Source organism: Leptosomus discolor, chromosome 14, assembly GCF_034619465.1.
Source record: "Leptosomus discolor isolate bLepDis1 chromosome 14, bLepDis1.hap2, whole genome shotgun sequence".
In the NCBI taxonomy this organism is placed as follows: Eukaryota; Metazoa; Chordata; class Aves; order Leptosomiformes; family Leptosomidae; genus Leptosomus; species Leptosomus discolor.
Window position 1 is genome coordinate 2,048,071 of NC_141404.1, and position 62,416 is coordinate 2,110,486.

At 52.2% G+C, this 62,416-nt stretch overlaps 5 protein-coding genes across 10 annotated transcripts; 3 read left to right on the forward strand and 2 right to left on the reverse strand.

Annotated features, from left to right (window-relative positions):
• Positions 1-352: 352 nt before the first annotated feature.
• On the forward strand, positions 353-13,346 carry MEIOB (meiosis specific with OB-fold). The gene is made up of 13 exons (XM_009959323.2): positions 353-421; positions 3,756-3,813; positions 5,168-5,299; positions 6,037-6,109; positions 7,503-7,698; positions 8,191-8,291; positions 9,934-9,986; positions 10,074-10,169; positions 10,555-10,656; positions 11,075-11,228; positions 11,576-11,759; positions 12,251-12,337; positions 13,218-13,346. Exons 1-13 carry the CDS (start codon positions 353-355, stop codon positions 13,344-13,346), a joined length of 1,434 nt encoding a protein of 477 aa, XP_009957625.1.
• A 1,586-nt stretch (positions 13,347-14,932) lies between these two features.
• Positions 14,933-16,182, reverse strand: FAHD1 (FAH domain containing oxaloacetate decarboxylase 1). Its single transcript, XM_009959322.2, has one exon. It carries the CDS (start codon positions 16,150-16,152, stop codon positions 15,481-15,483), a length of 672 nt encoding a protein of 223 aa, XP_009957624.2. The 5' UTR covers positions 16,153-16,182; the 3' UTR covers positions 14,933-15,480.
• A 277-nt stretch (positions 16,183-16,459) lies between these two features.
• Positions 16,460-25,977, forward strand: HAGH (hydroxyacylglutathione hydrolase). Of its 4 annotated transcripts, XM_086473354.1 has the most exons (10): positions 16,578-16,602; positions 18,745-18,775; positions 20,247-20,428; positions 20,890-20,954; positions 21,823-21,940; positions 23,040-23,148; positions 24,080-24,183; positions 24,663-24,764; positions 25,186-25,265; positions 25,726-25,977. In XM_086473354.1, exons 3-10 carry the CDS (start codon positions 20,324-20,326, stop codon positions 25,823-25,825), a joined length of 783 nt encoding a protein of 260 aa, XP_086329480.1. In that variant the 5' UTR covers positions 16,578-16,602; positions 18,745-18,775; positions 20,247-20,323; the 3' UTR covers positions 25,826-25,977. The 4 variants fall into 4 exon arrangements, with proteins under 4 accessions (XP_086329483.1, XP_086329479.1, XP_086329480.1 ...); XM_086473357.1 differs by lacking the exons at positions 16,578-16,602; positions 18,745-18,775 and adding an exon at positions 16,460-16,483; XM_086473353.1 differs by lacking the exon at positions 18,745-18,775 and having other exon boundaries at positions 16,530-16,602.
• A 2,842-nt stretch (positions 25,978-28,819) lies between these two features.
• Positions 28,820-32,262, forward strand: HAGHL (hydroxyacylglutathione hydrolase like). Of its 3 annotated transcripts, none has more exons than XM_086473332.1 (8): positions 28,820-28,979; positions 29,925-30,118; positions 30,198-30,315; positions 30,812-30,920; positions 31,076-31,179; positions 31,364-31,465; positions 31,555-31,634; positions 31,940-32,262. In XM_086473332.1, exons 1-8 carry the CDS (start codon positions 28,875-28,877, stop codon positions 32,103-32,105), a joined length of 978 nt encoding a protein of 325 aa, XP_086329458.1. In that variant the 5' UTR covers positions 28,820-28,874; the 3' UTR covers positions 32,106-32,262. The 3 variants fall into 3 exon arrangements, with proteins under 3 accessions (XP_086329458.1, XP_086329460.1, XP_086329459.1); XM_086473334.1 differs by having other exon boundaries at positions 28,835-28,979; positions 30,054-30,118; XM_086473333.1 differs by having other exon boundaries at positions 28,835-28,979; positions 30,054-30,117; positions 30,170-30,315.
• Positions 32,263-35,455: 3,193 nt separating this feature from the next.
• Positions 35,456-48,050, reverse strand: CIAO3 (cytosolic iron-sulfur assembly component 3). Its single transcript, XM_086473139.1, has 11 exons — positions 47,975-48,050; positions 46,370-46,465; positions 44,760-44,903; positions 44,293-44,425; positions 43,777-43,911; positions 43,502-43,620; positions 42,259-42,388; positions 41,974-42,046; positions 38,657-38,794; positions 37,486-37,643; positions 35,456-36,459 (listed from the first exon to the last, which is right to left on the reverse strand). Exons 1-11 carry the CDS (start codon positions 48,038-48,040, stop codon positions 36,221-36,223), a joined length of 1,431 nt encoding a protein of 476 aa, XP_086329265.1. The 5' UTR covers positions 48,041-48,050; the 3' UTR covers positions 35,456-36,220.
• Between the last annotated feature and the right edge of the window lie 14,366 nt (positions 48,051-62,416).

Here is a 62,416-nt window from a genome sequence, read left to right on the forward strand (position 1 = left end):
TGTGAATGGCCCCATTACATTCAGTTGGACTTCCCAGACAGAAGGAGGGTAAATATTTTTCAGAGGCTGGTGCTAATGGAGTCATTTAATGCTGAATAAATAAATAAATAAAAATTACAGATCTTTATTTGCGAAGCATAGGTAGTTACAGTAAAATTCATAATTTACATCGCCAAACAATTAAGAATTGTCTACTTTAGATAGAATCTGTTCTCCATAAAAAGCATTTCAACGTATCTAGGTCAAAATGTTTGTGTTAAAATACAACTTTTTATTCTCACTATAAATAGTTTTATTTGTTTAGACGTAAAAAAAAAAATCTAAATTAGTTTTCTCAGGTTACAGATAAAGAATGGCTTATCCTCGTTCAACGCGGGACTTTGTTGCGCTTTCAGATCTGCATCCAAATCTTGCTCGTCCTGTAAGTCTCATCGTCGTGGTACTTTTGTTCTCAAATGAAATTGTATATGACTGTATTATATTACTGCAAAATTATGTAATTGATGTGTATTTAGAGACTAATAGCATTAGTATAATTGTTAGATACAAAGTACCTTACCTTCTTTGTGCATAAACCAGCAAAATGAAAATTGATGCTGTTGCTGTCCATAGTATGTGGATACCACAACTATAGATATTGACTGGACAATTCAATGTCTGAAAGTATCAGAGGCTTCTTTGTAAGGTTTTAAATGGATGCTGAGTTAGTAAAGACACGTACAGAGTCAGCATTATGTAGCCACAATACATCCATAACCTACAAAAGTCTTTCACTACAAGCTATGATTGTAAGGGCCAGTCCTGAGTCCTGCATGTTCAGTCCCTCTGGGCTGAATAACGTGGTCCTGAATTATTCAAACAAAACGCTCGTGGAATGGTACGGTGTTTTAACTGGACAAAAATCTCGCAATTACATGTCAGACGGGATTGTTTCTGTTTCTTTAGAGTGAAATGCAGGTTTTTCTGTTGTTGGTTTATAAGGAGGTGAGAATTTTGCTTGTGGGAGTGCAGGAGGGTAGGACGAACCAAAAAGTAAACTTAACCAGCAAAGCTTTGTAGCGAGCAGATTCATACAGATGTTTGAATGTGATTTTGCTGCTGTTGTTGTCCTGAGATGAGTGAGGATGATCATCACTGGCGTAAGATCTGAACAGGGGAGTGTGCTGTAAAGCTCAGGGGTTTTCTTTTCTTTGGGTTTTAGATGGTTGAATTAAAAATAGGAAGTCTGGGGAGCACGGTTTTTCATTCTTTGCTCTCCAAGATGATGTTTTAATACGGGAGGCAGAAGGCTCCGTTATTCCGTTGCGGTATTTCCCACCCTGCGCTGTGGAGCCCACCAGCCGTAGGGGGTCTTTGGGATGCTGAGTGCTGCTGGGGGCTGGGGCCTGGAGAGCAGAGCGGCGAGGCAGCGTTGCCCTGCGGACACACCGCGAGCTGCCATGCGGCGTTACAACCCCACCTCCCCGTGCAGCTTAAAACAGATGCGCTGCCTACGGAGCTGCATGCCCCGTGGAAGTCCTGGTGCTTGTGAAGAGAGAGAAAAGAAGGTGTTTTCCTGTTCCCACAGCTTTTTATTTGGGAAGGGCACCGTTTAGCCCTTTTTTCTGATTTATTTTAAACAAATGGAAGAGAATCACAGAAAAGGGGTGAACTAGGAGGAGTTTTATATGCCCTCACAGCAGTATTGTATAGACTTTCCAACTTTTTATAAGATCCTGGGTTCCAGCAAAGCTAGTTCAATCTGTCATTCACAGTTACTCTCAAATAAAGTGATCCACTAACTCAGTCAGAAGCTTTTATTTTACAAATAAAACTAATCTTGAGTATTGCAATTAGCAACACACAGTAAAGAAAGCATTTTTATAAAGTAATTCACTGGTATCTCATGATAGTACGACCAGTGTGTGCTTAGGGTGTTAAAACAGCTGAGCACCCATCATTCAAAGTATCAAAACGCCACTTTTCTTTTTACTTTATGGTTTATTTTTTAAAAGTGAAACAGACCAAAAGTTTAAGGAACTTGCAGTGTGTTGATGCTGTGGTTGAGCGGCCTAAAGCAATGCTCTGCCCCAAAAGGGCACGTGGCCCCTTTCCTCACTGCAGGCCTGTTCTGCTCTTCCTCTTCTGACGAAGCCAGCGCTTGTGTCATTGCACAATAAGCTGATCAAGGAAACGGGAGCTTTTCTACCCTCTTTCTTTGTCCCCTCCCTGCTAAAATAGTTTCCAGCCAGATCACTTCCTTCTGCCAGCTTGCTGTGCAGGCTTAGTGCTGACACGAGAGAGGTGAGGGGATTTGCAGCAGGGACAGGGGAGGTCTCGTTTGGGAACTGCAGACTGACACCAGCTTAATTCACGTGAAGAGTCACCCTAAGTGTCAGCTCTTCTGCCTGGCGGTGAGATGCAGGGTACGTTGCACTCTGATGCAATCGAAATGTTTGGGCTTTAAGAAACAAGTCCAAAAGTAGAAAAATAAAACCCTAACCTAAATTACTACATGTTGTGCCCAGATAGAAAATATTCTGTTAAGAAGACTGGAAGAGCTTGGATATTATGCTGTTGTACAAATACGACCTCTTAAGGACCGCTGAAGGATAAGACAGTTACCTTGCTCCACCTAGTGATTCAAAGCGAACGGGGAACAGGGGATCTCATTTTTGAGGGCACGTCACGTTGCAGGGTTACAGCGGGGCCAGTCAGGGTGCGCTGCTGGGCGAATCGCTGCGACACTCACCCTGTGTGGATCGTGAAGCCGTGAGGCTGCCCCTGGCTAGCTGGGTGCTGGCCCTCCTTCCCCTGCCGGGTGGGCGAGGCAGGCGGCGCTGCGAGGAAGCGCAGGGGTGAGGTGGAGGAGACGTGGGGCGCTTCGTGTTTTGAGGGACCCCGGCAGCATTGCGACGTCAGCCTCTCCTTCGGTCCTTCTTGCCGTCCCAGCTTTCGCTGCTTACCTCTTCAATCCCAAACTAGCGCTGCAATGCTCTTCTCTCACACTGAGCAGGACCTTTTTTTCTAAAAAAACCCAACAAAACCACGTAGCTATATGTTATGCATATTTATCTTTTTATATATAAATCTTTCTTGCTGTGTTTGCTCCAAGTAGTTTTGTTTAACGATTGAGACTGGGTGCTTCTGCATAATAAATACAGGTTTAGCAAAGCAGAATCAGATTGATTTTGTTTTGAATCGTCGAAAAAGTTCATTGCCTGAGCTCCCTTTGTAGTTGGTTGAGAGACAGACAGCAAGAAAGAGGCACCTGTAGAAGTTCATGATGAGGACAGGATAACTGGCCCTCTCCGTGGATGTACACGTATGTACCTCGGTGCTGACAGCAGGGGAAACCTTGGACACTTAACTGTAAAATAAATCCTGCCCAGACTTTTCATGGTGCATTTGAGGAGATCTGAGACCTCTGCAGAGAGCGTGAAACAGCAATATTGCTGCCTACCTGAGGAGAGATTGCTGTAGAACAGCCAAAATGGTGAATGTTTTGAGTGAACTTTTGTCCTCCCGCTGTCTCTGCAAACAGAAACAGATGCATTTATTTTAATATTTTTTAGTCACTCTTTTTTTTCTTAAAGTCAAATTGCATGTTTATGTTTTAGTTCTTAGTTCATATGGCACTGTGGAATAAATAGATTTAAGTGATTACCGGTCAGAAATATGTTTATTATCATCAGTAGAGTACAAGTCCATGAAATCTAATTCATCATATACATCTGTGTTTAATACTTGTATTCTATAATCTCTTTATTTTCTAGAATGTAATCGGTGTGGTTATTGGGAAAACAGATGTCAGAGGCTTTCCAGACAGAAAAAGTACAGTCCCTTTTAACTGTTTTTACTTCGTTTTCTTATACGGTATAATTTGGCATATATGACCGAAATCAGCGTTTAAATGATAAACAGACTCCTTAGTGTAAAATGTACAGAATACAAACGTGCAAAAAATACTGTGTGTGTTTAAGAACCAAGATGAAAGAGCAGCATTAGTTTGGCTAAACCTTGTCAATTAGAGTTTGTTTGGAAAATCTTCGTCATGGCAGCGTTTCAGGGTCTGAAGAAGATGGTACCGATATGAACCCACTGTTATATAAATACTGCTGGAATTGACCCGGTGCCTTCATAGTCATTCTCTCTTAAAACAGAAAAGTTAAGGCGATGTCTTGAGGAGTGAAACAAGTAATTTCTGCTCTGAGCAGCACCAGCTTCAACTGATTGTATACTCCTAAAGAAAAAATGGGAATAAATCATCGTTAATGTGGCATTAGTTGGAGATTGAAATAACATCTCTGCAGCTTAGGGATGATACAGACGCTGTTGGGAAGCGTCTCCCGTCCTGGAGAGCTGGTCCAGCTCTGTGTGAAGCGCGCAGGTCTCCTGCGGGCGTTGTCACCGTGCTGAGCTGCGGTTTTGGAAGGAAGTCACCATCGTCACCAGAAACAAACCTGCACGGTCTGAAAGCGTGGTGTTCGTATTTATGCCTCCATGGAACTACAGTCAGGCTACGCTCACTCTGTGGGGATCACTGTGCAGTTTTCATCGATAATTTGAAAACAACGTACTGCATTACGCTGCCTGAGCCCTGGAAAGCTTTGTTAATTAGCTGCAAGAGAAAAGGGAGCGCGGGGTTTCCGAGGCTGGTACCCTCTTGACCATGAACTTTCCACAGAGCTGGAAACTCTTTGCTTTATTCGGTTAAACCCCTCGGTTTTCTCTGGCCAGTGGTACTGCCCGTGGTGTGCAGCCTTGTGCGTCATCGCGGGGGTCTCGTACACAGGCACAGCCCCCCCAAGCCAGACTGCCTGCTACAGGAGCTGGGCCAGTACGCGCCCTGCGTCAGGCGTTAGCCCAGTTTCTGTGTTCTCCCCTGCCTTGTAGCGTCCTACATTCACTTCTCTTGCATTCGACCTGTGAGTTTACACGGTGCCGCCGAAAGGGAAGCGGTGTCTGTACGTGGATGGGACGGTGCAGGTACAACCGCGGCGTGAGTTGTAGCCATCCCCGTGCAGGAACACCGTTTCCTGAACGGTCTGCCGACCTCTAGTGGTATCGCGGGTGGGAAGCTGAGGACAGAACGTAGGAAAGCCTCGAAATAATCGGTTTATACATATATTCTAGATTGAAATCAAGCTCTGCTAACGAATTGTAACAGTGCTGTTTATTTTTGCAGACATTGGGTCTGAAAGATACACCTTCAGTTTCACTATTCGTGATTCACCGACTTATTTTATAAATGTCAGTTCCTGGGGCAGAGAAGAGTATATCAGATCGCTTTCAGAAAGCTTTAGAGTTGGTGACTGTGGTAAGCGGGAGTTTGTTCTTAACGTGTTTCTGTTTGAATGTGTTTGGTTTTTTCCCAGTAAATCAGTGTTGTGTGTTTGCGGTTTTGTTATATTTTTCTCTGAGGACTTGGAAAACAGTCTAATTGGAAACAAATTGCTCAGTTATGTTAAGTATAAAAAGGAAAGGAATAAGATTTCAGGGATTTCAATTCAAAACTAGTAAATATGTCAACAAAAAGACCAAGCGCAAACCCACTGAATGCAGCCACCCGGAGCGTACCTATAGTTAAACAATCTAATTCTTACATTCATGAAAAATTAACTCTGTGGAGTAGTTTGGTGGTTTTCTTCACCTTCACGTAGTTATAGATAGGGCTATGATTGTTCATAAAAACACAACAAAAATCTTGTATTTATTTACAGTCCGTGCTTTTATCTTGTTAAGTTAATAGAAAGACTTTGCCGCCCATAGTTGCTAGATCAGGGTGTTTGGAAAAAACTTGTGACCATGAAGAGCCCCCACACAAGAATCCAGTGGCATTTGATTCCATTAAATGCCTCGAGGACTCCTGTGGGGCTTCGGCTATGATGGGAGCTGTCTGGGGGGACATGGCGTTCAGCAGGAAAACATTTGGTAGTCGTTACTGCGCGTACCTTTTCCATATCAACCTTGCAAACGACCATTTTCAAAAGCCATCTCTCTTTGTATGTATCTGTGTTCACTTTTCTAACAGTACTTACCAATGTTTTATTTTAGTTACAATTGAAAACCCTTTAGTTCAGTCGAAGGAAGCGGAAAGGGAAGAAAAATTCAACCCTGTAACTCCCAGGTAAATTTAAAGCATAGACTGGTAGTTCTTTCCAGAAAGATCAAAAGTTCCTGCTCGCTTTAGTTGCCAGCCGGTTGCAGAAGTATTTGGGGTGAGTTGTCTCATGTAGCTACAGCTTCCTCCCTGCCTTCAAGCGTGTATGGTCACGTAATCTCAAAAGAGAATATATTTCTCTGTATGCAGCCTTAGAAGTGCTGTCGTAAAGTAATAATGCTCTTTGTAACTAAACGGAGTAAATTTCACTCTTTGAGTACACTCTGCTGAAATTATTTGGCGTTGATTTGATTTTGCCCGAGTGTTTTATCAGACACAACTGTTTTAGGGACAGTGTGTCCTTATCAAAATCCATTCACACGACAGGTTTATCTAGAAGGTATTTTAACATGCTGTGGTGCTGCTTGTTATGTATTTGGTAAGGCAGTGTCATTTCCTTCCTGTCACACGGTGTATATATGATGTCTTTCAGTGTATTCTCTAAAACCTGAACAATTTGAGCTGGTGTATGACACTGACATTGCAAGTCTTAATCCAGATATGTTTTAACTTATCTTAGGTATCCAAGATGCAGATGTGAGGTAAAGACAGACTAATACTCCTGTTCTTTAACTGGAGTTTCTTTCCCAATCGGTCATATTCCAACACTTTTAATGATACAGCAGTCCTGAGGATATTTCATATACGCACATTACCCTGCTGAGGCAGAAGCTTTCTGTTCTTGCTTGCTGATCACCCCAAGCTTTGTAGTAGATGTGTCACTGTGGTAGCTGGACTCGCTACTTACTTCCTGGCTAAACGGAAAGAAGTAAGAGAACAAGCGTCAGGTAGAAACTTCCCTGATGAAGAGAGCTCCTCTCTAAACCTATAGATCACATAAGCACTTGTAAAACATATTTATCCAGAATATACTGTCTATATCTTATTTCCACTGGCTAATGGTGCATTATAAATATCACTTAGGCCATGGGGCTGTTACTTTTGATAGCACCTTCCCAGATCTAGACAGGCTGCAGTAGTGTCTTAATACGCCGTGATGTCCAAACCTCTCAATTACCTGCATTACAGATATTTCAGATTTTATTTTATTTTTAGTGATTGATGAGGGCTGAAAGACTTACAAATAGGTGTTGTACATCAGTAGCAATTCATGTGGCTTTTCAATTCTAAATAAGTACAAAGTACACAATAATAAGTCTTCTGTAAGAGAAAAGTACATAATGTTTTAAAAATAATTTTAGAACAAATTAATTCCAACTTTTCCATATCTTTAGGAAAAACAATAAAGGAATAAATCAGCAGTTCTTTTCTCATGTGCACTGAATTAACACTTTATACTGTTAACAGACTGGTGAATGAAATGTTGATCGATGTGGCTTGTTTTGTGCGTACTCTCTAGTTGCTACAAGTTACTGCTCAGTGAAAATCATTCAGTGGTCAAAACGCTTTCATGTTACGAAATGGACACCAAGCTACTTTCTCTGCTGCATCTGCCTGTCAAGGACCCTCAGGATTATTATTCACTGGGTGACATCATCGCAAATGGACAAAGCCTCGATGGCAGAATCCTTAACGTGCTTGCAGCTGTGATGTCAGTAAGTTAAGGAACCACCACGGAGTAGTGTTTCTCTACTGTACACTGGGTAACTTCATTGACTTGAGTGTGAATATGGATTTTGGGACTCACAGTGGACAGAAATCACTGGTTTTGTTTGTTGGTTTAGGCTGGCAGTCACTTCAGCTGAGTTACAATAACCATACGAGCTACTTGAGATTGTCATCAACAACCTGAGGGGGGAAATCAAGGGAATGGAAATGTCTGACGTCAGTTGTCTTTTCGAAATCATGCACGTGCAAGCAGTCGATAACTTGAAAATAGGTGAACTGCACGTTTATAAAATAAAATGTGTCCCTTTATCTTGAAGTAAAATTACTGTCATTAAACTTTTAGTGGTGTATAGGTTTTCTTTTAATGGTCTACATGGGTTTTTTCCCCCCTTTTTAAACTCTTCTGTTTTCTAGGTTATCACTTTTATTCTCCTAAAGATTTAGCAGAGGAAAGTGACTGCTTCTCTTTCTTCTTAAAGGTTGGGGAGCCAAAGTATTTTATGACTTCAGACAAAAGAAAAGGTCAGAGGTGTGAAGTAAAGCTGTATGATGAAACAGAGACATCTTTTCCAATAGTATGGTAAAATGTTTTTTAATTCACTAAAATGCACAGATCAATGCAAGAGTAGGTAAAGAAATCAACCCTTCTACACCCTCTTCTGATGCTATCCTTTAATTTAAATGTATTGTTATTTGGGTGGCAACTGGGACAAGGCAGCAATGTATGTTAAACAGAGGCTTAAAGAGATTCATTAGCGTGACCCTAGAGATATTGTCTAGTTTATGATTTGCTGACAGACTGCTCATGGATGGCAAAATGAAGCTGAGTTCCAAACTGTTATATCTTTTAGTGTGGAAATTTGAACTAATTCAGGAAACGGCATTGAAAACCAGTTGCAAAGGCAGTACATTTCTTCCACAAACTCGAGGGGAAATAAAACAGAGGAGTAGGCTGCATTTTTAAAGCCAAGCAGAATTAGCAAGTGGAATGGAAATAGGTTGAAATAGTTTTTAAATGTTCAAAACAGTGCAGAAACATTTTGATGCTACTTTGGCCGTATTTTCAAACCGTATCCCATTTACAGACATGACTACATCCGTACCGCCTCTGCATGGAAACAGTCGTTTGTTTACCCATGAACTTTTGCATTTTGCCCCTAGTTGGTTCAATAAACTCGTGGCTTATCTACGTGCAAGGGTCCGTGGGTATTTGCTTGCGCTGGGTTTGCTGCTGGTTGATGATGACCTTTGTTCCCCAGACAGCAGCAGCAAGACAGCGCTGCGCTGCGGCCGGGCTGTCGCTCAGCGTGAGGTTTGACGCGGTTAATGGATACACACGAGCACTAACGAGCACCGATGGTGGGAAGTTTGCCAGCCCTTGAGCTGCCGCCCATGTCAGTTTGCAGCAGCAGCTCCGATACTCTTGCTGCGGTGCTGGTAGGGGGCTGTGTACCTCGGGGGTCCTCACAGGCGGAGACGAGGCGGTGTTGCTGCCGTCACCCTAACCGCTGCCTTCCGTGCTTTCATGGGGCTGTAGGTAGAGGGAAAGTTTCGAGAAATCCTTGAGCAGCAGCGTGGCAGTGAAGGTATTTCAGAGGCCATCAGTGAAGAGATGGCTGAGCAATGCGAGATAAAAAGTAAAGATCTTAAATCTTTTTCCACGGATTAAGAAAAAATCCCACCGGAACAGAAGCGTGCTTTGGCAGTACTGTTGCCATCCCAACTTAGGAGGAACTGAAGGAAACTTTTTCAGGGGACCTAACCACCAGGTTATCATTTTTGAGGGATACCACTGGCCTCACTCTAGTCTCATCATCCTCAGCTACAAGGATTCCAGTGTTGTTCCCACAGAAAAGGCTGCGCCGATACGCAGTTATTTTAACTGTCATTTCCTTTTGTTAGAAACGACATTTGTCAAAGCTCTGAAATACACGTGGTATTTTTCCAGGTATAGTCTGCATTTAATAATTTTGAACAATCTTTATTTCATCCTGTTTGGTGTGGGATGAAACAGGGACTGTATTAGCCAGCACAAAGTCCTGGCCGGCTGCGAACTAGGTGCCTGTGGATCCCCCTGGCATGTCACTGGCTTGTGTGTGTAACAAAGGAGTTGTGTCCCCTACGACCAACTTAATTATAACTGTACTATTCAGTAGTTTAGTACTAAGCAGTTTGAGAGCTGTTTCAAAAATGTTTTGATACTTTAATTTTCTTTAATTTAGTTGGGATAATGAATCCATCCAGCTTGCGCAGAGTTGGATCCCACGAGAAACAGGTATAACAGTCTGGGATTGATGTTTTTTAACTGTAGTTCTTAACATAGTTCTTATTCTACAGTAACAAGGGCTTTTTTTGTGCGCAGTGATATTTGCAGCAGATGTGAGAATAAATTTTGACAAATTTAGAAACTGTATGACTGCAACTGTGATATCAAAAACCATCATTACAACGAATCCAGGTAAGAGCTGCTGAAGCATTGCTTTGGTGTTAGTAACCGTTACAGACTGGGATGCGTGGGTGAATCTATCGGAGCTCTGATTTCTGCTGCCTGCTTGCCTCAGAGAGCTCCCTGCTTCTTGTCTGTTGTTTAGTGACCAATGCTTTTGGCTTCCATTCTTTTCTCTTTTTTTAAAAAATATTATTTTTAAATTTAATTTTACCTAAGCAGCCTTCATCTATTCCACGTAGGACTAACAGTTAAAGTAAAAAAGAGAAGGGCATCTCTTGGCTAATTCCAAGAGACAATGTGTTGGTGCTACCAGAATAAAAAGTTGTAAACCACAATCATGCTGTTATTTTTACATGCTACATAGGTGAGTAACTTTTAAAAATCCATTTTCCAGAAACAGCAGAAGCAAGTGTTCTCTTCAGCTTCATAAAAGAGAGCGCGCAGTCAGGAGCTCTGCCTGGTAAAATGGAGGAGCAGTCAAAGGAATCCACTAACTGTGAGCACGGATCCCAACCCTCTGGTTTGATTTCACTATATGGTGTAGATGTTTCACACTGCAGCTGAAACGTCAAGCTTTTGCTCAGGGCTGGTGACTGCCAACTTGCCGCCTGTCTGGCGTGTTTTTTCTGTCTTGAATAGGTGCAAAAAATGGAGAGGGGGAAAGTTTCTGTCAAAAACTTATTTTGGGGGACACAAAGATATTAAATATTAGCTATTTTCCTGATTTGAGTCCCCTTTTGTTATGCTTTTTTGTCCCCAAACGATAAGCCTGCTTCAAAAGGAAGGTGTGGGGGGCTTCTCTGATGCTTTAGATCAAATCCTCTCCTTTTTATTACCTTGAGATCCTTTTTTGTTGTTGCTCTTCTGCGTTGTTTCTTTCTCAGATGCACTTAACATGTCTTTTAAACTTTTAGTGGAGGCTATAGTTGATGTTTATACTGTGGAGCAGCTGAAAGAAAAAGCTTTACAGAGTGATGCGAAACCTGAACCGGTCTATGGCATTATTTATGGCTACATTTCTACACTGGACATTGATGATAATGCATCTAAAGTTATTCGTAACAGATGGTAAGCCACTGCCTGTTTTACATCTGTATTAAAAAGTGCTTGTCCTTCTTCACCTGACCCAAATTAGAGAGAACAATATTTCAGTCCAGTTCTGGACAAGAAATAAAACTCCTCTGGAGGATGCCACGTGGATTTCTGCGGTGTAGACTTCCAGAAGCAGCAAGAGGAGTCGGCTCTGTGAAGGACTTGCTCTTTCTGGTCCTAGAGGAGAGAAAAAGAAAGGGGCCATTTTGTCTCAGACTTAAGAATTTGGCAGACAAAAAGTCTCTTGGGAGATTTCAATCTAGTAAACAGTTTCAAACAGGGAGGAACTGCACATACGCATTAATTTTCTTCTTGCCTTTCAGTTCGATATGCCGGTTCGTAGTGAATGAGACGTCGAACACGTGCACCTTCTGCAGCGACGTCTCTCCAGACTCAAAGTCGACTTTTGCAAGCTTTGACATACTCGTTGATCTGACAGATCACACGGGCACCCTTTATTCTTGCTACCTGTCTGACTGTGTAGCTGAGGAAACGCTAGGCTGCACAGTAAGTAGCAATGACTTGGGTTGTTCTTATTTGGTCTGCGCTGTGAAGCCTGATGAAAATTACAAATAAATGTAAACGTTCTTCGTGTGTGTGTGTGTGTACGCCAGTTAAAATTGCGTGTACATATGGATGTGCGCACAGGTTTTTAACAAGCCAAAAGTTAGAAGTCAGTAGCTGCTAATAAGAAGAAACATGTTAAAGGTAAGAGTGAACACCCTATCCGGAATGCGGCTTTATTTTAATTAATTCACACTTTTCTGAGAACATGCTTGGAATTCCCTAACTTTGATTCTCAAACACTCTGCAATTTATTCCAATTACTCTGACTGGCTCGGTACACACATCACAGCAAACACTATGTTAAAATAGAAAAGTATAGTTTAGAAAGGTATAAAAGTGTTTAAGATGCTCTTTTCACTATCATTATGTTGTGGAGATGTTGTTCTAACTATATGCTGAAGGAGTGTTCTGTGATGTCCTGTCATTACCAGGTCCATGAATTCCTCGCTCTAGCAGAAGACAAGAAGACTGCGTTGAAATGGCAACTTCTTTTGGAACGAAGCAAGATTTATTTTAAAGTCAGTATTCAATGTTAATTTAAAACAGTGGCTGTTACCCGTTCGGTAGTATATTTAGCACTGAAAAATTCCATGTCAGTTCTGCTGAACTTTTAAAAATAAGGATTAGTTTTCGTACATATGCTGCATATTCCAAATAAATAGTCTTTGTCACAATGTCAACATCAAGGAATCTCCCTGCAGGATCGGGTGTGCTCAGGGCTCTTTCAGGCAAACTACGAGAGACACAAACTGCCCTCAGCCAATACTGACTGAGGAGCTGACACTTCAAATTTGCTCAGTCGCTGACTTCTGTGGCTGTAGGTTTATGATGAATAAAGTGAGAGTATCGGCAAGAATAAGGCCCGGTCAGCACCTGTAAGGGATTCCGTGCTGTATGGCGTTACCTCCGCATATTTCTGTTACCTGTGGTTTTGGAAATAATGCGATCAGGTACGTCTAAAGTCCGCAATTCTCCTTAAAGCAACAACAATAGTAGATTCACACATCTGGAGCAATTCTTAAAAGATCTGCTATGATTTGCAACATCCTTTACTTTTTTAATTGCATGCTATGTGCTGGACTGGATTCCTTTGTCATAGACCTGCCTGTTCTAGGACAGCTCTAAACCGATGCCCATTTTTAAATTCGCCCTTCTTGGCAAACCTGTCCGTACTTTCCCATCTCCCCCAGCCTCTGCCCCTACATCCAAGAAAAAAGGAAAGTGTTTTACTTCAGCAGTGACAGGTATATAGCATAAAATGTGTGTACTCGTATGTAAAATAATGTAAAATACATATAACCAAATCTGTCAATTGAACATGCTGTGTAATATTTGAAAATAATGTATTTCAAAGTGCTACACGGCAGCAAAACCAAAGACCCTTAATTATTTGTACAGGTTACTTTGTCACCCAGTTGGAGAACCGGACTGAAAGTGAATCTTCTTTCGTGCAAGCTGGCAGACCCCAGAGAGGCGAGTCAGAGCTTGTTGGGAAAAGAGATCGGAAACAAGAGATCACACTATTAGTAACGGCTGAGAAAAGACTTTCCTCACCGTGGCTTTAGCAGCAGAATGCTGCTGTCGTCGTATGTTGCTGAGTACGTTCTGGTGGTAAAGAAGGAACAGGCCTTACTAACCCCTGTAAGTGGGCTGCTGTGTTGACCTTTTTCAGGTGATTGTACTTTAAAAAGTGTACTAGGGCCTCAGCTTAAGAAAAGTTAGTTCTGCTGAATTCAAGCCCTTACAAGGGGGCTGGAAGCTTTCCTCACTCAGTTTAGAATATGTTTGAAAAAATCAGAAGTAACAGACAGATCTGAGTTTCTGTGTTTTTAACTGCCTTGTTACTTTCGTGCTACTTTTGTCTAAGTTCAAGAAATAAAGACACACTGTGAAATAGTGCCTGGGGTTGTGGTGCACGTTGGTGAGTCCGAACACAGATCTTGTGGTAACCGCAGAGGCTTGGAAGTAGCCGTGATGTTGGCAAGGCTGCTTTTCTTCGGGGCAGCCTAAGTCTTACCAGAAGGAAGTAATCCATTACCAGGGACCTCTGACAACCAAGCAGTCAAGCTAAGGCTACAGGTGGCAGAACTTCTTCACCAAGACAGTTGTTCTTCCCTGAGAATAAAGAACACGGTACGTACATTTTGCCCTTCGCCAGGTATTTTTCCCTATTTTCTAATCTCTTTCTGTCCTTAGCTTCCCCTGCACCTGGTGTATTGCCACATTCCCCAGTCCTCACCTGAGCGTACCGGGAGTTTCGAACGGTGGGAAGACACCGTGGCCCTTCTCCTGCAAAGCATTTGTTAGGCTGGAACACCCTGAGGATCTCCGATCACCCCTGGAGCACTGCCTACACATTAAAGGATGGCAGAGAGAAAACAACCACAGAAACAGCAAATTTTGACAAGCAATCCACCAAGATTGCATCCCCCTGCTTTCTTTGGGCTACAGCAATTTTCTCTGCAAGGCTCCCCGAATGCAGTTGTTAAACCAAGACTTTCCCCAGCGGTTATTAAGGTCTGGCTCCAATAAATGGAAACATTTACCTTTGGTGCCTGCACCTATGTGAAAAATAATCCACCTGTTCTTGTTAGAAATGACTCAGTTCTGTGCAACCTTTGAAAATGGGAAGTTTTGATGTTTGCGGGGGGAGGGTTTTTAAAATTGTATTTTACAACTTACTCTCTCGTATTTTTGAATTGGAAGAGAACTCACTGCCGCGCAAACTGGTGGGGAGCGTGAGATCAGCTGGAGTTTGGAAACGGGGAACGTTACCCAGCGTGGCTTCACAGCTGGAGACAGCTGAAAACTTCAACTGTTGCACTGCATTGGGTAAGTAACGGCAATTGCCGCAGTTGGAGTTTTATTAAAAATATATTTAAATCGGTAAAAGTAAAGACAAGTTTACTGGTATCTCTACCAATGACCTTCTCCATTCTTGATCTTTTGTATTCCTTTACTTTTAGAAGCTACACAAAGCTCAGTTTAGGAAAAAGGTCTGCCAAGCATCTGGCACGTTTCCTGCCGCGCTACGCCCCTCGGAGTGGGAGGGAAAGCAATCCTCATTTAACTTGTACATTCGAAAAATGCACAGAGGACTCGGGAAACTAATCTAAAAAGCAAACATCTTTTTATTGTAGAATACCCCAAGGAAAGAAATTATTTCTGAAGGTGTAATTTTTGATTTACTGTTACACACACATCTTTGATATTATACAGCATGGGTGAGCTCTAGCTCCTACATCAGCATTTTAATAGTTTAATTTTTTTGATTTTTATTTTAAGGCAATACATTGGCAAAGCTCGAAGCACCAGTAGAACAGAAGAGCACGCAGCGACAGCCAGCCCAGCTCCCCTCCCTGGCTGTCCGGCACGCCACCGACAGTCCCAAGGTGCGGTTTAGGTATTACCCATCTGTCCCCAGCCGGGCTGGACTCCAGGCTCACAGCCGCAGAGGCGGCTGAAGCCTCCGGGGAGCGGGGCTGTTTCACTCGGATGCCTTTGGAGCTCATGGGTTATGTGTCTTTGATGGGTGACAGCCCATTAGGTGCTTGGGCCATGTGAGTGTTCAAGGTACAGCACAGCTTGTGTGTCTCTTCGTTCCCCCGAAGTCCCCAAAAGAGCCTCTTCCTACGCAGGCAGGTCCCAGCCAGGCTCCTGGTTAGGATCCACGCGTTTGCTGCGCCACCTTAAACCGCATGGAGAGGACGTCGCTTATCCCAGCCTCTATCTCATCGTTGGCCTGCACGGACCCAACTCCTTCGGGAGACCCTGTCAGAATCAAGTCCCCTTCTTCCAGGGTGAGTATTTCGCTGATGTAGCTGATCAGATAAGGGATGGAGAAGATCATGGAGGAGGTCTCCCCCTCCTGCCTCAACTTTCCGTTCACCTTGAGCCAGATCTTCAGCTTGTGAGGGTCTGGGATCTTCTCCTTGGGCACAAAGTCACTGACCGGGCACGACGAACTGAAGCCCTTGGCCAAGGTCCAGGGCAGACCCTTCTTTTTGCACTCCTCCTGCGTGTCCCTGGCCGTCATGTCCAAGCAGAGGGCATAGCCCGCCACGTGCTCCATGGCGGCCTCCGGGGTCACGGCCCGGGCTCTCTTCCCGATCACCACCCCCAGCTCCACTTCGTGGTGCAGGTTGTTGCAGTAGTAGGGCCGCAGGATGGGCGAGCCTTCGCGCACGTAGGCCGAGGAAGGCTTGAGGAAGAAGAGGGGCTCCCGGGGCAGCGCGCTCCCCATCTCCTTGGCGTGCTCGGCGTAGTTGCGCCCCACGCAGACGATGTTCCTGCCCCACTCCCAAAAGCGGGACAGGGGTTTCGAGGAGGCCATGGCCGCCGCGGGTCTCTCCTTCACCGGCGACCGCGGGTGCCCTTGGGGCGTCCTTACCGGGCCCGGCGCCGCCGCCGCCGCTGCCTCCTCTCCGCCCCGCTCTCCTCCCTGCCTGCTCCGGGGCAGCCGCCTGCCGCCCCCCGCCTCCTCACCCGGGTTAGCAAATCGCCCGGCCCGGGCGGGCCGAGAGGCAGCGGGGAGGGAAGGAAGGGGCCGGGCGGGCGCAGCGCCGCCCCCGCCGCACGCCGGGCCGGGGGCCGGGGCCGGGCCGTGAGGGCCGCGAGGGCCGCCGCCCGCCTCCCCGGGGCCGGCCGCAGGGCGGGGAGCGAAGGTAACAACCGGGCCGGGCCTGGGCACCGGGCGGGGCGCGGCGCACCATGCTCGGCGGGGGCTGGCGGGGCCTCGGCACCGCCCTGGCGGCCCTGGGAGCTGGGGCCCTGCTCCGAGCCGGTACGTGGGGCGGCGCGGCTGGCCCGGCGCCGGGGAGACACCCCGGTAGGAGCCGCGGGGCCGGGCAGCGCCTCCTCTGCGGTGGGGCGCGGGGGGGGGGGGGGACCGGGGCGTGGGGGCGAGGTGGGCTGTCCCCTTGCAGCGGGGCTGGGGGCTGTGCGGTCACCTCCCTGCAGCCGGTACCGGGGCGGAGGGGGCGTGCGATGTCTCCCCATGGAGCGGGGAGGGGGCGTGCTGCGACCCCCGCAGCGCCGGGACCCACAGGGGAGCTGGGCGGCTGCAGGCCCCGGGCTGGCGGTGGGGCTCAGCCCGGCTGGCAGGGGGTCCCCCGACAAGCTGGGAAGTTTTAGGGGGGGGTTTCTCTTCTCCTTTCCCGGCTCAAGGGTGCGCCGAGGTTTTTAAGCTGACTCACAGCCCCAAGTAGGTCAGTATCTGCTCAGCTGGAGCCTGTCTCTCTCTGTGGCTTTTCACATCGATAACCCATCCGAGAGGCTCCTGTGGAGTTTTTGGGCTGCCGAAGCGCTGGTTATTGCTCGGGGAGGAGGGCTTGGGGGACCGGGGTGGCATTTACACTGCGTTTGGTGGATGCCAGGCTGTAGTGGCAACGTAAACAAAACCAAAACTGGCTAAGCTTGGCGTTTAGATTTAGGGCCTAAATTCTGAAAGCATCTCCTTGAACTCTAGTTTCGCTTCACGGCATCTCTGGGAAGCCTTGCCAGAGGCCTTTTGCATCGCTCCAGTTTTAGGACCTGGCCTTAATGAGTGAGAATCTATCGGAGTTAACTGCCAGACGTAGGAACAAGCATGTCAAAGGGAGTAACTAGCAGCTCCCGAGTTCCCCAGGTGGCAGGGTGGGTGCTGTGCCTTCCAGGCGGGCTTTGCCCCACCAGTGGGTGGGCGCGTGCCTTGCCCACGCTGGCTGGAGCCGGCTGTGCCACCGGCAGCGTGTGCCAGGCGGGCAAGTCGAGTGGGAGTGGGAGTTGCCCTGGATTTGTGGACCAACTCGCTTGGTGTTGCGGGGAGCCATGAACTCGCTGGGTATCCGAAACGCATCTGCGTGCAGAGCGCGTCAGAAGTGAATGGGGTGTTTCTTCTGAAGAGGCAGCGCAGGGATGTTCAGCTGGGGGTGTGGGGGCAGACATTTTTGAGTGACAGCCATGTTTGCAACAGGAATTTTCCATTCTCGTTTGTAATAAAAGGAGAAAAGCAAAATGCCGCGGAGAAAATGCATGAAGCAACCCTTTTCTGAGGGAACCTCCTTCTTTATGCTGTGCCGCTGCCCGCATGCCTGCAGTCCCCAGCGCGCGTGCAGCGATGTGATAACGTTCATGCTTCCCATCTGCAAACCCTTTTCTCTCGGCGGCTCAAGCTGCGCTAACAAACCGTTCCAGAAAGCCGGAGCGTGTGATGCAAAGGCTGCTGGTGCTCTGCTCTCCCCACTCCTCTCCGCTCCAGGCGTGAAGCGGGGAGGGACGCGTTACAAAACTGAGCGAAAATGAAGTCATCGGGTGTTGATTTTGGTGCGGACCTGCAGGCGCTGCAGCGATGCTGAAACGATCTGCGTCAGTGCTGGGCCGGGGCCGGGGTTACGTATCTCTTGGGGAGCTCCCCTGAGCAGAAGGGGCTCCGAGAACGCCCTTCTCGGGAGAGGGCTTCTGGTCTGCTCGCCGAGGGGGCAGGCTGGAAAGGTGCAGCTTAGCTGCAGATGGGAATTCCGAATGGGTTTCATCCTTGGTGGATGTTTTCTCATTCCTTTGTTTAAATTCCATTTTGGAAAACATTTCCTTATGTGGTGTAGCTCGTTTGTTTGTTTTGCAAGGCTTGCGAATTAAACATGCAAAGAGACTTTGGGATCAGGGCCAAGGTTAGAAATGGTTCGTAAGAAGAAAGCATTTTAACTATGTGAATCATTCCTTTGACTTCAAGTGAAGGTTGTGTTTTATTTGATGGTTTTGGGGGTTTTTCCCCAGTTCCTGCCTAGCACGCTAACAAACATGCAGTACATATAGCTCGTGTGACTGATAGCATCTAAAAGTCCTTGTATTAGAGAGCAGTTAAAGAGCAATTGTGGGGTTTTTTTTTATTTTTACATCAAGGAATAGTAAGGGTTTTTTTTTGTTGTTTTGTTCTTTTTTTTGAAAGGACTCTTCTGCTCCAGAGGAACGCTTGGCAGGTATGGATGCTTTTCTCAGTACTACGTGCCTTCACTGCCAGATACCCAGCGCGTGCCCACGCCGTCATGCCTTGGGCTTTTCTTTGCGGCACTGTGTTTAATTTTCTACCAGCTCCCCTCCTGACCTGCCTTCCCTCATGGGCAAGTCAGAGGGTGGAGGTAGAAGGGGAAGAAGTTGTGGGCAGGACAGTTGCACAGAGGGGCCCTGCAGCCCCCGCTGCCCCGGGGCTGGGCTTGCAGCGGTGGCAGGAGCTGCGTGCCCCGTCAGAACTTGTCACAGCCTTGTTGGCCCCGTCAGTCCGTGGAGCTGCAGGGGGGGGTGTCCGTGCTGGCTGCAGCCCGTCTGGGGGGCCTCTCCTCTCTGAAGCAGGCTCTTATCAGGGGCAGGCAGGACTGACCTGTTTTGGGAGAGTGGGGCTGGTTGATTACGAGCGGGGCAACTCCCTTTGGCACTGGCGGAGGTGACCAAGCACTGGGTGTCGGGAGCCTCAGGGAGAGAGTCAGTGGTGCAAGATGAAACGGGGGCTGAGCCAGCACAGCTCAGACCCACGCAGTCACCTTCAGTGGTGCACGAGGCCCTCAAGCATGAAGGCAGCTGGTTTCTGACTTGCAGAGACTGCCGCCTCTTTCCCTGCATGTGTGTGGGCCCAGGCCTGTGTTGCAGAGCTCCAGCAACAGATGACCTTGTCCTCTTTGTTTCCCTTCTTTTATTTTTTTTTTTTTAATTTTTATGGCAGAGCCTCTTAGGGCTTGGTTGTTTCTTTAAGAACCGCATATCTGAGTTGAACAGTGGAGCCCAGGTTATTTGTGGCTGGAATTCGATTTGCTTCTTGGATCTGATTAAACATTTAACTAAAAGCAAACAGGGAAGCTCTGCTTTTGTGTCAAGGTAGCCTATGAACCAGAAACCTGCCAACAGTGCTTGCCTGGTACCTGGCCAGGCCGGGAACCTCGCCTTCCACGCAGAGAGCCTGTCTTCTCTCCGTGCTCTGTGCAGGATGCAACTTCGCCAAGTAACGAACCAGATATTTCTGTTGTAGCAGTGTGTGTATTTCTGTATTTCTTCCTTTTTTTTTTTTTTCTTTTCCATCCTCCTTTTGGCCTTTTGTGCTTTTTTTTGCAAAGTCACTGTCCCAGGCTGACCTTTGTCCAGCTGTTCCCTCTCCGGTTTGCTCTCCTGCCCCTTGAAATCTTCTCTCCAGTCAAAGTACAGCGCTTTCCCCGCATGAGCGTATCTCTGGGAGCAAAGTGTACCATCCCCCTTCAGCGGAGCTGTAGGGCACATGGTGACACAGCCGGGCACTAAGGCTTTGTCCCATGGTGGCCTCTCCCCTCTTCTCCCAGAGGAGGTGGGTTGGGCTGTCCATACCCTTCTTTCTGTGGGGTCTTGGGCTGGGGGAGCTGCTGTGCTCTGTCCCGCTTGTTCCCCTCCCTGGGCTAACCTGAGGTTTGACTGTTTTGGGGTCCCCAGGTCCAGCGCAGCTGCGAGGTGTCTTCCTGCACACGGAGCACGAGCAGAGGAAGTCGAAGACGGTCACACAAGCCGACATGAAGGTGGAATTACTCCCGGCCCTCACAGACAACTACATGTACCTCCTCATTGATGAGGAAACAAAGGAGGCTGCGATAGTTGATCCTGTGCAGCCCCAGAAGGTAATGCTGTCGGCTGCCCTTGTGAGCAGGCTGCTCACCGCTGCGGGGCTGGGAGATCCTTCCAGGTTGCCTCATCCACGAGGCAATTAGTTACACGCTGGCTCAGGCGTAGGGGGAAGTCAGGAAATCCTGGCCGTGCATCAGGAGCTTCGCAGGCAGTCTGCTTCTGGGCTCAGGCAGCTTCTCCCTGACTTCAGGCGTTACTGACCTGATTTGGGGTTTTGCCCTTAGTTGGGTGTAGTGCAGAAAAGAGGAAACGGGGCTGAGGGCTTAGTGCTGGCTGGCTGGATCAGAGACCTCGTGTTGCGATCTGCTGCTGCGATCTGGAGAGGGCTGAGCTCTCCGCAGAGTTGCTGGCGCGGCTCTCAAACCTTGGAGCAGTTGGGTCCGGGTTGCACCAGGCGTGCTGTGAAGTCGTTGCACGCGAGTCGTAACGCTCTTGCCGTGCCCTGTGCCTGCAGGTTTTGGATGCAGTCAAAAAGCACGGCGTGAAGCTGACCACCGTCCTGACCACACATCATCACTGGTAACTACCTGCTGTCGTGGGATCCCTCTGCCCCCTGCATAAACACAAGCAGTCAAGGATTGTTGCTTTCTGGATCAAGTTGGTTTTCTCTCGGCTGGAGCTTGGGTGTGAGGAGAAGGATCAGCGCTCAGGAGGTGTCCCTTGGGCTTGCTATGACCAGATGTGTTGTCTGGACTGCAAGCTCTGTGTGTCAGTGCCTTTAGCCTTTAAAATGCTGACTTCTTGCGGTGAAATAAATGTGTGTGAAGGTGGCTGTGGAGCGCGGGACAGGGCGCTCTCACTGAGTGCTAGGACATGCCTGGAAGGCGTGCTGCTCCCAGTCAGCGCTTGTGGGAGGATTACCAGTGTTGCAGATTAACTCTGCCAGGGAGGTAAAGATGAATGTTTTGCTTTGGCAGTTTTGTAATGCTGAACCTGAGCAACCTCTCCCGTGGGTCATGGTGGAGCCACCTCTGTGGCTGGAGAGCCAGCCCTGACCTGGCAGGACCAGCACGGCAAGTGATGGCTGAGCTGTTGGACATCTGTGTGCCTGCTCCACAGTGTCTTGTGGGACACTGAATTACACATAGACTGGTTATCCTGGTCTCTTGCTGCCCTCGTAACTGAAGAGTTGACTGCCAGCCCGTAAGGCTGGTGTTTCCCAACTAGGTGTGAAGTTGTGGGGGGTGGTTCCCCCCCTCTCACTGCCCTAGTTACTGGAGAAATTATCTCCACTTGTGTTGATGTGGCATTTCCTTTGAGATGAGGACAGCGTTAGGTACTGGGAGAACAGTTGATCAGAAGCGATCGCCTGGAGGTGACCGTCGCGATATGGGTTGCGATAAATTTGTCTTCATCCCCGCCCAAGTCCGTTTTTCTGGCCTTCCAGGGACCACGCTGGAGGAAACGAGAAGCTGGTGAAGATGGAGGCGGGGTTGCGCGTGTACGGGGGAGACAGCAGAGTCGGAGCGCTGACGCAGAAAGTGTCTCACCTCACGTCGCTCAAGGTAAAGGGAGTGAGCTGCAGGACGCGGCTGGGGGCGTCTGCTGCTTGTGTCACAGCTTTAGAGCTGGACTGGTGTGGTCCAACTTGAGTTGGTGTTGCGGTCACAGCTCTTTTACCGACATCTCTTGGATGTGGTTGGTAGTTTAAGTACAACTTTCACCCTTTCCCAGCCCCGTGAACCGTAACCCCTCTGTCTTGTTTTGGCCGGTGATGCTTCGTTGATGAGGACATTGGCATGGATCTGACACCTGCATTGCCTGGGGCGTGCTGGGTGTCCCTGTGCTCCTTGACAGCTACCTGAACTGGGGTGGTCAGAACCCCCGTGTGAAAGGACAGGCCTTGTGCTCTGCTTAGAGCCTAGTGAGCCCCGAAGCCATGCAAGTGGTCCCCTCTGCATGCAGGCTGCAGTAGGGGGTGAGGAGAAAGCTGGCCAGCAGGGCCAGCTGCCTGCGTGGCTTTTCCAGAGCTAAAGCAGCAACCCTGGTTGGAACCGAGCTGTGTGTTTACAGACAAGCTGGCAGGTGACGTGGACGGCTGTGAAACGTGCAGGCTGGCATGAATGTCGCTGTGAGGCTCGTGGTGCACCTTTGGGGGGGTGTGGGGGGGGTGTCAGCAGCAAAGAAGGGAGCCCAGAAATACATGGGAAGGTGTGCAGATTAGGGCCGTGGAGGAAACGTCCCCTTGGCCTCATGAATGCGTTTAATCCTTCCCTTTTCGTGAGTGTCGTCCGCTTCTTCCCTTCAGCTTGGTTTTTGTTTGGAGCTTTTCACACTCGATTAACTCTGTTGAGGATTTTGTGTTGCTCTGGATCTGTTTGCTCTTGCTGCCAACGAGACGCTGAGTCACTCTGCATGTAAATGAAAGAATCCTGCAGTTCTCTTTGTCCTCACACCTGCTAGGAGGAAACAGCTCCCTTCCAAGTCCCTGCCGTAAAACCCTCTTGCTGGACTCTCCCAGGAGCAGAGCTGGTCTTTACTGGCCGGCTCTGAGAGTTTGCCTGTGGGACTGCTGGACCGTTGTAATGGTTGCAATTCTTTTCTAACCGTACGCCTGCTAGCACAAACGGTCGCTTCAGCTCGAGTCTTCTGCCTTCTTCTCAGGTGGGATCTCTTAATGTGAAATGCCTCTGTACGCCGTGTCACACTTCTGGACACATCTGTTATTATGTGACTAAGCCAAATAGCTCCGAGCCACCTGCTGTTTTTACAGGTGAGGAGTTGGGAGGTAACCTTGCCGGCAGCCTGCCTTGCAAAGACGTAAGCGACCCCTCTGCCTGTGTGCTCCTGACTCGGAGGCGCATTCGTCCCTTAGGGCCAGCCCAGCCGGTTAGCATCCACGTCTTGCCCCCTTACCGAGTGCTGCCGAGTCGTGATTGTAGATGAAACCCCTCTGGGTTTGTAAACCGTTGCTGGACACCCCGCAAGCGGCATCAAGAGCGAGCCCTGGATCCTCCTTGTAGCGTTTTCTTCCTTGAAACAAGAGCTGTTGGTTTACTGCCGCGGGCCAAACCGTGGCTGATGCCCAAACCCGTTGCTTTTCCATAGATCGGTGCTCATGTCTGTAGCAAAACTGAGAGAAGAGAAAATGGGGGAGTAAGAGAGGGCTGGTGCTCCGGCTCTGATAGCCGGGTTCTGGATCCCGTGTTGGAGAGCAGGGTTCCCCCTCCCCAGTCTCCCCAGGCTGCCGTGCCATCCCGCTCCTGACGGGCGTTCTCCAGGGCTTGCACCAGCTGCTGCGTGGAAGAAGGAACGGCTTAAGCAAGATTTTAGGGAGCACTGGGGAGAAAACGCAGAGGTGACTCATCTTTGTTCAGCTTCCTAGCAAAGAGAACAAGTGTTCCTTGTCCGCTCTAGAAAGGACGAGAGGGGACAGCAGGCTGCCCGCAGGCAGGGGCGCGCTGGCACGCTTTGCCTGGCGAGGCCGCGGGGTTTCCTGCGCTAGAAGCTGCGTTTGCTGCGTGGGTTCGTGTCGCCCTGAGCCCGTGCGGGGCAGCGGGGTGGCCTGGCTCTCCCCGTGCCTTCTGCTGAGCTGCGGCGAGGACAGCAGTGGCAGGACCGAGCCCTCGGGGACCCCGTGCTCACGCTTTGGTGCGAGGAGCCTTGTCCGGTCCTCCTGATGCCGTGCCACGCCTCCCTTGCAGGTGACACGCTGTTTGTGGCTGGTTGTGGGAAGTTCTTCGAGGGAACCCCGGAGGAAATGTACAGAGCGCTGATTGAGATTTTGGGCAGCTTGGACCCCGAAACGGTATGAACCTCTCCTTTGTGCTAGTGAGTTAGCCGGCCAGAAACTACTGCAGACCTCGGGGAAACTGTCTTCCCGATAATACTGTTGTTCAAAGAGGGAATTCCTCGGTGTGTTGAAGGAATGAGTGCTTGCATCAGGAATTGTCTTTGGTGCTGAATGGCTGGAGTCCTCTGGGAAGGCAATACCTGCCCCAAAGACATTTGTGCTTTGTGGGGAAAGCGTAGGGGCTGCTTATTAAGACAGAGGCTAGCGAGCTGGGATGCCTGCGCTCTTCCCTCAGGCTTGCTGTTACGTCGGCAGACGGTGCTGGCTGGTAACTCCTGGCGCTTCCGCTCCGCCTGTCTCCAGTGGAGAGTGTCAGGTGTCCTGGAGGGTTGACTCTGTTGTTCCTGCTGTACCGTGGCATCGATGACGGTACCTGGCCCTCCACCATTGTACCTCCTGAGTTACCCGGTGTCACTCCTCCTTTCTCTTCCTAGAGAGTTTACTGCGGTCACGAATACACGATCAACAACCTCAAGTTTGCTCGACACGTTGAACCCAACAACGCCACTATCCAGGAGAAGCTTGCTTGGGCCAAGGTAAGCTGGTTCGTCCTCCCCCTGGACTTGATGCTTTCATGGGGGCAGAGCCTCTCTGAGGAGCTGAAGACAGCGCTGGGGAGAAAGAGGGGCTGAAGGGAGGGAGCCAGGAGCCAGGAGCTGCATCCAGGGGAGCGATGTGTGCGGGAACGGGGTTTGTGTGCGGCCCAGAGGAGGCGGTTTGCTGCCTGAGGGAGGTGGGACCCTCCCTGGACACTTCGTGGTGTAATTACAGGCTGATGTCTGTGTCTGGGAGGGTCAGCTCTGGCCCAGGCCTCTCTGTGTGTCCCTCAGTGTCTGTCTGTCCATGTGCGTGGCGCGAGGGGCGGCTCAGGCAGTTGGGTGCGGCGCGGTTACACGCAGGACGTTTCTCACTCGCCAAAACGTTCCTCATCGAGCCGAGATCTCTCCGTGGTTACAGGCGAAGTACGACAGCGGGGAGCCAACCATACCCTCCACCATCGCTGAGGAGTTCACGTACAACCCCTTCATGCGAGTGAGGTGCGGAGGGGATGCGGGGCTGGGAGGGGTCCTTGTGTTGGGAGGGGGCGTGTGGGAAGGGGGTCTCCAAAGCACGCCGCGAGTGGGAGTTGCTCTCCTGCCTCCCGATGCCCTCAAGAGCCTACTTAACACGTGCTGGCTGTGCTGGCAGCAGCGTGCTGCCGTGGGCTTGGAAGCGTGGCGGCCAAGTCCCTGGGGGCAGAGCAGGAGTCCTGGTGGAATTACGTCCCGCCATGGAGCCGGCGCGGCGAAAGGTGCCGTGCGAGCCCGGAGAGCGTTCGCGATTTCCTCCTGCCGGCGAGCGTTCGCGCCGAGGGAGCCCCTCAGCCCCCGCCAAAGCCCCCAGTCTTTGATCTTTAGGTGCAACGTTTCCCCTCGATGCAGGCGACACGCGACGGTAGTGACTTGGTAGCTGAGGTTTTATCTTGCATCTGCTCTCCCCGGTGTTCCCCCCTGGCAGGGAGAAGACGGTTCAGCAGCACGCGGGCGAGACCGACCCCATCCGGACGATGGGGGCCATCAGAAGAGAGAAGGATAACTTCCGAGTCCCGAAGGACTGAGCACGCTGCCTGGATCACTTTCATGTCAGTTTAAGTGTCATTTAGACTATTCAGATGTTTTAGGAGTTGAACCTTCTGTTGTGGTCGAGACAGTCATATTTAGGTTTTTATTTTGGTTTAATTAAGGAAACAAAAAAAGCACTTTGCCCTTATTGAGATGTTCTACAGCATATTTATATGATGATGAAGAATATTTATGCTTCTGTTGCTGGCGCTCGGACTGTCACGTGTGTCCCGTGCAGATCATTGTACAGGTCTCGGCGGGTGGCTCAGAGTTTTGGGGGTGGGGAAGGGTCAAACCTTGAGCTCGAGCAAAAAGCTCCTGTTACTTTTGTCGGAGCCTGGTGCGAATGCAGGCAGTGGGCCTGGCGCCCGAGAAGGCTTCGTTTGAAACACAGACAAAATGCAGCAGCTGCGTCGCCGGCTGAAGATCCCAACTTTTCTCCTTCCACGCTGCTGCTTGAGCAAACGCTTCTGACTCTGTCCCTTCTGGCTCCGCGAAAACCAGTTCCCGGTGACAGACCCGTGCTGCCACCGCCGGTTCGGGGCTCCGTTTGTGGGGCTGGCGGGGTGGTCTGGCTCTGGGGGTGGCACGCGGGGTCTGTCCAGCTTTTCTGGGCTGTGGGCTGCAGCGGCTTTTCCAGGCAGCCGCCTGAGAGCTCGCGCTGTTGCTTATACCCTTTTGCTCTTACCCTAAGCCTCTTTGCATGTTCCTGCTCGCTGCCCTGCGGTGTGACCTGTGTGTCACTTGCCTTAGTGCCACACAAACGAGGAGAGGACCAACCTGCTGGTTCCAAATCCCGAGAAGAACTTGCCCGGTGACTCCCAGCGTCTCTGCCGGCGCCGGGACCCTCCAGCAGGTGCCTCGCTGCCGGTAGCCACGGCGGCTGCTCTGCCCCTCGCTGGGAGCGACGAGCGCTGATGGCCCCGGCGCGAGGGCGGCTCTTCTGGTGGGCGCTGGCCGTCGCCGCGCTGGGCCTGGCTTGGAGCCGGTGCCGTGGGCTGCTGGGACCCGTCGCCCGCAGCCTCTGCCCACGCCGGGTGATGCTGTGAACGGCGAGGGTATTGCCAGACTCCACAGGGGTCAGAGCTGGGACCCCCTGGCACACCCCGTTGGCGGGGCAACCTCTCCTTCGCTCGGTCCCTGGGGCTGAAAAGCCACCTCTGTTGTTGGACTAGTGCTGCGTGACCCCGGTGTGGGGCGGGAGCGTCCCCTCGGGCTGTTTTTCTGATGGAGTGGGGTGTGGAAGGGGATGAGTGGGGTCAACTTTGGGGGAAAAATAAACCCAGATTTTCAGTGGGTGGGTCACCCCCGTCCTGCGCTTCCCGTCCTCCAGCTCGGTGTCTTGGAGCAGCAGAGCGAGGGGCGGCAGGGTCCAGCCTCGGGGGCTGGGCGTCTTGTCTGCAGCGCGCCTTCCTCCTCGCCGTGTTTTCTCCCTTGTTTCTTGGTCTCTGCGGAGCTGCTCGAGTACAAGAGATTTTCGAACGTTTTGCAGCTGAAACCAACAGACGATTCCAACGATTTTGGTTCCAGTTTCTCCCCCTCTCCCCAGTGCTCAGTGGTAAGCAACGCCACGATGGCGTCCGTAACCACGCCGGGTGTCGCCGCGGTGACTTTGGTCTGCTGAGCGGCGGGGTGTGAGCGGGACTTGGTGTAGCACCGTTGCTTTATTTGCTTTAAAAAGGTGAATTTTATGTAGTTCGGAACGCAAAGTGGTACCGAAAACTGTAACTGCCTCCTCGGCTGGAGGGGCTGCGCTGCGGAGGGGAAGCACGACTGTACCCGTGGCTGTTTGACGAATGAGCGAATAAACCACAGCTGTAAACCGAGCGTCGGTGGGGCTGTCTGGAAGAAAGGGGTCTCTTTATCTCACAATTTTATTTATTTTTTTCTTTGTACTAGTGATTGAAGTCAACCAACTGGAAGCATCTTTCTACCTCATCCTGGGGGGGACTAGGTGCCGTTTTGGGATCCTCTGGGGCTTTTCCCGCTCCTGTCACAGCTGTATTTTCTTTCCGAAAGCAAAACGGGGCACGTTCAGCGCTTGTTTCCTACTTGCCAGCGCTGTTCCCTCCTTCTCCGGCGGCATTTGAGGGGTGACCACGGTCAACCCTGACCTGCCCGGGCGGGGAGCGGGGCCCAGCTCGGCTCCTGCCCCGCGCCGTGGGCGCTTTCTGGGCTCGCGGGGGTCGGAGGTTGGTCCTGGAGCTCTGGCTCGGTCCTGCGTGAGCCCCTCGCGTCCGGGATGCGTCCGTACCATCTTGTCTCACCAGTGCTCCCAGAGCCTGAGGGGGACCTGGTACCCCCGACCCTCCCAGGGGGTGGCAGAGCCTCCCCCCCTTCATTTTAGCACCTAAAAGCGGCTGGTTTTGCAATCCGGGCCGTAACTTGCTGCTTTCGGGGGGCAGCGGCGTGGGGCCAGCCTGCAGTTTTGGGGTCCGGGGTGAGGGGGGGGGGTGTGTCACCGTGTGCCCCAGCCTTCCTCTCAGCGGGGCTCCCCTCGCCTGGGTGCAGGGTGAGCCGTGGGGGCCCCGCGGCTGTGGGGGTGAAATCCCGCGGGGGTGTTTCATCCCTCTGCCGCCCCCCGCCCCGCACCGGGGGGGGGGGTGTGGGGTGTGTCTCCCCCCCCCCCCCTCCTGCCTTGCACCGGGGAAGGCGGGGGGAACCCCCGGGTCCCGCAGCGGGGCCGTGCGGGCTCTCAGCCCGCCCCACGCAGCGTGACCCGCCCCGCACTGCACCGGCGGGGGCGGGACGCGACCGCCCGCCGTGGGGAGGGGCCGCGCCGGGGCTCCGGGCGGGGCCGCCCGCAGGTACCGGCCGCGACACCCGCGGGCTCCGTACGAGGGTCGTGCTGGGGGGGGGACGGACACGACGTGGGGCGGGGACACCCACCCGCGACACCCACCGCCGACCCCTGCGTGGGGACTGGGCTGCCCTCCCGGTTTGCAGCGTGGGGACCGGAGCCGCCCCCCCCCCCCCCCCCCGTTTTGCAGCGTGGGAACCGGGTCTTCCCCCCACCCCCTCCCGCCCCACGTCCCACGGGCGACCATGAAGGTGAAGGTGATTTCTGTCCTGGAGGACAACTACATGTACCTGGTCATCGAGGAGAGCACCCGGGACGCCGTCGCGGTGGATGCCGCCGTCCCCAAAAGGGTGAGAGGTGCTTTGTGCGTGGGGGGGGGGGGGGGTGTCCTGCCCCGGGTGGGCTGCGGGGTCCCACTGGGGGGACATGCCCGTGGGGGTGGTCCCAGGCGGGCTTGGCATTGCGGGGTCTTCGCGGGCAGTGAGGTGCACCCGTGTGCGGTGTCCCACCGGTGGGACTGGCCCCTCTTTGCCCCCTGCGGAGCCGGGGGGTCTGTGCTAGACCCCACTCCCACCCGCCCCTGGGCTGCAGGGGGTTTCCGTGTCACCATCACCTCCCAGCCCTCCCCGTGCCCGAGCTGGAAGCCTTGAAGACCCCAAAGCAAGCAAGAATAACCCAAAATAGGGCTTTGGAGGGTGTTTCCCCGGTGAAGCCCCGTTTTCCAGGAGCCTCTGCTGCTGTCCCGCTGGAGGCAGGCAGGGATGGCCCCGGGCGGGGTCACCCCTTGCCACCGTGACCCCCTTGTGCCACCCTCCGCTGCTGCCCATCGTGCAAAAGTTGTCGCGGTTTTTAAGCGTTTGTTGCTGACTCGGACGTTTCCTTCCTCTTTGAGGAACGTAATCAGGAGCAGCCAGGGGGTTTGTTAGTAGCGATGAATTTTAAGTTGGCATTAAAAGCCTCTTGGCAGTGGAGCCGCGGGGTTGGCAGCCCCACACGGCCCCTCGCCGTAGCCAGGGTGGCTCGCGTGGCCTCGTGTCTCCTTGCCGTGGCAGCGACCCCCTGCACGGCCCGTGCCGCACCTTCGCGCTCACGCTGCAAAAGCACCGGCCGTAAAACGCCGCCGTCCCTGTGGGAGCAGCGTGTTCCCACGGGCCTGCCCCGCTCTGCGTGACAGGGTTGGGCGTGGGGAGCCGAGCCTTCATCCCACCCTCATCCTCTCGTTGCTCGGTGGTTGTTTGTGACTCTGCCCGGGTCTGCTGGGTGTCTCGCCTGCCACTCGGTGCCGTACGGGACAGATCCTGCGCTGGGACGGGCACGGTGGGTGCTGGGCGTTCGCGGCTGCGCTGTGCGGCTGCAGCGGCCGTGGCGCCTGCGGTCGTCTCCTCTCTGCGCTCTCGCTTCCTTCTGCTCTGGGGCCGTTGCAGTTGCTGGAAATCATCAGGAAGGAGGACGTGGTGCTCAGAGCCATCCTCACCACCCACCACCACTGGTAAGCGCCGCCGGCGTGAGCCGGGGACGGCCGTGCCCGGTGCGGGACTGGGTGCCCATTCCCTCCTCTGCCGGTGCAGGGACCACGCGAAGGGCAACGAGGAGCTGGCGAGGCTCTGCCCCGGCCTGCGGGTGTACGGCGCCGATGAGCGGATCGGGGCCCTGACCCACAAGGTGACCCACGACCAGGAGCTGACGGTGCGTGGCCTCGGGAGCACCCCGGGGCTCGGCCCCCCATGGGCAGATCCTGCCCCACAGGGCGGTCCTGGCTGGTGCGGTGCTGGGCTGGCGGGGAGCGGAGCTGGGCGATGGTGCAATCCCCAGCGGTGCGGCACCGTACTGGGAGCTAACGGGGTTGGTGCCTGGCCGGGGCCGCGCTCAGGCTGCCTGGGGTGGTTGCAGATGTGGCACCGTGGGATTCGGGGCTGGGATGGAGCAGTGGGCTGGAGAAGAAACCTCGTCCCCTTCCCAGCCGCTTGGGATTGCACTGGGGGACCCAACCCTCTCCTGGGGCCCTGCTGCTGAGCAGAGATGTGCAACCCGGGACTCGCCCAAACCACCGTCCCCCGGCGTGGCTGCGACCCGCCGAGCCCCGGGCAGGCAATGCCGTGGGGTTTGGGGTGGTCTGAGGGGGTCTGGCTGCCCATCAGGGCTGGGGCGACCCCAGCGGGGTCCTGACCCTCTCTCCCCGCAGTTTGGGGCCATCCGGGTGAGGTGCCTCTTCACCCCCTGCCACACCTCGGGCCACATGTGCTACTTCATGTGGGAGGACGGCTCCCCGGACGCGCCGGCTCTCTTCTCAGGTATCCCACCCACCCTGCCCACGTGCACCCCGTGGGTACCGGGGACACGGGACGTGCTGCCTGTCCCCCTGCTCTTGGCCCTCACGGAGCAAATCCAGCCCGTGCCTGGGAGCGGAGCCAGGGTCCCCTCTGTGCCCAGACCCTTGTCCCCGCAGGTGACACCCTGTTCGTGGGAGGCTGCGGGAAGTTCTTCGAAGGGACAGCAGAGCAGATGTACACCAACCTCACCCAAATCCTGGGCACTTTGCCGAAGGAGACGGTGAGCGCCCCATATCTCAGCCCCAGCCTGGGGAAGGGACCCCCAAATCAGGAGGGAGCTCAAGGCTGGCACCGCTGGGGAGGCAGCACCCGTTCCCGGGGCTGGGGCTGCAGCGGGGCCGGGATGAGCCAGACCCGGCACCAGGCACACGGGTGAAGCCGGATGCTTCCCGCTGGCGTTGCAGAAGGTGTTCTGTGGCCACGAATGCACCGTCCGAAACCTCAAGTTTGCCTTGAAAGTGGAACCAGAGAACGAAATAGTGAAGAAGAAACTGGCGTGGGCTAAAGTAAGCGGCTCTGCCCCTGCCGGGGTGGGGGCGGAGGGGGGGGGGGTTGGATGCCGGCGGGTTTTCAGATCTCTCTGGTTCCTCTGCAGCAGCGGGATGACGAGGACTTGCCCACGGTGCCCTCCACGCTGCAGGAGGAGTTCCTCTACAACCCCTTCCTGCGGGTCACGTAAGCAGCGCCGGTGCCTTGGGGGTGCGAAGGGCCCCTCCGCGGGTCAACTCCAAACTCTGCTCCCCTTTTCCCTCCGGCACCAGCCCTTTCCCCATGGCTTCCCTAGCTGGTGGGAAATCCAAGCCCTGAGGGAGGGGAGGGTGCCCAGACGCGGGGTCCTGCACTGCCCCGCGTCCCCCAGCAGCACCCAGCACGAGGATGTGACTCCCCTGTTGTCCATCCCGGCGTGTGCTGGGGTCCCAGCGGGGTGGGGGGTCCCCATCCCGTCCCCCGGGGTCACAGCAGAGCCGGTCTCCTTGCAGGGAGGAGCCCTTGCAGAAGTTCACGGGCAAGACGGACCCGGTGGAGGTGCTGAGGACCCTCCGCACCGAGAAGGATAACTTCAAGAAGCCCAAGGAGCGGCCCCATCCCCAGGCTGTGCTCGCGTTCGACTGGGGGCTGTTCAGCCCCTTCCTCGAGAAGAAGTGAGGGGCCGCGGTGGTGGCTCCCGAAACGCAGCGTCCCCGTGGCGGCGGCGGCGGGGGCTTCCTCCTGGGCTGCGACCGCCCGGCTCCGACTTATTCCCCTAAGACTCGGCAGCTGGGACGTGGTTTCTGTCTTTAACCTGCTCTGCTTCACCCCGTCCAGCGCCAGCCCCGGCCCCGACCCCCCAGGAGCTTTGCTGAGCCCCCAGCCCTGGGTGTGTGGGTGCCCTCGGTGGGCTCCTGCAGCAGCGAAGCCCCCCCCCCGCAGCCCCTGGGCTGAGGTTGCTGCTGGTCAGGAGGCGTTTTGGGGGCGAAGACCCCCCCACGCTCACAACGTTCGGGTTGGTGGGTGAAGGACCTGCAGCCCTTCGCCTGCGGGAGAGCGTGGAAAAGGTGGGGACACTCGGGGGACGGCGGGACTGTCAAGCTCTCCTGCCCGCCGCCCTGCCAGGCCTGGGGGCTGCATCCTGCCTCCCGGGGAGGGGGCTGGGCTGGAGCTCAGCTCTGCAGCACCCCGGCTCCGAAACCGCTGACCTCCTGCCTGCTCCGCTCCAGCCACCCCTGGGGCAGAGGGAGCTGCCTGGCTCCGCAGCGACTTGGGTGCACGGGGGGAAGCTGGGAAGGGACCCGCTGCCCGACTCCAGACCTGGGCTCACAGAAACCCTCACTTGAAGAGGGGTTGGGGTATTTTTTTTTCCCCATTTTTTTTTTCCCCTCCCCTGTTTTTACAGTAGGACGACATGGAAACCCGGCATAGAGATTTGCAGCGCAGCTGCTGATGTAGGGGAGGTGCCCAAACCCCTTACACCGTGCAGGGCACGTTCGGGCCTGGAGGAAAGCGTGCTCAAACCCACTGCCGTGGTGAAAGATGTTCAAGGTGTGAGTTTTTAGGCAGCAAATGTGCTGCTACGCATCCATCGCTGCTTTTTTTTTTTCCCTCCCGAAGATAAAAATCTGGAAAACACTTGGCTGAAACCTGTATTTAGGTTGCCTTGTCTTAGAACAAGTGCTAGGGAGAGCTGGGTCTCTCGCGCCCCTTCAGCCTTGCAAAAGCAGCCCTGTATTTTGGGGTTTTAAGTCTGGGAAACGGGCAAAGCTTTTATTTGCAGGTGAGGGGGAGGTGCGTTATGAACAGCAAAGTTGTTTTTTGGGGGGGAGAACAATAAGGCTTGATGGTGGCTCTGTCATTAGCTGTGAACCCCCCCCCCCCCGAAGGGTCTGCGCCGCGTGGGAGCCGCACGTCTCTGCGTTCTTCCTTCCCTCCCCGTGCGGCGTGTGTGTGTGTGACGGCCTTGGCGTGGCCAAGTTGACACCGGTGCTGCGTAGTTCAGGGGAAAACACAGAGGAGTCGGCCCTGGAACCCTCGCCCTGTTGTCATTTTGAAGTGGGGATTGTAAATTTTATCGCTCCTGACACTGGAACAGAGCTGACTGCAGGATCTCACACGTGAACTGCACCTTTCTTCCCCCTGAAGCCTGGTCTGTGGCTGCTTCTTCCCTTCCTAGAAACTAGGCCCGTGTTTTCTTTTTTTTTGTTTTATTAAGTTATAGTGTTAGAATTTACTTGCCCCCACCGGAGGGGAAGAATTAACCCTGCTGCACAAGTTGCCTCAGCACTATCGCCTCAACGTTACTCCGTTTAAAGGGGCTGGGGCAGTTTGTGGCCGTTCCGCTGGAAGCTGGTTTATACTGGGAGCAGAGATGCGCCCGTATGGGTGCTGGGGGGGGGGGGCTCACGAACGAGCCCCGCGCCCGCTGGCGGTGGCAGCAGCCAGGGGCTGGGAGGAATCCCAGCTGCCCTCGCTACCCCGGCCAGAGCAGGCGCCCGGGAGTGGCGGCAGGAGCCGAGGCCTCGGTCCGTTCGGAGCAGAGAGGCCTTGGGCGGCTCCAGCAGCGCGTGCTGGCACCGGGAGAAGAGACAACTGGTGGCGTTCAGCGTTATCTGTTCGTGCCCTCCCGGCCCCACGTGCACGTTCCCATCAGGAGCAGGACGCTCCCATCGCTGGCACCGATGCTCAGGGCTCCAGCGTACCCGTCCGGCTTTGCGGCTCCTGCTGGGGGTACAAGGGTCTGGGTTTGGGGGAACGTCGTGTCGCGGAGCTGCGCCCGGATCGGGGCGGCCGCTGCAAGGCCCAGCTCGCCTGGAAGACCAGCGGGGTGGGGAGGGGGAGGCAGGGGGAGGGTCTCGCCTTACGAACACTGTGAATTCACTCAGTGATCAGCGACGCCTGAAAAATGTAAAGCTTTTCATTAAAAAACATTCCCCCCCCCCAAAAAAAAAGTCTCTTACACTGTTGGCTTTCAAGAAAGAGTGGGGGAGGCTTTGAGAAGGACCCAGGCGAGCGCTGCCGGTTCCGGGGGGCACGGCGAGGTCGGGCAGCGCCGCTTTTTGCCGGCCTGAAGCTCAAGGGTGGCAGTAACGGGGTGAGGGGTACCTCTGGCGGGGGGTACCTCTGATTTGCTGGGGGTACCTCTGATGGGGGGTACCTCTGGCGGGGGTATCTTTGATTTGCTGGGGGTACCTCTGGCGGGGGGTACCTCTGATTTGCTGGGGGTACCTCTGATGGGGGGTACCTCTGGCAGGGGTATCTTTGATGGGGGTACCTCTGATGGGGGTACCTCTGGCGGGGGTATCTTTGATTTGCTGGGGGTACCTCTGGCGGGGGGTACCTCTGGTGGGGGGTACCTCTGGCGGGGGTCCGGGCAGGGTTTCAACCTGGGCCAGACGCAGTAACCGGCTCCGGCTGTTTGGGTTTACTCTGAAGGAACAAACCAACGGGTTTTCCGCTTTCATCCACTTTGAACTCTACTTTCCGCACGGTCCTTCCTCCTCACAGAGCAGCAACGGGAAAAAGGAGCTGGTGAAGGGACTCAGTAACGCGGTTCTTTGGGGGGGGAGATTCTCCCGCCGCTGCGGCGGTCGCAAGGGGCGATTCCAGGTGTGCCGCCCGCTCCGGTACCGCTGCGAAGGCGCCCGCTGCCGCCTTCCCCTCCCACGGCAACGGCACAACAACTGACCCTCAGCTTACACCGACCAAACCGCAGCTACTCCCGCCCTCGTTTTCCCGGGAATGGCTCTGAAAATGCCCGGCTGTAAACACACGGGCACGTCAGCTCCGGTGCCAAGCGCCCAGATCCGTTTCACATCCTTCTGGCCAGGCACCCTCACACGCAGCATTGAACCTGCCTTTACACGCCTCTTGGATCGTTCTGGTCGGCTGCTTGCTCTAACGCCACCACCTCACACCACCTTCCAGTAACTCGTGTGAAGTCACACCTTCAGAGACACCAAGGGCTTTGCCCTTCGTTGGCAAGCGAGCTGGCAATAAATTCTTACTTGAAACACTGTAAAAAATGGTGTTTTCTCTGTATTATCCGTCAGGAAGGGGCTGCTGAGGACGGTGCAGGTGTGACAACGCTGTGACTCCACCGTGTGTTTAGGGAAAGCAAGAGCTGTAATTGCCCACAGTTATAGACAATTGTTGTAATTAAAGGAAAAAAAAAATGAAATCACTCCAGGTTTTTTAACCTTAAACATTCATTCACGTCACATTTTGGCCCTGGGATGCTGCTGCTCAGTGACCCCAGGCTGCCGGTACCCCCCGCCCCGCTGACAGGGCCTCAAGGGCAGCCAGGCCGGGGCAGGGACGGGGACAAACCCAACCCAAGGTCTCAGCAGCCCCTCGGTAACGACCCGAGGACAGCGCTGAACCCCAGTGCCGTGAAACCCCAGCGGGGCCTGGGCCAGTCACCCCGCCCCGCGGCGCAACGCTCCGCTCGGGGAGGCCGCAGGCCCAATCCTTACCCCAACCTCAGCAGTTCGGGGAGGAAAAGGGCTGCGAAGGGGGAGTTAGTCCTGAGCAGGGGGCTGGCTGCTTTGCTGCTGCTTTTGACTTGTGTTTTCAGTGAGCGCTTGGTTTTCATCTGCATCCCTTCCAGAGCTGGAAAGCCGCAGGAATCGCTCCCGCCTGCCTCTACGCACGGGACGGTCTCGTCCCTAACGGGAGGCAGACCCCGCGGCCCCCCAGCGGCGGGGCAGAACTTCAGCTCTCTTTGGAGAGCCCGAAGTGCCATCGAGTTAAAAAAAGGCCCCGAGGGCGGGCAGCTGGGCTTCCCCACGTCACCACTTGATGTTAAAGCCAGCGCTCGCCTTCTCCACCGCGCGGTACCCCGTGTGCAGGGCTCCCGCGGCCTTCCCTGACCCCGCGCCACCCAGCCACTGCTCGTACAGGGCACGCACAGTCCGGTTCTCCTCCGGAATTTCAGCCTTCAGAGACTCGTACAACCTCTCAGCTCGCTGCAGCTGCTCCTTGCCGGATTCGCCATCTCCTTGGAGCTGACCGCCTCCGTTCAAACAGCCTGTGTGCCCAGAGAGAACGCGTCAGTGAGCTGAGAGAGCGCTTCAGCTTTAAAAAAAAAAACCCAACAAACACAGTTAATTTACTCCACATCTGCAGGCACTTACAGCAACGAACACACCGTTATAAATGGTGGGTTACTCCCCAGTTATCTATCACCAGCAGGGCGGCTGGCAGCCCTATGGGGGAGCTCCTCGCCCTGGGGTGCCCCGGGGCCGACTCAGCCCGCTGGGAGGGGGCTGCCAGACGGAGGCGAGCGGCAGTGGGGAGCTCTGGCTCTCAGCCCCTGCCCCCAGCCCAGGGCCAGAACGCAATCCAGGCGGGAGCAGCCTCGGCGTCTCAGTGGAAGGTGAGATAAATGCGCCTGGGGGGGTGTTTGGGGGGTGCTTTGGTGTGGGTGGGGGGTGTCACGAGTCGAGCTATGCGGCGTGGGGCCGCCCAAAGCGGCGTCCTGGTGCTGAGCAGCCTTGTGGGCTGGGGGTTGTGTAGAGCCTCGGGGACAGGGCAGTGGCTCAGGGTCACGTCAGGCTGGGTGCCAGCTGCCCCTGGTCCCTGCTAGCAGGTTCAAAGAGAACCAGGAGGGAGAGAAAGGGGGGCTTGCACAAAGCAGGAAAGGGAAGAAAATGGGTAGAAAGGGCCTTTCCTCACCAGTCATAGCATTCTCTTGAGGCATAACTCTCAGTTTTGTGCAATTTTAGAGGGAGAATCTCCTCATGTGCCAAAAAGTTCAGAAAACCAGGAGGACCTCCTTGAAAGCACAACTATGTAGATTTTCTGCAATGGAATTTAACTGTAGTTCCTCAAATCCTGAGGAATTACTAGCTTCCAGGCAGGAAAATACACGCACAAACACCTCTGAAATTCTGATGCTGTGACTATCGCACCTCAGGAGCCTGAAGGCTTTGCCAGAGCATTCAGGGTGTGAGAAACTGCCTGTCACTTACAGGCAATAAGCTATTGTAGCTACAGCTTCACCCAGCTGCTGGCAGCTACAGATGGCAACCCTGAAACCCCCGCGCAGGCTCACCTGACGGGCAGGCCATGACTTCAACGTAGTGATACGGCGATTTGCCTCGTTTCAGCTTCTGCACCAAGTTCTGAATGTTTCGAAACCCGTATGCCAAAGCAAAGTGGAGCAGGACTACGCCATCCTTCTCCAGCGTCACCTCCTGGAAGTCCTTGTTTCTGAGGCACAAGAGCAGAGAAAACGTCTCATCCAAATCAATTTCTATTTTCAACTTCAAAGGGCCCCGCGCGAAAACAAAGTCCTCCGCGCAAGCTTCTTCAGGAAAGCTGGCCTAGTTCTTTGCCACCAGAAGGAACTGGCTCACAGATCCTTCTCCAGGCTTGCTTGAGGACCTGCCACCCGAACTGAGGCTGATGAAGAGCACCCGTGTGGAATAAATCCTTAAAAGCTCGGCAAATGGAGCCTGCACCAAAGCTTCACCGTCGTAAGCCGCCTGGGATGGCTTCAGCCAACTTAGGCGTTAGTGAGGCCCCTGAGGAAACTTTTTAAGTTGTAAAACCAGAGAGCAAACCATTAGTGAAGGCTTCCAGACCCCTAAGGAAATATCTGTTCCTGATAAAAGAATAAGGAACTTCATTTTTATCAAGTATTTCATATTGAGACCCAGGGGGACTGCCTCTTCCTTCCCAGACCAGTGAATCCCAAACATAAATATTGCCGATCCGGGATGTCATTCATTACAAATGGTACCTTAATGTTGTAACTGGGAATCTGGCAGGAGTCACAGCTGAACGAGCCTCCCTGCCCGAACTCGAGTGACTTGTTTCCCATCTTGCTCTGTTAAAACAGAGCCCCAAAGCCCTGGCAACGAGATTCGTTACAGAACGGACAATCTGCTTTACTGCTCTGACTGCAGGTGAGGAAGCGCAGATCCACGTGAGCTCAGTCTTCTAAACGACTCTAAAAATTGTCTGCAACTTGAGAGTGGGAAAATCCATCAGGCCAAAATAAAGCGTGTGGGTGGCGAAGGGGCTCGAAGTCTCCAAGGGAAAGGCTGCACGGAGCGCTGGCTGATTTATTGCTCGGCAACTGTGGGAGTGAGAAGCCAATTCCCAGGCCTTGAAGTAAAATGTTTAACATTGCAAAGAAAGTTCCAGCCCATCAGCAAGAGAACGGCACAAACAGAACTGCCGTAAAACCGGAGCTTTCTGTAGGACTGCAAACCTCTTACTTTAAGGGTTTGTACTGAACGGCGTCCACTTGAATTCCAAAGAGCTCCTTGGCCGCGTGCTTGTATATGTGCTCCAGGTAGCCACCAGAACCACCTCCGGAGTGGCTCGTGAGCCCCTCGTCGGCTGCGCTGCCAAACCTGGGGGAAAGGGAGGGAGAAGGAAACGGTTTGGGGGGAATCGTCGATAAAACAGAACCGCCAGCACAAACCCAAAGCTCCCGGGGACTCAAAAGCGACAGAACAAGCCCCAGCCCAGCTCCCTTCGAGCTCCTCGCTTCTCCCTTTCTCCTGGGAACCACCTATTTATAGCTTCAGAGTCCGGCAGATTTAACCCTGGGCCGCCTGGCGTCCCCTGGGTCAAGCTGTCACAGGCCACGAGGCCTGACCCACGCGCTGCCCCTACCAGGAGTGTGTTTGGGGACGTTTGAGTTACAAGGGCAACGACCCGACCTGCCTGTTCTGTCAGCTGCCCGCTTAGCCCCTCGACAAACGCCCTGGGTTACGCTTAGACATGGGAGGAGGGAGACAACGCAGCAGGGGCGCGATGGGTCTGTGCAACCCGCGCCTCTCGGAGGACCCACCGAGCGAGAGCCCCCCTCTCAGCGGTGCTGAGGCTGTTCTGCAGCAGCAGGAAAAACCCGAGGGCGTTATGGAAAGCTCCAGCTCTGCGTTACAACGCGCTGCTTGAAAGCAGGTGCTTTCGATGTGGTTGCTGGGGCGTCAGAGGAGACTTCTGGGAGGTATCAGGGCTACCATGGCAAGCATGGAGAGACGGAACCCGTGTTGCTGGGGCTTCAGGCGCTTGGTGTTGTCTCACAAAGGCGAGCAAACCGAAGGATGCCAGGGCGGCTGCTGGTGGGATCCCGGTCCAACACCCTTTCGGTGCTGAACAGCGACGTTAACTCCAGCTCTGCGCCCGGAATTCCATCCCACTGACACGCCAAAACACAACCAGCTCTTCGGAGGTCAAGATGCTGCTGCTTGAGAATCGCTCACCAGATGGAAGCCACAACAATAGCTTTTGTTAGGAGAGAACAACAAGGCGAGGGATCTGCTGGCGAGCGCTCGTCAGGCAGTGACACTCGCCTTCTCCTACCCACAGCTGCAGAAGGGAAAACACTTGAATTCAGGCCAAACAGTTTCAAGTCCAATCGAAGATGTGGCCTCCTGCAGATAAAATCTCCGCTTTGGAAGCGCTGCAGAAGGCAACCCTTTAGCCCGCCATCGCCCTCAGAAACTATTTTTAATTCTCTCTTGTTTACAGGAACTGAGCTTCATTAACAAACTGTCTCGGTGTGTCTGGCCTCACGTACTGCTACTCCCTTAAACCGAGGCTGCCAGCAGGCTCCGGCAAAAGGGTTCTACCAGCAAAAGTCCTGGGACTTCTGGCACTGGAGCTCGCTCTTGCTGCCAAACGCAATAACCTCTTAATGGGCTTTTCCACGTGCTGGGGGGTCGAAGCAGAACCACAGCCCCCGGACCGCTTGCGCGGAGGCTCCCAGCGCTGAGGCAGACGTGCCGCTCGTAACCCGCGAGGTTACCGAGTACCTTCAAGCTCGCAAAAGGTTACAGAGGCGCTTGATCGCCACGAGCGTGAGGCCTGGTGCTCAGAACGTACTCCTAAGAAGTCGGCCAGAGATTTTTATCAAGTCATTAGACGCCCAGTTCTCTGCCATAACTGACACCCTCGCAGGGCCGTTTCCCAAGAGAACGCAGACGCTGCGGAATCTTTCCTTCTCCTCCGTCTTCTGTCAGTGGTGTAACGCTGAAGCAGGTAGGACAGAAGTACCGGTTTACAGGGGGAGCTTCTGAAGTTGTGCTTCCCCCCATGCAGCCCTTTATTACAGCTGAGGATACTTTTTCGATGGGAGAGCGATCTGTGCATGCACTATGTCAGAAAAAAAGACACTTAGCCCTGTAAAAAGCGTGCACAAATAGGTCTGTGCTAGTAAATGTGTTATGAGACACCTACACACCCACCTACACCTACCGATCCACTGACATGTGGCAGAAGGAAATGGAGGCTCTGGGCAGGCACATTATTGTAAATCTTCTTTTTAAATTAAGTGTCCCTTACATGAAAGGGACTGGACAGCAACAGCCGGTCTCTCTCTCCCATCCTCCTTTCCAGCAGCACAGGAGTAGCCCGTTTTCCTAACGAGGGAACCTCCCCGAGGAAACAGGCTGCATGCCAGGACACTTCCCTGCACAGCCCTCGACGTGCTCGTGCTGATCAGACCGTGCTCGAGCAAAGGCTGTGCTAGAAAGACGTGAAGCCTCTTTGGAAACAACCCAAACTTCAAAACGAGCCTCAGGTCCGCGAGGGGCGCAGCTGGAAACAGACCAGTGTCACGCCCCCACCACGTGCTCGACGCTGCGGATCTGGGGTATCGAAATCTCTCCTAAAAACTGCAAGAGCCCGAGCAGTAAATGGTTGAATCCTGTCCGTAATCATCTTCTAGAATGCTTGAAGGTTGCTGCACACGCAGCCTTTGTGTTCATTAATGGGCAAAGTGCTGCTTCAACTGAAGAAGAGAATCCTCCGGTTCAGCGTTCTGCGGGGAACCACCGCTGCGCGTCAGTTTGGACGAGGAGAATGTGATTTTCATGCTCCCACAGTCACTCAGATCTCTGTGCAGTCGTCACTCACCCAGATGTTACTTCTCAGTTGAAGCAACTAAAGTCTCGTCTGGTTTGCATGTGTTTTAGATCTCACTTTTGCACAAAGACTCCCACGGGTTAGCTGAGTGACCTAAATATTTCTTACTGATGCTTTCATTCTGGAATCCTTACAGTAGCTCTGATAACGAGGAGCAGAGACAAGCAAACGGAGTTCGGTGCAGGAACAGGTTTTGGTTTAGCAAACTCTTTTATCACTGCTCTTGATTCTTCCACTTTTCAAAGTTTGCAGGTAGATTTCTGTGAGATTCCACCAGCTAAACGCTGAGGAACAGTAACTGAAGTAAATGACTGGGATGTATTTTGTACTTCTCTGCACAATCATTTTGCCATTACACCCTTACTGAGCTAATTTAGCAGTCCTGATGATTTACAGCCAGAGCTGCTCATCCTTGGACTACTAAAATCTAGAACAAACAGCTACAGATTCTCCAACAGTGGAAATTCATCATATTCTGTAGATTAAGTATTTAAACGCACAATTTTACTGACTCAAGTGATGCAAGGAAACAAATCAAATGCAAGCACGTGCAGCCTGGCGTAGAACAGCAGTGGAAAGGCAAATTCTGCTGAAGACCTCTACAAATACTGGATGAAAAGGAACACGGCGGAAGATGCAAATGAGGTTTTGATCTTACATGGTATCCAGCGGAGCGGGATCCACCTCTGACAGAGAGACTCCTTCTTGTTCCAATAATTTTAGCACTTCTCCTAAAACAGAACCACGACACAAGAAGTTCTTCTTTGGGGGATCAAGGGAAACCCACAGAGCAGTACGCAGACTGCATCTGCAATGTTTACCAGGACATGGTTTGCGTTATTGCAGTGTAATTGTACAGCAACCCCCCCCCCACTACATCGGCTATCAGAGGGAAAGGGTTTCTCAAACCGGCAATTAGCTGGACTACCTCTGCTCTGCTTACCCGTGGTGATCACACAGTCCACATCACGAGTCTGGTACTCTTGGTTGAAAAAGTCTGGCCTTGAAGCCTCCAGCTTTTTGTCGTAACAGGGCATCACGGTGACGTGGTATATCTGGTCAGGGGTTAAGCGCTGGAAGAAAGACAAAGCTGTGCAGTTGGCTCGGCCGACATCAAAGCTATCTGGAGAGAGAGGTTTTCCCATTCCAGTGGGAATGAGGGAACTAATGCCACCACGCCTCTAGAAATACTCCCCACTGGGACTGAACATGTTTTTTCTATATATACACACACTTATATATACATTAAATTACTTCTCTCCTTGAACTGTAGGTTGCAGTGTCAGCTGTACAGTCTTTTACCGGCTTCCCCCCACCTCCTTTTGCTAGGGCAGATGATCCAGACAAAGTCAGTCAGTGAAGTGAATTCCCAAGTATGCAGTTACAGAATATTCTTCCTCCGCGCTACTAAAACCCAGCCCCTGCAGCAGCAACAACTGAGGAAAAAATCTGGAGTCGGACAGAAACCTCATGACCATCCAAGAAATAAGCACAGGCCGAGGAAACAAGTCATTGACTCAAGGCCGTTGTTTCAGTATCTTGTGCCAAATATTCTTAGTAGCTGCCAATTTCGGGAACAAGTATGCAGATGTCAGCATTTACTTAATGCAAGTGTTAAACCGCTGCTCATTAACGGACAATAAATCAGACGATCAGAAGTGGTGCTTAAGTTTCTTACTGGACAAATCTAGGCCATTAGTGCAACTCTAGTCTTTAAATATCAATTTTACATTTGGAAAGGTTCCAAAGGTTAAACACTGAGAACAGAACTAACTCAAACTGGAGCAGAGCACGAAGCTGGGAACAAGCAAGTCATTTTTAGACAAGACATGATCTGCACGTATGCACTGACTGAAGTTTTGCCTCGGGATAATTTGTTTTATGTTATTCACCAACTTTAAACACCATGAAAATACCACACACAGATGAGACGGAAGCACAAAGACATGGAAAAAAGAGTTTCTCTGGCCTTCCCCAGTAACACACAGCTGAGTGCAACTGCCCTAGTCGCTAACTTCTCATGAGATAGAAACGAAGTGACAAAGATGCTGCCTTTGCTGGTTTCTGCAGGATGATTTTTACCTTTAAATGCTTACGTTTAACAAGTAGCAAATTGAAAATAGATCAGCTTAAAGCCTTCGGTGTTAGCAGCTTGCCACTAAGCACAGCGTCCTTCAGCCCCTTACCTGCTGTTCTGCAAAATAGCCCTTGACCAAGGAGCCCATGACCTGCTGGGGAGACTTGGTGGTACTGATATAGGGAATGATGAAGCTGCCGTGGGTTTTCTCTGCATAGCAGATCCAACCTGAGAAGGGCGTAACCAGCAAAAGAAATGAAAAACCAACGAGCCGCCCTTCGCTCTGCCCGCCCTCCCCAAAACCCCAGGCTTAGTCCCCATTAACAACCATTTTCAGCCTCCCTGCAGCATTCGGTTATTTCCATGACCAATTGAACACCGCACCTGGACAGGCAGAAGCTAGCATCGGCAAAGCCTTTTTGTCCTCAGACTGCTTTCGGAAGCGTTTCACAAACTCTCGCTGGCTCTCCAACAGGCTGAAGTTCCTCGAGAAAGTTGTATCAAAAACATAGTGCACACCTAGGCCGTAAGTACAGCATCCACGTTAAAAATCCCCAGGGGAGATACAGCAAACTACAACAAAAAGCCTCCAGTCAAAGCGGATCCCACTGAGATGGAATTGTTTGAGAGTGAACCTTCTCCCCCAGCGTGTCGGCGGGGTGAGGGGAGCAGCAGGGACAGGAGGGCCGCGACTCTGAGCTTTAAAGCTCCTTCCTTCCAGTCACTCTGAGTTTATGACGCGACTGAAGCCGCAGACAGTTTGCATTTCAGCTAATGCCAACGCCTTATGAGTCCACGGGGAGGTCAAATCCCACCAACCCTGTGGGCTCACAGCAGTTAAGCTGCCCAGACCCCCCAGCGGCCCCCTCGGCGATGAACAGAGCGCAATGCCACACTTGCCTAAATTCTTCAGGAACGCGGTCAACCTCTTCGCTGTTTCCAGAACACCCATTTTACATCCTGCAGCCAGGGAAGCTCTGGATTGTGGTGAAACAGAAACCACCACCAATTTCTGTTCACTGGGAGCGGCAGTCTGGAAAAAAACCAACCCAACACGCCCACCGCTCAGGGAATATGAACAAGGCGCACGCAGAACTGTCAGCGCGTGTGAGAGCATCGGAAAGCATCTCCCAGCTTGACTCTGAAGTCAGTAACTTACTCCAGGAAAGGTCCTTTCCACAGCCAGGACTCCTTTTTAAAACCCAGAAAACCCACAACCGCGCGCTGAGAGCGTCCTCAGAGCGCCCAGAGCTCTGAAACTCGTCGTCACACGTGCCGCCTCCACGCAGCCCTCTGCAGACGCATCGTACCGACCCATGAGGCTTCCAAACCCTGCAGCCCGCCCCCAGCCATGACCTGGCACCTACCTTGTTGAAAGCCAGTGTTTTGCAGAGCTCTTCGTGGCTCTGTTGAGTGATTAAAACACTCTCTGCCGATGTGATGCAGCCGCTACAAGCTAAGCAGTCGTTTAGGGTAATTTTAGCCTTTTCCAGTTTTTGCGCTCCTCCATCCTATGAAGAAACAGACGAGACTCAGTTCTGATCCCAGGGCAGAGTTCGGTAGCATTCTCCCACCTTTACCACATTAAGCAACACAGATGTTGCCCTTTTTATGCTCTTGGTTTGTCATTAAAAAAAAAATCTCCTATTTTTAGTAAGATGAGGAGGAAAACAAGGATTTTGGAAGTTTGCTGCTTTTACTAGGCTTATTTGGCACACAGATGCAAACAGGCTGAGGACCTTCAGGAATATTTTAGCAAGCCCAAGACCATAACCTGCATCAAGTACAGAACACTTGCTGACAGCCATTCTTTGGGCTATCTGGTGGGCTAACGTTGCTCCAAACCACCGAAATTCCACGATCCCAGAGCAAACAGGGATTTGCAGCTCATGGGTGGCTGGAGACTGGGCTAGCACGCTGGGGATGGCAGCTGCCGTTTCAGCCACGGAACTGCAGACCAGAGAGATCCTAAGCCTCTAAGCACCGACTACCACCCTGGAGAAAGCATGCCAGCTTTGTCACCTCGAGCTGTTCCTTCACAGGAGCTTGGATTCCACTCCTGAACGGGCTGTGCAAGCAGACGACAAGCTCGCTGCCGTTTTTAATCGATGCTGGGTGTTCTGCAACCTTTCTGTGTGCAAAACTTCCACGGATGCTGACAGGAAAACTGTGGCAGCGTATCAAAGCGAGTGCGTGGCTCGCCACGGGAAGGAAATATTTTCCATAATATTTGACCTGAATTAAGTCCGTTTTCCCCCGAGACTCTCAAACGTCACATCTCAATAAAGTCAGAAGTAGACCGAGCAATTAGGCACTATCAAATTAAAATTTTAAAATAAGAAACCAGACTCCTTTGGAAGTGCTGTATCCCCCTTTTTTAAGGCAAAAGGTCATCACCTGCCTAAAGTTAACAGTACCATTTCCAGATGAATTCCCAGCTCGGTTAACTAAGAAATGCCAACCTCCTCTGTGTAAACAGGAAAATCCTCCTGCAAAACTCAGCGTTAATTTTGGAAGCAGGAGGCTTATAAATTCTGCAGGCTATTTAAAAAATAATTTGAAATATTATTTAAAAAAATCAGAGCAAAATTAAAGAGTATCCAACTGAATCTCTGTGAGCAAGCGCTCTGCTGTATGGCAATAAGGAAAGACATTGTCACAAATAATCTAGCAATTGCTAATACTTAAGCATCGATGGCAAAATAGACTTCTCAGCTTATCTGCTCTTACACTGAAAACCATCACTAATTAACGTCAGTGTCTCAGAGAATAAATGACTGACACAAAATCAATCACCGGGTAATTAAGAAGCTGGACTTTGGAAAAAAGATAAGAGAATGCTGACAGCAATAACACCACTTTTCTAATATCTTGGTCCCCTCTGAGGCAGTGAAAAGCTATAGACTAATCAAACACTTCCCAATACACACATGGTTTCTGGATAGTTTACACAACAACGAAGATAAATCACACATACCTGGTTGATCTGAAAATAGCTTCCATCCGATTCAATTCTGATCTTAGCTGCTGCTTTGCCAGGCTTTTTTTCCACTTTTACAGGTTTGATACACTCCTGAAAGAGAAATAAAGCCTGAAATGAGGAGATGAGCAACAAAGAGACAGATTTAATAGAAACTAGAACGATCAAACCCAAACACTAGTTCTAGAGCGAATGCCTCTTACTCTCCCTTAAGCTATGCTGGATTTACTGACAGTGCCTATAACCACCCAGGGAAAACATAAAAGCCAAAACTTCTTACCCCTTTTTTACAGAAGGAACACTTTTCCAGCATCATACCAAAGCCAGAGGGCAACGTTGCTATTCTTTCTGTTGAAAGCAGCTATGTTTTACGGAGCCTTGAAAGGATCAGAGCCTTGCCTGCACCGCCCTCCCCTCTAAAATCCCACGGACGATCGTGCATTCTTCATCGCAAAATTCAACCGACGGAGGCGTGGTCACTACAGCCAACGTGTGGCCAGCGCCAACGGAGCTGCCCTGAACGCCAAAACGACTCTGACGACCTCGGACGGGCTGCTGCCGGTTTTCTGTGCTGTTCTGTGATGAAGTCTCGAGGGTGCTTTTGCATTTTGTGCCATTTTTACTGTTTCGGCACCTCGTGAGTCCTCATCTGACTTCTACAGCTCGGATTCTCTCTGCCGTTTATCATCCTTGCTCTGCCAACACCTTTAGGGGGATTCCCACCCACCCAATTAATCCAGCTTTACTACATTTTGCAAGATTCAGAGTCTAGCAGGAACCAAGTCATGATTTTTCAGTTACATTCACCGAATAAAACAAACCATGAGCTCTACTTGAAACAGAAAAGCGGGTCACGTTATTTATGTGAAAGATTTCACGAGGAAACCCAAGTCTTGGCACGGAGAGTTAACGGGCTTTGCTGTGCCCCACTCCGCTGATCTCACTTCAGGACAGTTTTTCTGCCGGGCTTGTCACCAAATACGTCCAGCGTTACTATTTTGTACTTTCCTGATGCTTGAAGACCCTGAAAGGAACAGTCTTGTCCCGTCCTTGCTGCTGTTCCCACCTCCCTGTGCGCTGGCACAAGCATCCGTGCGGAGGAGCACTGTGCAAGGAGACTCGCTTGGGCTTTTTTCTTTTTTTGGGGGGGTCTAGATTAACACTGAATAAGGCAGTTTCCAGATCGGGGTGGGAAGGACGGATCTTTAGCCGCTCACAGAGGCTTGCACCGACCAGCGCTGCTGCTCTCGCTGTTCCCTGTGCGCTGGCTGGAGGAGGCAGCGAGGGATCTCCGTGGTTTTTTCCCTTTTCCCGCTTTTTTAGCGGCACTTAAAGGGCGCCCGACAGGGCCGGCCTTGGCCCCTTCGCCTCCCCCCCGCTGCCAGGCCGATCGCCCTGCCCAGGCCGAGAGCCGGCGGCACGGCCAGGGCTGCCACCCCCCTCCCGCCCCCAGCGCCATCTTTTCCCCCCTCCCCCGGCGGCGCTGGCAGGGCCTACCCCGCGGCTCCCGGGCCGGCGGGCAGGGCCGGGCCGCCCCCTCCCAGGCCCGCGGCCTGTCCCCCCGCGTCCAGCCCTCGCCGCCCCCCCCCGGCCCGCACCCACCTGCGAGGGCCCGATGTAATCGTCCAGGTCCGTCAGCTGCAGCACCCCGCTGAACGGAGACGCCATCCCGGCCGCCCCGCCGCCAAGCGCGGCGGCCGGCGACAGCGGTTGTCACACTGTCGTAAAAGGGGGAAAACGCCACACTGCCGGAAAGGAAGGCAGGGGAGGAGATGCGCATGTGCGGGCAGAGCGGGGCGGTCTCCCGCCGCTGCTGGGCTGGGGGGGGGGGGGGGGGGGGGGGGGGGGGGGGGGTGAGCGCGCATGCGCGGAGCGCTGTGGGCGCGCTGTGAGGGGGGAGGCCATGATGGCCGGCGGGGTGTGAGGGGAAGGGCGGCCCTGGCAGGCGGCCTGCGGGGCGTTTGCTGACTGACGGGCTGCGGGGACAGGTGCGGGGGGCGGAGGTGAGGTGGAGGCCCTCGGCTTTATAAACGGTGTGAGGTTGTGCTGGGTTTGTTCGTGTTCCTGCGGAGAGTGAGTCCTCAGGGGGTCCTGAGCCGCTGGGGGAGGCTTGGATGCCCCGTCAGCCTTCTTGGGGCTGCTCTCCTGCCGGGGTGGCGGCTGGTGAGGTTCCTGCCCCTGCGGCGTAGGGGTTTGAGGCCGTACATCCCCCCCCCCCCCCCCCCCAGCAGTTTGTGGTGTTCGTGGAACCGCGCGGTGGTTTGTGCTGATTTCGGCGTTGTGACTGCATGGACCAGTGAAGCTTACTCCAGCAACGTCTGGGTAAAAGGTTTGAAGGTCGCTTAGTTTAGCTGCTGAACAGATCTCTCCCAGATTCTTTTGCAACCAGTCTTTGGTCCCAGTTGTTCCACCCTGGCGTGCTGATCCTGTAACCAAAACAGACCCAAAGCGTTAAAAGCCACCATGTATGTACTGAAGGGGGCATCTAGGTGTCCTTCGTGTGAGGGATCCAATATCTGCTACCAGAAGAATGTCTGATCTTCCTATTGCAAGCGCAGGGTCTGACCTTCTGCGCTCTGATTCACTTCTAGACTGGGGAAATGGTTACACCAAATGGAAATCCTGTTTCTCTGCCTGTATGCTGTTCATTCTGTAGTATCATACCTCCTTACACCAGTATTCCCTGTAGCTCCATAAGGAGAAGTGATTTCCCTTCCTCTTTCGCAGGGTTGCCGTGAACTTCCCAGGGTTGTAATGAAGAGCAGAACTGGCTGAATCCCAGTGTTGGGAAGATGTGTGATCGTTAGGTGTCAAAACCTTCAATGTTTGGAGTACAGAAGATGCTGTGTACAAATACTAGTGTTTTCCTGGGAACTGATGTGTAGGCACCTTACCCCAGTGTGTGAACTGGGCTGTCAAAGAGGCCTCAAACTCAGACACATCGTGTTTCTTCCTTGCTGCCCACACTGGGTAGGCTCAATTGCGGCAGAGCTGGGGACAAACCGTGTGACAGAAGATTTCCCTGTGGGCAGGGCAGCAGAGGTGGGTGTAGAGGGGTGAGGAGGACTGAATGCCGACAGACCAAAGGCGGGAGGTGCTGGTCGTTGGCCTATAGCACGTGGGTAATGAGTTTTGTTTTCTGCTGGGCCGTATAAGTTGTGGTGTGCTTGAGAAGGAGGAATGTTGGGTACACCTTGACAAGAAAATACCCCCTTTAGAGCCAAGTCATTGCGTTTGGTTGTACCCAGTGATAAGCATGAAGGTGAAAAGCAGCTCTTGCCTGATCAATAACTGCTGAGGCAAGAGTGACCGCCCTTGTAGCCACACGAAGCTCCAGCAGCCGCAGCCCTGCAGGCAGGCGCTTACGAAGGGGGGCAGCACGGGCACGGCATGCTGAGGGGCAGCAGCTCCAGCACTGGCGCGTTCCCGCGGGGGAGCAGAACGTGCAGTCTGTGCAGCCGTGTAGCTGTGTCTTCCAGGGACACGTTGGTAATTTGTGGGAAGAGGAGCTCGGCTGACATCAGTAGCATCGTTTCTCGAACTTCAGTGCTTCCTAGAAAATCAGAGCTCTGAGGGAGGATGGAGAAATTGAAGCAGGTGATGAGCAGAGCTGTTAGAAAGCCTTGAGTAATGAAGCTAAGCAGAAAAAGTGGTGAAGGAAAAACTGGCAAAATAACCACGATTTCTCTTCTTTGCTGCTCTCCTCCCCTTCCTTCCTCTCCTGTTTAACAATAAAAGTTGGGAATACGGCCTGACTTTGTCCTTGTTGGGGAGTTGACCTTGGCAATTCAGGTTTTCTTTTGTCAGCGGAGTTGGACAGCAAAGCAAGCCAGGTGCTTGAATTTCCTTTCCCTTACGCTCCCACAGCCGCTGCTTTTGTTACAGCAGTCGGCAGAGTGGCCACGCCGTGGGTGAAGCGAGGCTGGGGCAGGCTCGGGCTGCCCGGCTTATCGTTCACTGGTACGGACGGCCTCGGCCCAGCAGGACCTGGGCAAGCAGCAGTCGCTCGCTTGTACACCAAGGTTTTAATGGATGTTAACGATTTTAGGGTCCTGGTGCAGAACCTTTCCTAAGTCATGAGACTCGCCCAGGTCAGCTGTAGAGAAACCCTTGCTGTTTACATCCTGGTTCTAGGTCGGAGTGGTGGGGGTTCCTCTGAGGAAGAACCTTTGACACTGGTCTGTGCATAGAAGTTAAACCAGCGTAAGGGCTGGACTGAGATCAAGGTCATACTGGAGCAGGAGGAACTCCCTTCTGGCTCATCTTACAGGTTATATCTGGCCAGGAGAGTCCCAGATTTAGAAGTCTGGAAGTTCACCTGTGGTCAGTTCTGCTCCCAAGGACTCGGTGATGGCAGGCACTTGGGTTACTTACCTGCAGGCCAAAAGTGTTGAAGTCCTCTAGGAAGGCACTGAGGCACTGGAGAGGCTCCTCCTCGTTCCCAGTTGGCTCTAGGACCATCTGGATGGCTGAGGGGCTGTAGATGGTCCTGCTCTGAATGGTCAGTTGGGCCAGTGCCTCAGCTGAGAAGAGGTCTAGGAAGTCATGCTGAAGAAGGTGGAGTGATGCCTGGAGACTGATCCGCAGCATTCTCGCCCTGCTCGTCTGTCTCAGCCCACCTCAGCTTTGACAGATCAGAAACACGAACTTCTCTTGGGACGGGGTTTCAGCCAACCAGCCGTGCACAGAGCTTACTGGGATTAAAGTCAGTCGTAGCTGTTCACTGCTGCCAGACAGGTGACTTGTGAGAATGTTCTCGGCAGACCATCTGTAATTCAGTGTTTGCTCTTCCTGCGTCTTATCAGCCACTGCCGTTTGGAGCTTGTCACTGAAATCCCTGTCTTCCTACGGGATTTATATTCCCCTGATAAGATGCTTATCTCCTAGAGGCAGTGCTTTTGACACTGTTTTAGCATTAAAACTCAACGAGAAGAAACTTAATGAGAAAAAAATGGAAGCATCTAGGAGAAAATGAGCAACACAAATAACGAGCTCATCAAGTTGAACTCTGTTCCTGTCAGCTTCTCTCCTGGCTAAGAGTAAAATGCCAGACGTTTCGTATCTAGCCCTTACCCCGTGGAAGTTGCTCTTCAGTGTTGCAAAATCTGAGTAGGATCCAAAAGCAGTGAAGAAACCAAAGTACTGCAGCAGCCATTCCCTGTCTGCTGCAGTGCCCTGTGTGCAGGCTGAGCCTACGAAAGGAAAAGCAAAGCTCAGAAGTTATGGAATTTCTTTCACTGGATCACCGAGGCGCGTAACACCGTGAGCCCCCGTTGGCAGTGAAATACGGACGGTGTGGCAAGGTCCCTTGCGGTGCCAGACGGGGGGTGAGGGAATCGTTTAGCCTTTGAGCATACCGGGGTTGCCAGATTTCCTGCAGTGGCAGCATGTTCTAGTCTCGTTCTCGATACAGCTTCTGCTTCTTGACCTCAGCTCTCTGTGCCATCTGAGAGAGGTTTCAGCCCTCCAAAGAGGAGGGTGGTACCTTGCTCTGTGAGCTGAAGGGCTAAGCAGGAGGCTGAGGAGTGAGGGAGGACTCCATCAGGAATTAGCAGGAGATTCAGCACATTTATGCTCCAGGGAAGCAGCGTATCCAAAGGAAGAGACATTTCTCTGCTGATTTGGGGGGACCCTGGAGGCCTAGCATTGGTTGGGCACTTAACTGTCAGACTGCTAAAATGGTAAAATGACTCTTTCCTGCGGAAAGAACAGGTCTGCGTGTCACCTGAAATCAGGGACATTTTACGAGGTGGACGAATCTTTCCACCTTTCGGTGTTCCTGAACACCTGGAGGTGAGCGGACCCAGACACTTGTACCCGAAAGTGAAGAACTCTCTTTATGAAGGAGCAGATGTGCTCTGGATTCTCACAGGGCCTTTGGGCTTTGTGTTCGTCCAGGATCTTCACTCTGCAGGACATGGATAGTCAGGGTAAGCCAGCCACAACCAAGTAACCCACAGCCACTGGGACAAACCCACGGAGCTCTCTGCTGGAGAGGTGTTGGGGCTGCATTTGGGGGATGTTTCCCCTCCCTTGATGCCAGGGAGCAGACGCTTCAGTCAGAGTGTGACCAAAACTGCTTCTTCAGGAGATTAGGCTCGTTGGTTGTTTTTTCTGTGGATTTGCAGGTGTTTGGGAGTGAAGCAGAGCCTCTGCTTAGCCTCTTCTGTTTGTGGCCTGAGATGTGAAGCTGCAGTGGCAGCCAAGTAAGATCATAATGGTATTTACCCAAGGAGAATCTCGGGTTGGGCGCTGGTTGTTTGGGGTAGTGGAGGCTGCTCTCGTCACCCAGTGGTTGGGCTCCCATCTTTATAGGCAAAGAGAGAAGTAAGAAGAGCGTCACTGAAGTGATCATGGATTTGATACCTACATGGCTGCAAGAGGGTCGCCTGTCATGTCACTGGGTAAGGAGCCGAGATTCTGTGCATTGAGGCTGCTCAGGAAGAGGCCAAGCCTTCCTCCAAACCAGGCAACATAGTCCTCAGTAGAGAGGAGCTCAGAGACTGTGCTTAAGTGACAGAAGATCTGCCCCAGGATGAGTGGTCTCACATCACCATGAGGAAGCTGAGAGAGGGTATGCTTCAACCAAAAGAAAAAGACATCATTGAAAGTGCACAGTGCAGTTAATATTAAAGGTGAGACTGGTAAAAAGGAGTCAAACTGAGGGCCAGGAAGTACACTGCAGTTCTGAGATAACTGGAGACTCATCTTAATAACTCGGAGACTCTTGCCAAGCAAGGTTTTCTTCTAGGGATGGGGAAGGACTTTTTCTTGGCCAGTCAAAGGGCGATGTATTGTTAGATGTATAATGGAAGTACATAACTAGAGGATAAACAAGCACCATGGGAACATTTACAGTACAGACCAGAGGATCGGAGTATTAAGGAGGCTAAGTCAACAATAATTAGAGAACTCCTCTTTTTATTTTTTCAATAGCAGTTAAATCTTTTTGGAAATTGCTGTTGCAGACGTTACTCAGTTTCTGTGTCTGGGCTTAAGTCAGCTTTGACAGTGACATCACTCCGTCCCCCTTAGTTTCATGTAAGCTGTCGCTCTAGCGTGAAGACGGCTGTGGAGGCAGATTTTTACTGTTGTTCATTTGACAAGTGACCAGCAGATACTCTCGGAAAAGGAGAGAACTTGCTGGATCATACCGGAGGGTCAGGAGCGAGACACAGGAGCGGCAGCCCATGGTCATCTGTCTAGAGGGGCGTAGCGATGGCTACACGTTTCTGTCTGTGAGAGTGTGTCGGGATTCAAAATGGGCCTTTGTTCTGAATTGGGATGGAATCAGAGGTACAAGAATATATGAGTGAAAAAAAAAAAAAAAACCCGCAGAAATTACTAACGTTTGTCTTGAATATTTTCCAGACGATTTGCCACAAGAACGGATACCGCTTTGTGAAATCTTCAGGCTTGCTTAAAACAGCTTCTTCCCTCCGGCTCTTTCCCCAGGTGAGTGACTTAGCAGAGACCTCCAGTGGCAGCGGGAGAGGCTCCCGAGAGAGAGCTGGTGGGTTGGCAGGGCTGAGCTCCTGGTGCCCTCTGGTGCTTGAAGGCTGCTGGTCGCAGCCTGGTCGCAGGGAGGTGCTGGCGGATGGATGTCCTGAGCCCCCAAAGCCGGGAAAAGGCGCCGCGGAGGCAGCAGGGCTGTGCACAGCTCGGTGCAGGACCTTTATGGGTGCCTGGAGGGCCGACAGGTTGCAGGAACAACAAGAACTGACCCTGCAATGCTTTTCTTAACTTCCCTCTCCTCAGGTCTCTCCACGGCTCTGACCTTGCCGTGTGATTTTTAACACATTGCTTAATGTCCTATGTTTCTCCTGCCTTTCCTGTCCTGGAAAATAAGGGCACAGCCAGGCTGATGGCCTGCCTATGGCTCTGTGTGCTGTTTGGGTGTGATGTTCAGCCAGGTTCCTTGGTTGCCCCACATGGTACGTGTCTGTTTTTCTCAGACACAGACATGCAGCAGGAAGGGGTTAAACCTCCCGTATCTTACCCTGTAGAGCCGATCACTGCGAGGGGGGGACAGGACAAGGCTGGATACTGAAGTAAATCCCTTGCAGGCGCTTGTTGTAGCAAGGTGCTAAGTGGTTGTGGGGAGAAGGTACTTAAGAAGAGTGTTTAGGGCTGATGGCCTTTGGCTGACAGGGGTTTAGGGAGAGTGAGAGACAGGGGTTTAGTCACTCAAGAAATTGAATTAGGCTTTCCTAATGTGGGCTCTGTCTTTTCCCCTCCTTCTTTCTTAGGGCTGTGTGTGACCTGTCGCCCGCTGTGGGTGACTATGTGCACACACACGTGTGTATAGATGTATTTTTTATACAAAGGAGGGCAAGTTAGACTGCTCTGTTGCATCGCCAGGTGTCAGCCTCGCTGTAAGGAAAAGCAACTGAGAACACACAAAGTTTCTTAGCAGGTGGCTGACTCATACAGGAGACCATTTTCTTGAAGCTATAAAATACAGAGGCAGAGCTTCTTTGTACTTGAGAACAAGGAGTGCCTCCTGTCAATTATAGCTGCGTTTTGCTGCACTTCAGTGTGTGGTAGAGAAGGCAAAGTGGTGACAATTCTCATAGCAGAGCCAGAAGGGGCAGGAGCATCGATGGGTGCCCACAGCACCTTACCCTTTCTTGCCTGGCCCTCTGGAAGGTGGGTGCGTGCTTTAGGAGGACCCGCTCAGCCAAAGGACGTGGGAGTTGTGAGAACGTGGCACAGCAGCTGACACCAGTAGCGCTGTTCCTGGAGTGCTGGATGCCAACTGGTTTTAAGGCTGTGAGCACCGTGGTACAGCCAGAACTGATGGCTGAGGGGCCTGTGTGGTGATAGCATGGCTCCTGCTGAGCAGCCTTGCAAAGCTGGGCTGGGTTCCTGGGAGCAGGTATCAGCTCTGAGCCTCCTCCTGCTGAAAACTGGTCTTCCAGTAACGTACATGACCTTAAAACTGGTCATGCTTCTTACTCCTGGCTGCTGGTGTGTCAGGAGTGTCTCTAACAGGCATAGCCTCAAGACCCTGCCCTGATGGGTTGCCAAATGGCTCGGGTTAGGGCATTACTAAACACTTCTGCCCTCTAGTGCAGTCAGTTGGTCACCAGCATGAATAGAAACCTTGTTGAGAGAGGAAAATCCGGTGACAGAGTAATTACCTTTTTTTTTCAGCTTGGTTTGGCTTATTGTTCAGGAAAAGTTTTGAGTGTTAGGTGTAGGAGGTTTTTGACTTCATGCAACACAAACATTACAGAGGAGATTACAGAGGAGAGAGGAAGACAGAAAGCAAGTGAAATCTCTTGTGTAAACCTCTGGGAAGGTGTAATCTGGCAGTTGGGTTTTACTTCCAGTTATAAACTGATATTTGATGCTATTTGGCCTTTTTATCCTGCCTCAGTCACCTCTGTTGCCTTTGTATTAGTCTCTGTGATGCTTCCTTTAGCAGTGTGCAGACAATAGCTCTGGGAGTGTCATGTGGCCTGAGCAGGGTTTGCTCTGGAGTTACTACAACAGGGGATAAGTCAGGGATGGGTTTTAGTCCCGAGGTAACCAAGGATTTGGCGTGTTTGATGGCAGGCAGGTCTCCGAGACCCTTGACTTTCCTCTCTCCTCCTTTGCAGCTTAGAAGTAGCCTCAAGTGAAGGCCTGTTAGCGCAGGCAGGGGAGGATGGACTGTCTTGCATGAGCTGTAAAACACAAACCTTCAGTGTCAGGTTCTGGTGACCCCACTGGCATTTGTAGGTGTGGGCGCAGTAATGTCTCGAAGCCAATAATGTTTCTTTTTACATAGTCCCTGCTGTAAGTGAATGCTTAAGCAAACAGAGGTGAGATAAGCTGCTTGTTGAACCAAATATTGCCTTGTTTATGAAACTCTTTCTAGCTGACATTTAACAGGCAGGCAGGTAATACCACGCAGTCACATAGCTGGATGTGACCTGTGGGCTTAGGCATTCTTTTAAAGATCTGTCCTGAGATAAGAATCAGTCCTGTCAATTTGAAACTATGCTTGCATTGGTGGTAAATCTGAGGGTGTAATTTTTGCCTGGGTGCTTTCTGAACCAATGGCCTCTTCTGGTATCACCTTGAGACAGAGCTGTGCAATTTAATTGCCTGTGTGGAGAGTCAGCTCCTGTTCTAGGCTGAACTGTCCCTCTGGTCCTGTGAACGCGTTGGTTTGCAGAGAAAGGTGATAATGCAGCTGAAATGGGCCAAAATGCTCTGTGCTGCAAACATCACGTGCCTATTCGTGCTGCAACTCTCTTCTTCCCGACACTGACCACAGCAGTATATTCGAGAAGAAAACCTTATTATAAGTTACCTGCCAGATGAGACTTTCCAAAAGCGCATCTTCTGCCTTAACCCAGAACATTTCAGCTGCCAAGCCAGGACATTGCTCCAGGCAAAGTGGTTGTAAGACTGATCCACTCTTAAGCCAGGAGATGTTCTGATGAGTGCCTGGAGAGCCCTCCTGCCCTTCTCTTCTGCAGAATTGGCCAGTTTTGGGCCAGGGCAGCAGGAGCAAGGGCAGGACAGCTATGCAGAGCTATAAGCAGTGAGCAGTGCTCGTTGATTCACTGCCACTGAAGTCACAGTTCTCACATGTGAGCATTTTTTTAGCAGTGTTTCCTTGTTTGCTTTTTTGGAGAGATAAGGAGGGGAGAGGTTTCACACAGACTTGTTCACTTATTCGGGAGTCTTCCTTTGTGTGCCAAGTCCCAGCAAGCCTGAGGTCTGTACAGGGAGGATGAAAGGAAGAGCTAAGTGCAGGCGGTTACTGTATCATAACACCGTTTTTGTGGGCTTGGAGCTGTTTATAGCTTAGACCACAGGCTTTGCATCGCTGCTGTCTTCATCCCCTCCTGTCAGCTCTAGACACAGCCCTTTGCAGAGGGCTCACGCAGCTCACTTGACTCCAGCAGCAAGCCCCACCAAAGAGAAGAGGTTTGCTCGAGGCTGAGACTTGACCTTTGTGTGTCTGTCTTTCCTCCTGGTTCTCTGTCCAGTCTGCTTTGGAGATCCTTCTAAAAGCTGCAGTTGTGCCTGTCACCTTCTGGCCTGTGGTCCAAAGGGTAATTCAAGCAAAGGGTTGGACACCAAGCTGTGTCATGTGCTTCTCCAGCACTCTTTGATGTAGTCTACCTTGTCTAGGCATTTTGGTGTGATTTTTGTTCTGTAACCTCTTCTTTCAGTGTCTACATGTAAGATTCATTCTTAGATGCACTCACATAATGAAGGGATCTCGTGTGATGGACATGGATACAAAGAATGAATTTAGTTTCCCTTTTAGAGCTGTATGTCTCCAGATACACTTTTTATACCTGGGTCATGTTGTCGCCACAGGGTCCTGGCAGATTTCTTCTTCATGAGACAGCTAATGAAGAAACAGAAAAACAACTTCAAGTTTTTAAAAGACACCTTCTTACTTCCAGTAGCCTCCTTTGCCTTTCTCTTCAGTTGTGACAGTTTGGTTTTCCGTGCTAGGTGGTGTGTGTTTCTTCTCAGCCTTTATGTTATTTCCCCACCACCTGCAACGTTTTAGTCTTTTCGCTGCCCCTTTTGGTTTCTCTTCAGCAGGCTTTCTTGGTTTGTGCTCAGTTGTTCCTGCTCTTGAACCTCTCCTTCCCATTTCTGGGTCGTGCGCTGTGTTCAGGGTTAAGGAGAAGTGCACTGGGGGGACTGCCTGGACCCAGTGAGTCCTGCAGGGTGACAGAGGAGCTCGGCTGTCGTCTGACTTGCGTTGGGAAAAGCCTGAGCCCCATCCTGTAAGGGTGCTCTCCTGACCTAATGGGAGACCTGACTTTCCTGAGAAAGCACAAAGCCCCTTTTGTTCTGGATGAAAACCACGGGGAAGTGCAGTGACTTTGGGCCGAGCAGGGCGTGTGGTGTGAGCGGTGGAGAAGGGATCGGGAAGGATTTATTGTCTGTTGCCACACCTGGCTTAACATGGCAGGAACACCTCGGCAATCCATTGTACAGTTTAGTGTTGCTGAAGAACACTTGAGCCATACTTGGTGCTACACAGGCACAGTCAGGCCAGGTGGGAAGGCACTGACTCATTTTCCTCTGGTACAAACCGTATCTCAGACCCATCCCACTCCTGCCCACCCGCTGCCCCTTTCGTTGCCTCCCCTCCTGCCCTGACCCCTTGGGGTGTGCGTTGGAGATCGTGATGCAGAGCTGGGTTTCACTCTTCGCTTGCTATCGCCAAGAAATTTGTGCATTTGAGAAGAGGGGGAGGTGACGTGAAGGCGTTGGATATTTTTTTTTTTTTTCAGTTTAGGGGAAAGGAAGCTTTGAGAGAGGGAGGAGTGCTAGAGGGAAGGGAGGCAGAGAGAGATCTCTCTGGTTGTGTTGAGCTAGAAGTGACTGTTATTACAGGTGAGCTCTAAAATCCCCCTCACAGGCCGTGTGCAAGGGCAGGCTGGCTGCACGTCCGTCAGCCTGGGTGTGTACCATGGCACCCCTCCCAGCTCTGTCCTTCCTGGGGAAGAGAAGGTCTCTAGTTCTAGTTTCACTAACATTCCCGTTACACCCTCTGTGGTCCCGTTTGCCTGCAGCTGAGAAGTCTGATGCTGCAAAATGAGAAAAGTTCACCAAGGATGGGGAGAGCAGTGCCGATGGGGAACATGGAGCTGATGAGACTGAGGACAGGGAGGGCCCTGCTTTTGGGGAGGCAGTAGCTGAGGGCGTGCTGGGCTCTGTCCCCTGAAAGACTCGTCTGCCCAGGTGTGGGCTGTGAGTATCTCATTCTTAGTCACAGTTGCCACCTGGATCACTGCATGCTGCGAAGGGTGTTCAGGTAATAGGAATAAAGCTCTGATTAGCAGGAAGGTTATTGCTGAATTATGGGCGTAAAACCTGCTTTTCCAGAGTCGTGTCACTTTGTGGGAGACTGTGACCTCCTCCACTGTTCGTCAGGGTGATCTTACCCTGCTCTGGGAACTGCGCTGACGTGCGAAGCAGTGCTGAGCCTCCTGCCGTAACGGGGCTGCGTCCCTGGGCTGGGCCAGGCTGGGATCTGGAAAGCGCGGGAAAACCTACGAGAGGCCGAACTGCTGTTCCCAGCTTTCAGTACTGCGGAGCGGTGAAACTTGATGTGGCATCACATTTGAAAGGTAAAATTCCTCTAGCTGGAGGCCTGTTTTAGGGAGCTGTAACTCTCCCTTAGGCTTACTCGAGCAGATGCAGTATCACAAATCAGCTCTAGCCTTATTCTGTGTATCATTGGAATTTTGCTTTGCTGTGAAGCGTGCAAAAATGTGACAGGGGCTCACTATTGCCGTGTTGGAGTCCTTGCCTGTCCTCCCGTCTTTGAGCTCCTCTGTCGTCACCTCCTCAACTGTGTGCTCTTTGAGTCAAAGAGCTTCTTGTTCGTACCACACCTAGCGCTCTTGGATCTGGGCTCGTAGCTGGTAAAGGACAAATGCAAATGTCAGGTGCTGGATGCTTCTGCTCAGCTACCCTGTGGGCAGACCTAAGACAAGTGTTGGTTTGTTTACAGATGGAAATTCCTCCTTGCCTTTGTGACCTCTGGTTTCTCTCCCCAGAACAGGGGTGCTCTGCGCACTCTGTAGGTATGCATGACTTCCTGGCTGACAGGAGCAGAAAATCCTGACACTCTGTTTGCCCCCTCCGCTGGTTTCCTGGCCGAGGCTCAGTGTTGGTTTTTCTGCTTTTCAGACCTCTCCTGTTCTTGTGTTTCACCTCCTGTTGCTCTGGGGAAGAGCCAGAGGCCTGGCTGCAGGTGGCAGAGCCCTGCTGTGCCGCACCGTCTTCGTTGCTTTCTTGGTTGACTCTTACGTGGACCCGCAGTTTGTCCTGCAGCATGTCCAGGGCTCCCCAGCACCCCGTACCTATCTGACCCCCTGTCACGGACAGCCCGCTTGCAATGTTCAGTTTCCAAAAGGTGCAAGCCACTGAAAGCTTTGGTATTTGAAACCTGATGGAAGGATCCCTGTCCATCTCAAGAACACCTCACCTGGATATCCTGGAGAACAGCCTTCTGGCTTTGAACTAGGAGTCTGTGAATGTGGCTGGTTACAAAATGGTGCTTTTCAAGTTTGTATGGCTGTGGGTGTTGATGAGAGCCACTTTCACGTCGGGCATCCTGTGCCCTTCTGAGTCAGACAGACTGCATTTCTGAATCAGTGTCGCGCTAGTTCCAAAATAGCTGATAAACTTGTTCAGCGTGGTGAGAAAACTGGGAGTGTGGAGAGAGAACTGGGAGTGTGGAGAGAGCCGGCGTTTGGGGACATGGTGGTGGTGTGAGTCAACGCTGGCTTTTCTCGGTGTGGCCGCAAACACGTGAGTTACAGGTGGGCATGCTGGGGCAAGCCTAAGCCTGGGACGTAACTGGTTTATAGAAAAACTTGTCTTGAAAAGCATCAATGAAGTGACCAAACAAAGACTTTTTTAAAATCTGAGGATGCAAAATTACTCCGCTGAATCCAGAGAAATTGAGGGAGTTACTGTGGGCGATTGCTTAGCGACTTGGGAGATCACATCCAAGGGTCGGTGAAAAGGAGTCTGAAACGGGTGGAATATAATTTAATATCCATCCCTTGTTAGAATCTGCTGCAGGTCTCAGTTTTATTCTTGCAGATTAGGCTTGCCAGTTTTTTCTTGCTGAAGTGCTTACAGGCTGACGGTTAGCTTGAGGGGAACGCAAGTTTGGATCCCCCTGACTGCTGATGTGTGGGTTTTGGGAGATTGTGGGGAACACCACCATGTGTGATTCAACTGAAGGAGCAGGGCAAACCCATTCCTCAGCTCCTGCAGCATAAAGTTACTGCATAAAGACCCCTTAAAACGACATGGGATCTCTTTATTAAGTACGTTGTTTAGTTTTTAAAATAGAGCAGCCTGCAGGAATTGGAAAGCCTGAAGTTATGTCCTAGGATCTTTGCAGCAAGGAACTAAATGAAGGTTTGTTGAGGGAGAGGCCACTTCTGGTGACAGGGAGATGGGGATCTCTGGGATTAAAACTCTGGAGCCATTGGATAATCATGTTCCTGCCCAGTGGTCTCGTTGCTGTGGTGCTTGTGAGTGCTGACGAGCGGCTGCAGTGGGTGCTGCTCCAAGAGCCCACGTGGCAGGAGGCCAGCGTGCTGTGAGCGCCCCTGAGCACCTCGGCAAGGAAACGTTTGTTAAGGAGATCAGACAGTGGCCGTGCTCCGGGGTTTGCCTGCCCCAGCCCCAGCCTTGTCCTACTGCAGGGCTGCCTTTTGGGATTTCAGCTCTCCCGATTCTGCTGCCCTGGGTGGAGAGCTCTGTGTGGATGGACCTCGTTGAGCCTGGAGCAGAGTTCCCAGCTGGACGTACCTGTGAGCTGCAGACGGCCTGGCTGGCCAGCAGAGGGGCTGCCCTGTGTTTCTCTTTGGGGTTTCCTGGGTGGGGACAACTGGGGTAAGCAGAAATTTCAAGAAATGGGCCAAACATTTCAAGCTCTGCTGAAGCAAAATTTTGTGATGACAAACATTTCTTTAGGAACTGGAGGAAGGTGGTCCCGGAGTAGCTCTGTCTTGGGAACAGCTTTATTTTTGTTGCCTCCTGTAAATGCCAAGCACTCTGTGAAGGGCAGGGAGGGAATGCACCTGTTTGTGGCTCTCGTCCTGCTCTCTCCAGGCAGCCTCGCTTCGGGCTCAGTGTTTCCTGCTGTAGCCTAGGAATGAGCGTTAACAACACACATTTATTTGTACTGCAAAATGTTTGTATTCTCAAGGACTTACCAGTGTGCCCAGCACTCCAAATCTATCCTGTGTGACTTCAGATGCAGTTTTGAGAAGCCAGAGACACACCCTGGTTTGCTCAGTGAAAAGCAGCCCTCTGTGATCATCGCCCTGCACACTCAAGTGCCTGGTGACTAGAGGTGAGCACCAGTTAACCCTCCCTGCAGGGCTGTGCAACCCCTTCTCCTCCTCTGCCAGAGGAGAGCCTGGCTTCAGGGCATCGACAGCGGTGAGCCTAGCTTGACTAACTCTGAGTTCTCTGCGTGCAGCTCCCTGCTTTCCCAGGCGTAGCAGACCCTCCGTAGGTTTTTGTGTGCTTTGGGTCTGGTTT

Excerpts from the sequence above, each read along its gene's own strand:
- MEIOB (XM_009959323.2), top strand. The coding sequence starts at position 353 with ATGGCTTATCCTCGTTCAACGCGGGACTTTGTTGCGCTTTCAGATCTG. Across the intron at positions 8,292-9,933 it reads ACATCTTTTCCAATAGTATG|TTGGGATAATGAATCCATCC; the intron begins GTAAAATGTTTT and ends TCTTTAATTTAG. Across the intron at positions 12,338-13,217 it reads GAAGCAAGATTTATTTTAAA|GTTACTTTGTCACCCAGTTG; the intron begins GTCAGTATTCAA and ends TTATTTGTACAG.
- FAHD1 (XM_009959322.2), bottom strand. The coding sequence starts at position 16,152 with ATGGCCTCCTCGAAACCCCTGTCCCGCTTTTGGGAGTGGGGCAGGAAC.
- HAGH (XM_086473353.1), top strand. The coding sequence starts at position 16,530 with ATGCTCGGCGGGGGCTGGCGGGGCCTCGGCACCGCCCTGGCGGCCCTG. Across the intron at positions 16,603-20,246 it reads TGGGGCCCTGCTCCGAGCCG|GTCCAGCGCAGCTGCGAGGT; the intron begins GTACGTGGGGCG and ends TGGGGTCCCCAG. Across the intron at positions 21,941-23,039 it reads CTCACCTCACGTCGCTCAAG|GTGGGATCTCTTAATGTGAA; the intron begins GTAAAGGGAGTG and ends CCTTCTTCTCAG.
- HAGHL (XM_086473332.1), top strand. The coding sequence starts at position 28,875 with ATGAAGGTGAAGGTGATTTCTGTCCTGGAGGACAACTACATGTACCTG. Across the intron at positions 30,921-31,075 it reads CGCGCCGGCTCTCTTCTCAG|GTGACACCCTGTTCGTGGGA; the intron begins GTATCCCACCCA and ends TTGTCCCCGCAG. Across the intron at positions 31,466-31,554 it reads AGAAACTGGCGTGGGCTAAA|CAGCGGGATGACGAGGACTT; the intron begins GTAAGCGGCTCT and ends GTTCCTCTGCAG.
- CIAO3 (XM_086473139.1), bottom strand. The coding sequence starts at position 48,040 with ATGGCGTCTCCGTTCAGCGGGGTGCTGCAGCTGACGGACCTGGACGAT. Across the intron at positions 44,426-44,759 it reads AAACACTGGCTTTCAACAAG|ACTGCCGCTCCCAGTGAACA; the intron begins GTAGGTGCCAGG and ends GTTTTTTTCCAG. Across the intron at positions 37,644-38,656 it reads GTTCAGTACAAACCCTTAAA|AAACAAGGACTTCCAGGAGG; the intron begins GTAAGAGGTTTG and ends CTTGTGCCTCAG.